General features: G+C 34.4%; 2 protein-coding genes and 2 long non-coding RNA genes across 19 annotated transcripts; 1 reads left to right on the top strand and 3 right to left on the bottom strand.

Moving 5' to 3' along the window:
- Positions 1-12,048: 12,048 nt before the first annotated feature.
- LOC130738724 (uncharacterized) lies at positions 12,049-17,103 on the top strand. 14 transcript variants are annotated; one of them, XR_009019550.1, is made up of 6 exons: positions 12,049-12,291; positions 12,602-13,074; positions 13,158-14,106; positions 14,784-14,876; positions 15,225-15,292; positions 15,525-15,946. It is a non-coding gene; the product is annotated as an uncharacterized LOC130738724 (long non-coding RNA). The 14 variants fall into 14 exon arrangements; XR_009019553.1 differs by having other exon boundaries at positions 12,050-12,291; positions 12,763-13,074; XR_009019549.1 differs by having other exon boundaries at positions 12,050-12,291; positions 12,599-13,074.
- A 5,800-nt stretch (positions 17,104-22,903) lies between these two features.
- On the bottom strand, positions 22,904-31,449 carry LOC130738723 (transcription repressor KAN1-like). 3 transcript variants are annotated; one of them, XM_057590852.1, is made up of 6 exons: positions 30,120-31,449; positions 29,955-30,031; positions 29,057-29,102; positions 28,633-28,789; positions 24,080-24,173; positions 22,904-23,461 (listed from the first exon to the last, which is right to left on the bottom strand). In XM_057590852.1, the coding sequence occupies exons 1-6, from the start codon at positions 30,892-30,894 to the stop codon at positions 23,348-23,350; spliced, it is 1,263 nt and encodes a 420-aa protein (XP_057446835.1). In that variant the 5' UTR covers positions 30,895-31,449; the 3' UTR covers positions 22,904-23,347. The 3 variants fall into 3 exon arrangements, 2 of the variants coding, with proteins under 2 accessions (XP_057446835.1, XP_057446836.1); XR_009019545.1 differs by having other exon boundaries at positions 23,322-23,461; positions 24,080-24,168; XM_057590853.1 differs by lacking the exon at positions 22,904-23,461 and having other exon boundaries at positions 24,079-24,168.
- A 12,466-nt stretch (positions 31,450-43,915) lies between these two features.
- LOC130736799 (uncharacterized) lies at positions 43,916-45,210 on the bottom strand. The gene is made up of 2 exons (XM_057588586.1): positions 45,203-45,210; positions 43,916-45,101 (listed from the first exon to the last, which is right to left on the bottom strand). Exons 1-2 carry the CDS (start codon positions 45,208-45,210, stop codon positions 43,916-43,918), a joined length of 1,194 nt encoding a protein of 397 aa, XP_057444569.1.
- A 1,514-nt stretch (positions 45,211-46,724) lies between these two features.
- On the bottom strand, positions 46,725-48,663 carry LOC130735527 (uncharacterized). The gene is made up of 2 exons (XR_009018490.1): positions 48,431-48,663; positions 46,725-47,029 (listed from the first exon to the last, which is right to left on the bottom strand). It is a non-coding gene; the product is annotated as an uncharacterized LOC130735527 (long non-coding RNA).
- Between the last annotated feature and the right edge of the window lie 23,426 nt (positions 48,664-72,089).

The following is a 72,089-nucleotide window of genomic DNA, read 5'->3' as shown; positions in this document are numbered from 1 at the left end:
ATTTTTAAGTTGATTTATTTGGCCATGATCTTTGAGAGTGAATGCATTGTGATGATAAATTTGTGTGATAATTTACATGATCTTAAGGATTTAATGCAATTTGCAATTAATCCCGGATAAAATTTTGAGTCTGCAGGAGTCTAACAAAGACTATATAACATTGTGCTTCTTGGGAGACAACCCAAGGTTAAAAAATAACTTGAGTCTTTAATATTGTTATTTTTTTTATGAATTTTTTTAGTTTTAGTGTGTAGTAGAGTCTCATGCATTGCATAGGTTAGAGAGCTGAAAAATTGGTCAAGTCTAGAAAATTCTGGTAAAATAAGGATTTTTTGTGGCGCTTCTGCTCCACTCTATAGCAGCGAATATGGAAACCGCTGCATAAGCTCGGAAAAAAAGAGCTTGCTGGAATTTGCAGCGCCAGATATGGCGCAGTTGCGCCGTTAGTTGTCCAGCGCCAGTCTATTGCAGCAGTTCTTCTTATTCCGCTGCTTTAGGCCCTGTTAAAATAAAAATGTTTTTTTTTTCCAGAAAATTTTAAAAAAAATTCAAGAAAAATTAGAAAATTCCAAAAATATTTTTTAAAATACTTCCCTTTTATTTTGAGTTTCTATTTTATTTTGAGTCATATTATCTCATTGAATTATTTGAGTTGTATTGTGGTATTTTAATTTGTGTGCTCATTTTTGCAAGGATTAAGTGATTTACATGAATTAATATAAGCTGGATGGCCCAGCTGATAGAGTCTTGGTGCTATCATTTTTTGCACCCATATTGAGTACAGAGAGTTTTACTGAACCACTCGTTTCTCATTTAATTGCATGATTATACATTTAGCATTTAGTTATTTAGTTGCACACACTAGTTTTGCACATGCTTTTACCCCGAGTTATCTGCCTTCGTATTTGACTACTCAAGTGGTTTCAATTCTTAATTTATGCCTTGTTTTTTTATGAAATTGTGATACACATGTGCTCTTAATGTATTGGGACATGGCATGCTATTGAGAGAAGTAAGTGAATTTTAGGACTGAGTGGTGTTTTCAATGGATATTGTAATAGGAGTTCACTGGGGTTCATCTCTTTACCCCTTGTTTTTGTTGAGTGATGAGTGATCTCTGATGATTCCTGACTTGCTTGCACTTGTTTGGTTTTGTTTTGAAATGCATGTCGGTTCGATATTGTTATGCTTGTGATTTGTTAAGAGATTATTAGGCATTCTTGATGGCCTTCAGACTTTGTTTCAGTTATTCCTTAGTTGCCCAAGTTGAGCCTAAATGTGAATTTTCTTGGTCCCCAACTGTGAAAATATTCGTGAACTGTTAAGTGATCTGAATTGTGAATTGAGCAAAGAGAAAAATATTAGCGTATCAGTTCCCTCTCTCTCCTAGTGCGCATGAAACGGAAGCAAAATGCTTGAAAAAAATGATGAAAAAAATGAGAAAAAGAAAAAGAAAAAGCAAAGTTTGCAAATAAAAAGAGGACAGTAGAGAGAAAGAACCTTGAGTGCTGTAAATAAATACTCTTAACTTAAAAGAAGAAATAGATCACTTAACTGTTTGTTTGTGTAGCCTTACTTTATCCTTTTCTTATCTTACCTAAAGTTACACCTTGACCAAGTTACAACCTGTGAGAATCTCTTTCTTGTTGCATAGCATGACACTGTCTGATCTTGATTTGATTGATTATCAGAACCGAAGCATAGTGTTTGTACTGTCAGATGCACTAAATAATTGATGATTGATGATTAAAATTGTGAGTTTTGATGTGAACTCTAGGTCTCATTATCCTATTGATTTCACTTTCTCTGAACTGAATTCCTTGTTTTTCTTAGCCAGTATGCGCATGAACTAATCTTTCTTTGTTGGATGTGTATCTCGTGTTTTAAAAGTGTTGGCAATTGATTTGGAATTGATTTATTCTGTGCTTGAGGACAAGCTTTCTTAAGTTTCCGCTTGATGACAAGCTGCCGTTGAGTATAGGGGTGTGATGACCCGGGATTTAATGCTATTTTTCTATATAATTTTCATGCATTTTAATATATTATTTAGGATATTTTAGTCATTTGAGGTCACTTAGGATTATTTCATGCATTTTATTATTTTTATATGTTTTTAGTATTTTTCTATATTTTTTAGGATTTTTATTTGAATTTTATTAGGATTTTCGGAATAATAAAGAGGAGCTGATCAGGTGCTGATGGTCCATGAAAATTACGGTGCACCCGCAAGGAATCAACGGCTGCAGCTTCCAGCCCTGCCACGTGGCGCGATCTTGCTGGGGGTCTGCTATAAGACAGAGGTGCGTGAAGCACTGGATTCCACCCCTCTTGAACCTTGGTCCAATGGAGCTGCGGCACGTGCCATAAGAGTTTTGTCTTATTGATAGAAAGTTGTCACGTGATGAAGATAAAAAAAGAAACAGAACAGAAGGAAAAAGGTGGCGGTGGCAACAATATAGATTTTAGGTTTTTGGGACATATATATATATATATATATATATTGAATTGGAACATGAATGGGGGAGAACGGCAGCAGCCGTAGGTGATACATTTCATAGGTATTTCTCTTGTAATTTCTCTATGATATTGTTAGGCTAAACTCTCTAGTGTTAGGGTGATTGATTTAGTTTTCTTTCAAGTTATGTTTTGAACCAATTTTCAGTTATGATTATGGATCCTATTTTATGTCTTGAATTTCTCCTCTGTTTTAATTGAAACTTTCTATTGCAATAGTTTGTCATACTATTTTCTATGCAATTGGAAAATTGGTAGAATTTAGGGATTTGGGGAGAAGTTGAGCAAGGGTCTATGCACCTTAGGAATAAGGGTAACGAATTGCTTGTGTTTGCCTGAATTGAATTTAACTTCATCTCTAATTAATTAGGATTAGGTACTAAGGAATTAGCTATCACTAATTAATTGGAAGGGACACTTATGCAAGGAATTGATAAGTGGACAATTAGGTTTAGCACCTTGATAATCTATTGAATTCATAATTATAACTGTTTGGGAAGATACATAAGGAGAAGGTTAACGAAATCAGGATCTCTAGCGCGCTTTTAAATTGAATTCACTTCAACCGTTTATTCACTTTCTTTTATTTAATTGCAGTTAAGTTTCACACCAACAACCAATCATTTCTTTATTTTTATTTTTACTTTCACGTCCTTTCATTCCAAATTTAGTTAATTTAGAGTATAAACTACGCAATCTCTGTGGTTCGATCTTTTTATTACTTCGAGCAATCTGTACACTTGCAGATTCGCTATCAGCCTTCCAGTGGTTTCCATAACCAATCAGATCTATTTGTAAGGGAAAACTAATCACATGCTACTAAAGAAGATAAATGGAAGAAAACCCCTCTAGAAATTTTAGACCCATTATATTTGTTGAACGACTAAAACAACTATTTGCTTTATGTAGCACTGTTGTTGAAAGTACAATAGCCAAATCAAAAACATATGCTGATACTAAATCGTAATGTGATAATTACACACTCATGCAAGCAAGACTTCCAATCACACTAAAGTTTGATTAATTGAACCATAGTAGAACAATGATTAATTATAAAATCTAATATTGCCTTCGAAAAATGACTTTTAATACATGTAATGATGATAGATAGATGTAGAATTGATGAACTAAGTCAGTAAAACTATATATGCATCACAGTAGTGCAACATCAAACACACATCTCTATCTCTTATCTGGTGAATATATACATATGCATCACAGTAGTGCAACACCAAACACACATCTCTATCTTTTATCTGGTGAATATATACATATAATGGACTGAGAAAAACCTCCATGAGTACTGGTCTCACATGTTTCGTGGCTTACTTGAAATGAGAGCAAGATAAGATCTTGAGTAATCAATCATGTTTCATCTTCAGCTAGCTGAGAATCAGAGAGTGTAGTCAGAAAGAGGTATGCACCTCATTGTCGTTCTGTACCTACGGATAAATTCATGTCAAATGTTTCCAGGGAAGCCAAGGAAATCAATTTATTGTTAGAACATTGGTTTAGGCGTTTAGCATATTAGAAAGGATAGCACCAGTTTTAAAAGTCTAACCTCAATAGTATAGCTTGAGTGAACAAAGATAAGCAGTAAAATCTCATCCATAATATGTAGTTCTGTAGTTGTAACGGCAAGCACCAACAATAATAATTAATTTCCTCGGTGCAAGAAGCAGGCAAAAAGAAAAAATTACCAAATAAAAAAGTTGCAAGGAAAAAAATCTACAACTTCTCCTTTCTCTCCCCTCAATTCTTTCACTCCCTCAATCCACTTCACTGACAATGATTAGGTTAATCAAAACATACACAGATCAATGTTTCACCTCCTATAACACAGGACACAAATTTTAGATGCAAATTAAGAAAAACGAATAAAATAGAATCACATACAAAGGAGAATCAGAAAACATAAAAAACAAATCAAAATATTGCAGAATTCCATATAGAATATAAAATGGACTCACCATCCATGACTTCCAAAGAATCTCTTTTGATGGAATATCTATAAAAAAAAAACCTGAAGAAAAGAATTTGAAATTAGCATGGCAAGTGATGAACAAAATTGACCTTGAAGTCAAACATGAGTGAATGAAAGTTAAAGGTAAAGTAAAATAAAATTACAAAAAACCATAACATATTATGCAAGCAAAGGAAGAAAATAATTTGAAACCTCCATCTGCAACCTTCCCAATCAGTCCAAGGCAGCAAATCAGAGGGATGCGATTGCAAGTCGATGGCAAAGTGATTCCGTTGAGAGATGAGACGATTTTGTGGGTGTGGTTCCGTTCAGTGGAGAGATGAGATGAAAATTGCATGGAGGATATGAATTCCATGGAGGAGATAGTGGAGGTAGGCAAGGTTTTAAGAGGGTTTTTGCTGATGGGATGTATTATTGATTTAAATCACTTATCACAGATTTTATATTAAGATAAAATCATGAAATAAACAACATAAATCCTAATCAAATCTAAAATTTAAAAATGTACTAAATAAATATAGATAAAAACTATCAAAATCTAGCAAATCACAATAAAAACTCATAAAATCCGGAATTAATTAAAAATCCAAAAATTCAATAAAAATACCATAAAAACTAATTAATACTCTAAAAATAAATAATAAATAATAAATAATAATATAAATTAAGATAAAATACAAAAATAAACAACATAAATCCTAATCAAATCTAAAATTTAAAAATGTACTAAATAAAAATAGATAAAAACTATCAAAATCTAGCAAATCACAATAAAAACTCATAAAATCCGGAATTAATTAAATACCCGAAAATTCAATAAAAATACCATAAAAATTATTTAATACTCTAAAAATAAATCAAAAATAAATTAAGATAAAATCAAGAAATAAAAAACCTAAATCCTAATCAAATCTAAAATTTAAAAATGTATTTTTTTATTAAGGAGAAATAAGATAAGGAAAAATCAGGGCACATGTGGCAAGTGGGGCCAAGGAGAAAGAGCTTACATGTAAAATATTAGGTGAGAATTAATCTGGGAGCGACACGTCACTAACTTGGCCTGTGAGAGCGACACGTCATGCTAGAAGTTGTTCTTTTATAATATATATTGAATCCTCCATCCTTCATTCTCCCTCTTCTCCCACTATCTCCATCATATTTTCTCTCCCCCATTATCTCGGTCTCATCATATAATTATATTGAGGATTTAATGGTGGTCAAATTTCTATGTGCAATTAACATTAATTTCCATTCCTTTTCTCTCTCTTTTTCCTCCCTTTTCTCATATTATTGAAAGACCATTTATGTATCTGGTCCCTTTTCATTATTATTTGAAAATTTTCAAATTATTTAGCCTCCATTGATTGGATTTCTCCCTTCTCTATTTTTATTTATCCTGCCCCATTAAGGAATTAATTCTATCTATTTTCTATGTGCATTTAACTTTAATTTCATTCATTTGCTCTCTTTTTTTTATTCCCTTTCTCACATTATTTTTTCAGTTTATATATATGAACCATACTTCCTTATTATCAGAAAAAAATTTCAAATTCTTAAGCCTTCATTATCTAAAATCTTAGCTCCAGATTAAATTCCAATATTTTATTTCTCATACTTTTAAGTTTTAACCACAACATGCCACATGTCCCTTTTGAATTATTTTATTCACTTTTACTAGTGTTTTTTTACCCGCGCGTTGCACGGGGAATTTGTCTATAGTATTTGATACATTGATTAATATTTTAAATTATAAAATATTTAAGATGCTAAGAATGTAAGAACAATCATAATAAAGATGTAGATATTTAAAGAGCACAAATTTTGAAACATTAATAAGCCAAAAGCTTTAAGTTTTGCATATGTGAGGTATAACTGAATTTTGTTTGTGAAGTTATATTAACCGGTGGGCTTCTAATTAATTCATTAACTGTGTAAAACCAAAAAGTTTAGTGGGCAGAATTTTTTGGTTTAATTTTTTAAATCAAACTTAAATGCCACGGTTATATGTGTGGGATAACGTTCCCACGGTTAAAACTGCGAGCATAATTTGTCCACGATTTATGAACGGTGGTTTTAAAATGTAGATCCACGGTTTAATGTGTTTGTATTTTGAAATTTGGTTTAACATGGCTACGATTACAAAACCGTGGCATATACTTGTTTTATGCCACAGTTTTTTGTCCGTGGAACAAAAATTCGTGGTATAAAGTGAAAAATGATGTAGTGCTCGTGTTGCATAAAAGGTAATGCTTTTTTGTTTTAGATATATAACAATACATAAATATATAATTATTGTTTAAATTATTAAAAATACACTTAAGTTATAAAAAAATGATTTTTTTTTAACTCGTACAAATTTTCATTTTTCATGTAAAATGTTCCTCCCCGTGACATCTCGTAACTCTAATTTGTCAGAACTAATAAATTTAGGTCATAATTTTATAGTATATATGTATTAATATTTTGTATTCCTCGTACTTTTCTTACTATCAAATTATTATAGTTTTTTTTAGAACAAATAGCTTTTATTAATAATAAAGATGAATCATGAGAACAATCCTCTCATGTAGATTGGATGACAAAAAGTGTGATCAAGAAAATACAATCATCCCCGCCTTAGCAAACAAAGCAAAAAGCTTTGTCAACCTATGAACTATTTTGGTGAGAAAAACAACTTATGCAAAGCCTCATTAAAACCCTCTTAGAAAAAACCCAGCGGGAAAAACCCCAAAAGGGAAAAAGAGTACATACTCACACAAAAGCCAACACCAAAAGTAGCCTCTAATTAAGAATTGTGACTTCACATCCAGTAGCAAAAAGCTAGAACAAAACCAAATTAAGAATTAATCCAAGCTGCTGCACAATAATTTCCTATGACAGTAACCTCTTCATGCCTTCTTTAATAAGCCACCCAAGGACCATGACTCACACTCTCACAGCCGAGAGAGATTCCATAAACATGTCAATAATGAGTACACAGGATGCCAAGTAATCAAGGCCTCTCAAATCAATTAAATGTGTCAAACTTCCTTCAATGTGCCAATCTTCCTTCAAGTTCCTTCCCTATGACGTATAAGACATTTAAACTGAAAAATCAATTGAATAACCCACCTCTCTTTAAAATTTCTAGAAACCAGAAATTGCCACAGCCAAGGACAGCTTCATCTAAATACAACCCCCCTGCGAGTGTATCTATGTACACATGATCCATTTGAGCAGCCCCACCTCTTCTTTCCCCACGGATCAAAATCCCATTAAAATCATCTCCTAGACAGATTGCATACCCTTTTGAAAACAGCATCATAGTTATATACATATATAAATATACAATCTAAATTTTTTTAAAACAATACAAAAGTTAATTATATTAAATATTTTATATTAAAATAATATCAATTAATTAGTTTAGAATATAATGATTGTATAAAAAAAGTATAATGGTACTTTTTATATAAAGTAAAATCTCACGTAGATAGCATTATAGTAGTTTAAAATTAAAACATACAAATAACAATAGCTTTTAGATTTCAGAGCAGCCTTAGATGCAAATCATCTTACTAAATGGATTCTCATTTATCAGAGAAATAAAGAAGTTAATTGTATAGAGAAATCCTTGGGGTTTTACAAAATCTCATGTTACATATACATAAAGAAATCTCTAAAATTAAAAAGAAGATTTTACAATGATATTTTTTATATCAAACAAAATCTCACGTTACATATACATAAAGAAATATCTATAGTTAAAAATAAGATTTTAAAATTAATAATGACTGCAATCACATTAATAATGGATGATTTGATGGAGTAATATCATTTCACCCTCCGTAAATGTACATCAAACCTTATAAGTAGTAACCTATAAGCTTTAGTCCGCGGCTAATGAGAAACTCTACCAAATTCACCTAGCAACCATCAAATCTCTGCGTGTTCATGGTAGCTCTGTGGACCCTTAGCACCGGATCAACTCTATTTTTCTAGAATTAACATTAAATGAAAATAAGAAAAATTAAGAAAAAATCAAGAAATAAACAACCTAAATCCTAATCAAATCTAAAATTTGAAAAGTTACTAATTAAAGATAGATAAAAACTATCAAAATCTAGAAAATCACAGTAAAAACTTATAATATCATAAATTAAATAAAAGTCCGAAAACTCAATAAAGAGACCATAAAAATTAATAAATACTCTCAAAATAAATTAAAAATAAAATAAAAGACCCAAGATAAAATCAAGAAATAAACAACTTAAATCCTAATCAAATCTAAAATTTAAAAATGTACTAATTAAAGATAGATAAAAATTACCAAAATCTAGCAAATCACAATAAAAACTCATAAAAATCCTGAATTAAATAAAAATCCGAAAATTCAATAAAAATACGATAAAAATTAATTAACACTCTTAAGGGAATATGTAACTTTAGGGTTTAGAACTTATGAAAGGTGCTATGGACTGGCAGTGTGTTTTTCACGGGCTGAACAACTTGATGTTTTTTTTTTTTATTACTTGCTGGCTTTTTGGATAGTTAATGTATTTTTCTTCATATTTTTTTGTCAACTTATGCTTTTTTTTATAAATGCCTTAAATTTAAATCCAATTACCTATTAAAAAATTAATTCAAACGACCTTTTGTGTTTTCTAATATACATTTTTTTAAGAAAATATACACTAACTATTTGGAATTATTCAATTTGTATATATTTTATTGAAAAAAACATTCAATACGATGCTATAATTAATAAAATATTATTTAAAAGAATTTCAAATTAATTGATTTTTTAAAGATTATTTTTCTAATTCTATCCTAAAATCAAACTTGTACAAAATAAAAGGTAAACATTTAATCTCATCTTGCAGTGGTTCATATTTTCCTATTGACGGTGATCCATATTATTATTATTTTTGAAATTGTGATCCATATTATTTTACTTCCTCACCAAGGTGAAATACCTAATTCTTTCAAGTAAAAAAAAGGTGAAATACCTAATTGACCAAAAAGAATAGGTTAAATATATACCTGCACCTTCAAATGGTGAACACTGTGTCGTTCAATTGAAATATATACATGCACCTTCAAATGGTTAATGTAAATATATTTTATTATTTTTTTACCGCATAAATATATTTTATCATTATCGTTATAAATTCAAGAAAAGAAAAGGTCAGTAATAACAATGATCACAATTCAAATAACATATCAAAAACAGTTTCTATTTCTATGTTAGCTTATCTCTTCAATCAATTTATTCCTCATTCACGGCAATTAAAAGGACATAAAAAAGAAACTCAATAGATATCATATTAATTAATTCAGAAATATGAGAATCCATACATCAATTTTTCTATCATAGATCGTGGTACCAACCTGAGCAATATCGTGAGTCTCAAAGGTAATCACACTGTTTTGCCATGGGATTAACCCCGTCACTACGAATACTTTCTTCAACCTACAAATCAAGGAGAAAAAATCACAAATGTTATTTTAACCCAAAAGTCTTAAAAATGCAGAGAAGCCGAAGACATATAAGGACTCTGTGGAATATCTGTTAAGATTTAGTTTATTATTAATATAACAAAGAGATAAAAAGAAATTAAATCTATCTAAACCTATTAAAATCGGTTTCAAGATTTGTGAGACTAAATTAAAGATAGATAAAAACTACCAATCTCATCGGATTGTTTAACTGAATTTAAAATTTAGTACATTAAAAATTTGTGAGGTTAGTCCTCATCTTGATGGAGCGTTGTACTAAACTTCATGTACCCGGCTCAGACTTGTTTGGTTAGTTCCATCAATCAATGAATAACGAACTATCTTTTCAACTTCGTGTAAAAGATGTGGGTTCTCATTCAAGTATTGTACTGCTTTGTCTTTTCTCTGTCCTAGTCGTTGGTCCCCATAATTTCAAATCCAACAAAACGAAATCAAATGGAATCGAACAATGAACAACAATGTAATCAGGGAAAAAAGAACAACAAAAGATACCTGGTTGGGTGGTGACGTGGCGCACGACGAATCCAGGGAGAGAAGAATAAAAGAGAGTTGAAGAGATGATTTAGGATGAGATTTTGATGGGTATATATAGGGGAGGATATGACCGATGCAATATCTTAGAAAAATAGATCAAATCTTTTAAAAAAATATCAATCAATTAGTTTAGAATATAATGATTGTTTTAAAAAAAATAAAAACTGAATGCATTCGGTTGATATCTCATCAGATTTTATCTTAACAAATATCACATCAGTAATAATTTTTTTGGATGATTTGGTTTTAAATAAAAAAAGGTACGCATACGTAGAAGCTACCAAAATTTAATAAAATACCATAAAAATTAATTAATAATATCAAAATAAATAAAAAGTAAAATAAAATACCCACAGATAAAATCAAGAAATAAACAACCTAAATTCTAATTAAATCTAAAATTTAAAAAAGTTACTAAATAAATATAGATAAAAACTATCAAAATCTAGCAAATCACAATAAAAACTCATAAAATCATGAATTAATTAAAAATCCGAAAATTCAATAAAAATACCATAAATATTAATTAATACTCTAAAAATAAATCAAAAATAAATTAAGATAAAATCAAGAAATAAATAACCCAAATCCTGATGAAATCTAAAATTTAAAAATATTTTTTTTTTATGATAATTAACCTGAGTGAGAATGACACGTAGAATTTTTTTTATGAGAATTAACTTGAGAATGACACGTCACTAAGAATTAACGTGAGAACGACACGTCACTAAATCAGCCTGATGAGAGTTCTTTTTTTCTAATATATATTTATTCATTCATTCCTCTCTCTTTTTTCTCCTACTAACTTCAAAGTGACACATTTAAAAATTGGAATTTAGTTGAGGGTAGTCATGTAATAGCCCACCTACTTTATTTATATTTTGATTTATTTAATTCACATATATTCTTATATTAATGACTACTTAAAATTTGTGTCCCACCACCAGTTTATTAACCAATCAAATTTTTTCTAATAAACAAATTCAACCTTGATTTTTAGCTATAGTTAAAACCACCACAATCATAACCAATTAGATTTAAACATCTTTTATTTTCCATTTGAAAAGCTCCTTAATTCCTTTCTGTTTACATTTTTTTAAACGTCCCTATACCTTTCAAACTCCCTGCCTCCTAATTTGACATTGTTGAGTATAAATTAAAAGTGGATGCCGTCCAATTTAACCACTAAAAAACAGAGAATTTCAAATCTGATTAATTTTATATAATAAGAGTTTAATGGATATGCACTTTCAGTGTAAAACAGTTTTACACTGACAACCAATCACAACATGCCATATAAGTGAAATAATATCTTTCATCTTAAATTTTAATTAAAACAAGAATATATTTGCTGATGTGGCGGAATTCAATTGGGCGACTGTGTAAACAAAGTTTACACTGACAGTGTATACCCATTAAATTCATATAATAATCATGTGCTAAGCATTGTCTTGAAAATCAATCCAATGACATTCATAATCTATATTCCCTAGACATGATTTAAAAATCTGAGTTAAATTTTATAGATTTTATCACATTTTTTGATTGGATTCATGAGGCTTCAACTATAAATAACACATGAATATTGTTTCAAATCATAAATTTAAACCTTCTTTTTTTGTTGTTCTACAAAGGATCATTTGGGATTATTTCTTCTTCTTTGTGTTTGGCAGATTGAAGGGTACCAGAGAAGATAACAAGTTCTAAGAGGGAGGAATCTGGAACTTCTCTTTACAAGTCGTCTAACAAATTTGATTTAGGTTGTGGCATCTAACTGAGCTTCTGTTAATATATGAGCAACTAAACGTGTTCTTTTTTTATCCTAGGATTCAATTCTTCTTCTTTTTATTCCAACAGTGCTTAATTTTTATCCTGTACTTAATTTATCGTAAGTTGGGATTCAATTTTTTTCTCAAGTCCTGGAACTTTTTTTTAATGAAGTGTAGTCTAGACCGTTCTGGTTTTTGGTTATGGTTAATTTGGTTTCCTTTTTTACTCGGGTGTCTAAAGTTCTTCTCTTTTGTTGTTGTTTATATGTTTTTGCTTGAAATGAAACAAATGATGCAGCAGCTGCGTTTTGAAAAGGGGAATGCTCTTTAAGACTATAGATGATTTCACGCAGAACAATTCATTACAATTTTGAATTTCAAATTCAAAAGTTTGTGCATCTATCTATAACTATATTCTATCCCTAAACCCATTTAACCATTTTAAACAAATATGTTTATCAGAAACCTCCGCATCAACCTCTCTTGCCCAGCTACAAACGCGAAGGAATTTTTCTTTTCCGTCCTCCTTCTCCACTCCCAACCTGAGCCAAAATCCACGATTTGCCTCTGATCACTGCCTGGAAGTTCTCCTCGAATTCTCCTACCCCTTGCACTGAATCCTTCTTTCTTCTCTCACAAATGTTTGAACTTTCGGTTCCACCATCCAGAGCTCCATCCTTCACTCTCGAGGCAATCATTCACTCTTGGGCTTAATTTCAATGTTCAGATTATCTTCATTCTCCACTCTACTCTCGATCATGATTTATGGCTCAGGTATCTTCCTTTATTTAGGGCTTAATTGATTAACGGTTATTGTTTTCATCATGATTTAGTGTTTTCAGCTTTATAATTTTCAGGTATCTTCTCCACTGCCTTCCATCTCTAATTTTCATTGGCTAGGTCTGAATCGTCCTCTTCACCTTGGCTCCGTTATTCTGTCAATGTTTTCTTCTCAGTTCCCTACTGAAACAAGAATCAAGTTGTGTTTTTATATGGATGGATTGTGATCAATTATTGGTTTTATAGATAGTCAATTCAAACCCCTAATACCAATTGTGTTTTTTTATTGCTTTATTTCCCTTTTCTAAAATTTGTGGCAATTGCTAGGGATTGAACGTGGTGCCTGAGGATTTTGTGGCAGAGCAGCTCAAGTCTGTGCTCTCTGATATGCATGTTGATGTGTTAAGTCAAAACAATGAGTACTACAGCTATTATTTCCAATTATTCCCCATATTCAGCTATTTTGTTTCTGGACAGAATCTTAAACCTTTTCTTATATGCAGGTTGTTAGAAAAATTATGTACATGAAATTTAATATACAATTGCAGAATAAATATTGAGAGACAACAAATATAACGAAATTCTTGCTTTATTTTCCTAGGATTGCTTGAAGATGACTGTCATTTTCTCATACTTGCTTATTATTTCATTCTATGTATAATTATCAAACTCCATGTTGTGTAAATAATCATAACCCTTTTTTCCCTCAACGTTTCTTTGGTAATTGGAAAATTGATTCCAGCACTGGCTGACTCGAATTCGAAGCAATTGAAATTTATTTAAGGAAGTTAATTTTGAAGTTTCAATTGCTATTGTAGCTTTCTCATGATTTTGATTTGAACTGAGTTTCTTAGAGCTATTTCAGTTATAATGCTAAAATTAAGTGCATAAAATATTTGCTCTTCCGTCTTATTTGATTCTTACAAAATTCACTCATTGTAGAGTGCTTATCTGGTGGTGATATCTATGAAGGATGGGGTGGTGATTGCCTGAATGGGGATCATTGAAGATTGAGCACAATTTGTGGTATTTCTCATTATACCTTATTATCTCTTTCTATTTGGTTTTAGGGGATTTTCTTTGGCCCAAGTATCTTCCGGGCATTGCTTTCAGAAAATGTAATGAGTCTTTCAAGGTAAAAACTTTCTTTTTCCATGCAAATTTCTTGCTTTTGAATTTTTACCATTTCTTTTCTTATTCATATTCCTCTCTAACTTATATTTCTTACTAAGTTATTGGAATGCGCCATTCTTTCATGTGTTTCCTTCTTTCATTTTCCTAGTTGTGTTTCCTCTATGACTTATGTTCCATATGATGTTGCTTAGCGTAATGCTAAGGTTGTTTTCTAACTTCTATTTATTTAACTTTTTATTATTTTGTGCCTATTAGCCTAACTACTTGCTGCTGTCTCTTTAGTTTTCTTGCTCTGATAAATCACTATTTGTTGAAATGAGCTCATTTACTCATGCATTGTTTCTAAAAAAATTGTCTTCTGCTCATTTGATTTTCTGGGCTCCTTGCTACCGTCTCCTAAGTTTTCTTGCTATTATGAATCACTATTTGTTGTAATGAGCTCATTTGCTCATGCATTGTTTCTCAAAATTTGTCTTTAACCGACACCTGTCATGGTTTAGGTCGTGTCTCCAACCGATTATGTTACTAGCTTTTTCTTATCATCATTATTGATTTGGGATTTTTACCAGGTAACTTCTCCATGCTCGCCCGGAGCTTTCTAGGGATGACCTTGAAGCTGCCAGTTTTTTAGAAGGGTTATGAGGAATAAGTTGATTGGAGAGGTAAGCCAACATAAAAATAGAAACTGTTTCCATTTCCATTTTAAATTTTGGTTTTAGGTTTATGGTTCTTGAAAATTGAAATACATATGTGAAACCTGTTATGCACTAGGTTTATGGTTCATGAAAATTGAAATACATATGTGAAACCTGTTATGCATTGGGTTTTGTTATGATTTCTCCAGCTCCTTTGAATACAAATTAGTTCATGTTGATGAATAAACTTGGCTTCTATTTCCTATAATGTTTTTCTTAACACAGAATATATTTCAGTTTTTTGTTTTCATTTTTGCGTGTGTTCTGAGCTGATTAGGTAGTAAAAATATTTGATTTTGGCTTATCCTATTTCAGTTGTTGATTATTTTGGATATTGGATTCTGAGCCTCTTGGGTGTGCAGGGTTCACCATTATTCTGCGAGGTTTGTCTTGAACATGCCCCTGTTATCTGCACTTTTTGTTCTATTATTTCTTCTTTTTGCTTCTTGACTAAACATCTATACATTATTGGTGCAAGTAATTGATTTATTTTTTCAACAGATTATAAGGAAGATGATGAAAATTGTGTATCATTTCAAAACACTATCTCAAGTTGTTTCTATTTCATTATTTTATTACTTCAATGCTTTCCATTATTGGTTCTGTTTTATACAGGTTGTGAATGAGTCACTTGCCTGGGAAATGTTATGAGGTTCGCACATGATGCTCTCGAAGATTACCAAAATTGTAGGAACTATACTACCAATTTACACGGTACCATGTTCCCGTTTATTTGGGAAAAATGGATACATGATTCCTTTAGGATCATGTGCACCAATAGGTCAATAGTCAGAGAATGATTTTAGTTCATTTTAACTATATGTTTAAATTTGGTGCTGACAGAGATTGTCAATATGAAATGAAGTATATATCTAGAAGAGGTTAGAAGAACCAACATATTTTGTTTACCTCCATGCTTCCTAGGAACTTCATGCTTTTTTGAACGCCAAGTTCTTCTTTTTTTTCTTTTAAAGGACGCCAAGTTGTATCCCCCCATTTATGAAAACAACCAATTATAATGATTAATGCTACAATTACCTTACTGTCCAAATGGCACGATTATCACTTTGTAATATTGGTGATAGATGAAAGGAGTAGAGCTAATTGAAAATTAAATTATCGTATTGGAAGAATAGTTGTAGATTTTCTTATAGGGTGTCTTTTTGTGTTGTTGTCATGATGAAGAGGGATATATCTCTTTGAAAGAATAGTGGTAGATTTGCTTTTCATATCTTTGTAGTCCCCGTTTCTCTCTTTTCTTTACTTTGAATTTGAAATCCATATTCAAATTGAATGACATTACTATATAGCATTGTAATTGGCTGTGATGTAAAGATAGTGTCAATTTCTTCTTTATTTTCAGGTTCTCTACTCTTTTTGAAATAGAAGATGATTCTGAAGAAGGCATAGAGACACATAGCAGAAAATTGTAAATATGAAATGAAGTATATCCAATTAAATGAAGTAGGTTTTTTTTTTCTTTTTTAATATTGGTTTTCTTGATTGAGGCACTTACATTGAAGAGTTTTTGATTTTTCCTGACTAACCCAACTTCTCCATCAAGTTTTCTAAGTTAATTTTAATTGTCGTCATTGCCTGACTTTTTCTAGATTGTTCTGTACAAGTTGTTGTTGTTGATTCTCAAAAGGATGATAGTACGGATAAGATGGGTTTTAGTATCCCCAGCTCTGCTAATAAATAGCATTGACTTATTTGAGGTCAACACTACAGGTTTTGGTTAAAAAATGATGGCTAGAATTGTATATGGGGAAGGAGAAGGATTATGGAAAAGTTGTCAAGGCATGACACTGACCATTGAGGTTATCCAAAGGCCTAAGTCACTTGAATTAGGAGTTCTATTCTTTTTTTTTTTTTGTCTTGAACAAGGTATCCCCACAGCCGACAGCCGTGAGACTAATCCTCGCCCCACGGTCAGCGCACTAAGCGGTAGGGGGCTGGCCAAGGAGTTTTTTCTATTCGCAAGAGTTGAGTTTCGAACCCCCAACCACTTGCTTAAAGGACGAAGTGCTGAACCACTACACCAACCCACTTGGTTAATTAGGAGTTCTATTCTGAAACCACAACTGTTGAGCAGAAGTAATAAATTATAAACTTTATTTTGAATATTAGTTGTTTCAACGTTAAGTTCAAATCCATATAATTGATTCTGTTTGTGGATATCAAGTTTGTTGTGAAAATTCCAATGGGACTTAGTGGAGGACTAGATAAGCATTTCACATGAAAATTATTTTATGTTAATTAATAGAAAAATATAATTTAAATTCTTTGGTAGTTTTTTCATATTTTTTAAAATAATTATAATAGTAAAATATAAAATTATAAAAATATGTGGTACGGGAATTGAAAACATTAATATATGTGTTTTATATGAGGTGTGCTAAAAATCTCTCACAGAATCTATATATCTATAACTTCACTAATTTGGTTGATTTAAAAATAAAATTCATGAATATTTTACATTTGAGTAGGTTAGGAAAATTTAAAATATAAAGTTAATATCATTTTGATTTATTTGTTCTTTTCATCTTCTCATTTTAGAAATTTAGAATTTAAAATTCAAAATATTTTTATTTACCATGTGCAGACCATTAATGCTTCAATCATGCATAACATTCATTGGGAATCTGCACCACTTTTAAGTTTCAATCCTTCAAACAAGCTTTTATCGGATTCTCATTCTGAGTTTAAACTCCTCACATATCCTTCCGCACAACCCTCTCTTTCCCCTTAACCCTCTCTCGCTTTCTGTCTCTCTTCACCGTCTCGATGTCTCACTGTATTCTTTCACAAAACTCGCCCCCCCTCCCCCCTCTTCAGCTTTTCTAAATTCATTAGTAAAGCAGTTAAAAAAAATTATAACGAGTGAAACCATGTTGTGCGGGTATTAAAAATTTTAAAAGGATTATATGTAACTTAGGATACAAAATTATGTAATAAAAATACAAAGCACGAGAATGAACATTTTACAATCGACTACATTAAGTTTTTAGAAGAAATTTGCACTTCAAAGCTATAATTTTTTTAGCTAACCTAAAATTAGAAATAATTTCCTAATAAATTACAGTAATAATATGTTATTATTTTTATTGTTTGTTTAAAATTGGTAAACGGGCATTGATAAAAATATTAGATTATAACTAATGTTAAATAAAAATATAACATTAAATTAAATTATTTTATGAATAAATATATACAATTTTAACTAATCTGAATGTATATATATATATATATATATATAAAAGTTGAGTGAAATTATGCGGGTTGTGTGATATTCGTTGTGGTTTTTTTTTGTTGAATGCTCATCTTTTTTCAGTCTCTTAATTATAGCAGCTAAAATATTTGTAAATATTGATTTTGGTATAATCAGAGTAAAATCCACCGTGCACGGGTAAGAACTTTATACTTGAAAATACTTTAATCTTAAAGCTAATATAAAAGTTCATTTTCAAATTATTTTTGTTTGCATCGAAATTTTATTTTTAAATAATTTAAGTGCATTGTTAATATTTTTTAAATAAAGTTAGGAGAAATTATATATATCTATGTATTTTGGTTTCACTTTGTAAGTCTCAAACATAATATATTGAAATATATGTATTTACATCTTCAAGGCAAAGAATCATTTATACGACCCATGTGCAGAACTGAAGATTTTGACTAACTAATTTCTTTTTTTCCAAAATATTTATATTGTTTAAATCGGTTTATGAGTATATAACACTATAAGTGTCCGAATTTATGTTTTTTGAATATCTATATCTTTATTATGATTGTTCTTTCATTTTTAGTATCTTAAATTGTTTATAATCAAAATATTTATTGATGTGTCAAATATAATAGTAAACTTCACCGTGCAGCGCACGAGCAAAAACACTAGGTTCGAGACAAGGTTCATTATTATTACTTGGAGGTAGAACTGCTCACTCTAAATTTTCTATTCCTATTTCAATCCACGAAATATCTACATTTAATGTCCAAAAAGCGAGTCTTATTATTTGGGATGAAGCCCCATGTTGAAAAATCACTGTTTTGAAGCTCTAGACAGAACTTTAAATGACATTATGAAGACGCAAACAACTTTTGACCATGATAAACCTTTTGGAGGAAAAGTAGTTGTTGTGGGGGGAGACTTCAGGCAGATTCTTCCAGTCATTTTGAAAGGAAGTAGATCTGACATCATTTTTTCTGCTGTGAATTCATCCTACCTATGGAAGTATTGTAAAGTAATGAAGTTAACTATCAACATGAGATTACAACATGCTGCTTTCTCTTCTTCATCTATGGAAATCAAAGAATTTGCTGATTGACTTCTTCAAGTAGGGGATGGAACGGTTAAGCCAATCGATGATGATGATTCTAATATAGAGATTCCCTCTGATTTGTTGGTAAAGGAGTCTAATAATCCTTTACTCGAATTAGTAAATTTTGCTTATCCCGATGTTGTTGCTAATTTGGAAAACCATGGATATTTTGAACAAAGAGCACTCCTTGCACCTACTCTTGAAAGTGTTGAAGAGGTTAACAACTTCATGTTGTCTATGATTCTTGGAGAGGAAACATAAATACTTTGAGTTATAATACTTCGTGTAGATCGGATGAAGATTCTGATATAGATGCAGAATGGTTTAGTTATGAATTCCTAAATGATGTTACATGTTCTGGTATTCCAAACCACCAAATTGTATTAAAAGTTGGGGTTCCTATCATGCTGATATTGCTTTGACGCCGTATATTATTGTTGCTACCGCTCTGTCTGACACTGGCCTTCCATTCAAGTTCTCAAGAAGGCAGTTCCCTATAAACGCACGGTCGACTATATGTAGCCCTATCGAGAGTTAAATCTAGAAAAAGGTTGAACATACTTATTGTGGATGACAAAGAAGTATTCTAGAACATATGAATGGTTAGATTTGGTAACTTAGATTTTGAAATTCTTTGTATCTTGCGCATCATAATTAGCATCCTGTTTTTTTCTTTATCTTTATTAATCATTTTCCAAATTGTTGCAGGTACAATGGATTTTAATTCAATGAGGGAGAACAAGCAACAACTGAGATACTATAATTGAGCCTTTTTATTGCTGAATTATATTGCTGTAATATTGGTCTTTTGTCGGATTCAATTGAGATTTTATTTAAATTGTTTGTTTCGGTTTGGTTCAATTGAATTTTCTGTTCAACAAAACATATATGTTGTAGTTCAGAATCGATTTTTGCCGTGCAGCGCACGGGTAAAAACACTAGTAACTTTTATTTCTTTATCGACTCTGTATAGTTTTTTACATGATTAGATAGTATAAAGATGCTAAATCAAAATATATATAAAACAAATTAGGGTTAAATATGTTTTAGATCACTAACTTAGACACATGGCCCATACAAAAATTAAGCTTTTTTTGTCCCTCGAAATTTTTGTTTGATTTAAAATGGTCATTGTGATGTCATAATGTTTATTTAGTATTTTTACTTATCAATTAACGATCCACGTAGTGCACATGAACTTTTTTACATCCGTTTGATCCTTAACAAAAAAAAACTTCATTAAATTTAGTCATTCTTCCCTTAATTTTAAATGGTTTGGTTTTGAGTTGTCTCATGTTTCAAGGGCATCAACAACAACAACACATTGCATCACTGCAATCTCAAGCGTTTTACAAACAAAGGTTCTGGTTCGATGGTGTGGCATTGTCTCTGGTGGTGTTGGGGTTCAGTTGTGGGGGCATGGCCTCTGGTGGTGTTGGGGATCGATGGAGGCGACGCCTCTGGTGCAGTCGTCTTCGCCTCAACCCTTGCCTTTCTCCGCCTTACCATCGCATGATATCGATCCCTCTCTTCCTCCCACCACGCTGCCATGGAAGATCCTCCTACAAGATTGCAATTAGTTCCACACAGTTGGAGAGTAGTCTTCCCCAACTGCCATGCACTGCAAAACAACCACTCTTCCACTCGTAGTCGTGCTTATCGTTGTCACATTGTCCATAATTGAAAAGAGAGATAAATCATGATTGAGGGTTACTTTAGGAATTGAACTTTAACTTGAGGGTATACCATGGACCACTATTTCTATTGGTCCATGCCTGCAGAAGGTAACCTAACTTTAACTTAGAAGGAAAATCTATTGATGTCATTCCCACAATATTCGTGCCACCCCATTTCCAAAAAAATGCATATTAAGTTTCACTAGAAGTGCGATATGAAAAATATACCATATGCATACCGCAATTTAAAGTGTGGTATGCATTTTTCCATAGTGCAACTTAAAGTGCGATATACATTTTTTTAATACGACAAGTTAAATTGCGATATACATAAGGATTACATGAATAAGTGTGAGATAACATCAATAAATTTTTCCAAACTAAATATCACGTTTCATTCAGGTGTAACAACTCTACACCATATACATGAGAAAAAGTTGCTCCCATGCCATATATGTATTCGGCCAAAACTAATTATTGATTTTTAAGATTAAAACACCAAAGACATGCAGAGGAATAAAAACTAATTATTAATAAATGATGGAGAATGTATGTTAACAAGAACCACCCAATAAAATACTGATGAAACAAGAGCTAACACCATTTACTTGTCATATGGACCAATCACAGCACTGAAATGTCTCCTGATCAGTGATCATCAATGTCCCACTGTGGCATATCAATTATGTATTTTGGGATTTAAGGTGGTGGCCTAGTCATCAGTCTCTTTCGCATCTACAAGTGTGTTTACACATCATCATGCATGCCAGAATATTATAGACACACTATACTATCCGCAATTAATGTTTTTCATCGATGTAGCCTTCAACTGGTTTATTGTCATTGTCAGTTTAATTTCAATTAATTTCGTCCCCAAAATGAAGTATGAAGAAGATTCTTTGTTTCCATTTATTGTCCCATCTTTATACAGCTAATCAAATTATGCGATGTAGGTATGAGTATGAGTATGATCGATGTAACACACTGTAGTCTGTAGGATCTGTAATGGCATCTCACTGCCTTTTGCTACTTGCTTTCATTTCCTTTTGTATTTGGCACCCTTGTGATAGATTTCAATTCATTTTGGCTTGAAAAGAAATATGAATATGATAATTATATGCTTAAATGAGTGATTTTTAAATGATGGGAATAAAAGTTCTAGCAATCCTGTTTAAACGGTAAACATCCGTACTCTGGTGAGAATAATTAGTTCTAACGGCAAAAAAATTTCAGTATGCAAGACTCAAATTTAAAATTCTACTTAAAAAGAAATTTAGCGATGTATCACTAAGTAAATAATCCATTGATCCAAAATATAGCAAAATAAAAGATATACTTTTTTTTATTAAGAATACATATTTCTGGGCCATGCAGGGGCTGAGCCTTTAACAACCGAAATGTTCTTTAATGTATATATGGTTACTTGAAAGTTGAAGCATTTGAATATTGCTTCACTTAAGGTTACAGCTGTTACAACTGATTTTTCAATCAAGCATATCTAGTAAGTGGATTAGGCATATCATATCAACTAAAGCTGTCCATTAGTGGGGTATATTGCAACCCACAATCAAAACATCAACATGCATGTTTATCACAAGATCAAAGCAACGTGGATATTTTCTAATCATAATAGCTATTGTATCTGGAATCTTTAAGCTAGCACGAACAGATAGCTTTTTGCATGAATGATTTTGTCAAAAAGATGGAGTTTCACTTATCAAAGAAAGCTCCAATAAATATATTCTTCAAATCTTTCACACCCATCACTGCTTTTTAGCTTTGATCTCTTGTGCATAAAGTCAAGTATAAAATCAAGGAACAAAGTATCCTAATGATAGATAACAGCTATCAAGCTTTCCGACTTTTGGCTTTAAAAAACTAATTTGAGAAACTTATTGAAATAAGATCAAGACTATATATTATACGCAGGTATAAACGCTTAAAATAAAATCTGAATGACTTTTAAAAATAAAATCAATGCACCATATTGTAGAAATGTCATAAATTATTTACATAAATTAATAATTCAAACATTTATATAAACACATATACTATAAGATAGACTCAAATAAACTCTTACAAGCGCAGTCATGGTCACCCAATTCAAGGTTCAAGAATTAGGAAGAGAAAGATATATATGGACAAATCAGTAGGAACCTAGGGTAAAGGAAAGAAAATAAAAGACGGAACAAAAGCCTTATAATACACCTGCTTCCTTCTTTTCTTTCAACTTTTACTTTTAACTATAACATTTATATAATGGCTAGCAAGCTTTGGCCTCAAAAAGAATATACAAGAGTTGCTTTAGATTTGTGGAAAGTGACATCTTCGTCTTGACAAAAGCACTACCTATTTATATATATCAGTGCATTAGTCTTTCCTCTTTTTCCTTCTTATTTGGCTAGTAAAGCCATACTTGGGTTATGTAAACTAACTAAAATCAAGCATGTTCATTGATGTGCCAATTTGGTCTTCCTAAGGTGAACTCCAAGCTTGGGTTCTGACAGGCTAAACTTTGATCCTTGAAGCTTCTTGATTGTATGTAGTTTCTTTCCTGCACAAACCAATCATTTTCATACAGCTAAGTCTTATAATATACCTAAAATCTGGTAACTAACCAATTTCAAAGTAAAAGATGTATTTTGCAATGGGATTATTTATATGTACATGGCCTTTGCTTGTTGGGGAGTCAAAGGAGCCTCATAGAACACAACATGGACAAATGGGGTCAATACAGAAGAACACCATGAGATTCAAACACCACATTTTTACCAAAAATTTTAAGAGAATAGATTTATGGGTCACACACATCTCTTATATGATCTTCACCTCACTCATTCTTAATCAATTTGAAACATCAATTACATGCTTGAATTTTCCAACAATTTGGGTATCATCTAGTGTTGCTGCTGTTAGAATGATACCATGGCCTACGTAGTGGTATAGATTGGGGTTATTTTTTATGTATCTGAGGAGTGGTTCTTGGTTTTGGAGTTTCTTAGTTCTGGTTTTAACTCCCTTGTTTTCTTGTAATTTATTTCTCTACATGTATTGGGATTGAAGTACCCCTTATACTTCCATCTAATATATTTTGACTTATCAAAAAAAAAATTTAACAAATGAGTGACCTAGCAATATATTAGTGTAGCAGAAGAGAGGATTAGGTCACAACCTCGGTAAGCTTTCCAATATGCTGAGATGACAGGCTTTCTTCTCGACTAAGCTCATCCAGATCCCGGGAAATCGCTTGTATTCGTTCTCCTATACTGCCAGGAATTTCAAGGAATAATAAAAGATGTAAATAAAGGTGAACTATCATATAATTGCAATTAAAATATCAAGATCATATAATAATAAATGAGTACTGAGACCATAGGAGAGAAAGTTCAGTAAAATATATTTACAAAAATTAATCACAATATAAGTTACTACATGCAGATGCAAGCAATATATAACATTATTACAATTATCTAGGTATATATGCTGCAAGGACCATGGGAAGAAGTAAAAAGATAAACACGCATGGGTGAGGACTGATAAGAGCATGAGATCGATGGAAAGGAAATATTCATGTTGTTAAAAGCATATGTTTGGATCATCTTTATCTTTTTCATAATCAAATATGATCCTCAAAAGCTATTTACAGAAGCTTTTTACTAAAATTAAATTTGACTTTAAAACCAATTGTGGACATTCATAGCTTTCTTTTCTGGCGAAAATGAAAAGATGAGCTATCATTACCCTCCCTTTTCAAATGCAACAATACTGAAATGTGTTATGCATGGAATGCTCTAATACAATTGCTTATTTAGTTGTGCATTGGAGATGACCTTGTTTTAGAGAATAAGGAATAAAGAGACAATCATAAGGTTTAATTTGAATGAAGGTAATGTTTTACGACAAAAATATAATCATAGTTCAACATAAAAACATAAACTTTCTAATTATTGTATTATTTAAAATTTTGCTTGTTACAATTTTTTTACTTCAAAGATTATTAATTGCTTATTCTTAATTTATCAAGTAACTCTAACCTGATGAATAGATTTAACTCATTTAAGGTTTAACAATACTACTTAGAGATATAACCGACGATTTAGAGCACTTCATCTCTTGAAACTTTTTCTCTCTCTAAACTTGGTCTCTATGAGTTCCAGCTTTGGGTTGGCACGCGCCGCTTTCCTTCTCTACGCAGCGGCAACCCCCTTTTGTGCTTCTCTTTTAATCTCTCCACCTCCTTTCCTAGTCCTATCCTCCTTCCTTTGATGTATTTTGCTTTATTGGTATCTCTAGCCGTCCACCCTCTCCTTTCCCAACCTAGATCCAATGCCTTCTTCCTTCCCCTTCTCTCAAAGGTCCAACCCCTAGCTCTATGCTCCTGGGCCTTCGTTTTCTTCTGGTTCTATTCCTTCATTGTCGAGATTCTATCTACTAGGGTTTCAACGACTCAGGTTGGGGTAGCGAGGGCTAGTTTTGGAAACTCGAGCTTCGGGCGCTACAACGATCCTTTTGTTGGGTAAAGTTGATGGTATTGATGGCGTCGAGGAGGATGCCCTTGTTTCGAGTTGGGGTTATTTCAAGCCAGATCTGTTCTCGGGCGTGACAAAGTGGGTTTGGTTTGTTTGGTTTTGGGTTGCATGTGGTTGGGCTTGCTAGCTAAGATTCTTGTTTCTTGGACTTTTTTCAAGGCTTTCCGGACCTTTAGGCGTTTTATCTTTCACAGTTACAGTTTTTGATTCAATATACGTTGTACATTGCAACTTGTTGGGACTTTGCTCTCTATAATATTTTTTAAGTTGTGCCTCTATATATAAATTCTTTCGCTCTCGAAAAAAAAAAACAAAACTATTTATATAATGAACATCTAAAGTTTCTAACTTCGGAAGATCAATCAATGTGCATTTGTATCTTTGGGTTTTAAGACTTTGTATGAGAGTTTTTTTTTAGAGGGGAGGAGAAGGCTTTGAGGGGAAAGGGGAGAGGAGGGAAGAGGATGTTGTGCCAAAGTAGGCACTTAACTATCCAAGTCTCATATCGAGTAATCTAAAAAAAGGAAATATAGAGTTATTAAAAGTATGAAGAGTTTATTTGAGTTTTCTTAACTATAACAATTCTAGTCATTTGGGATATATTGACTTGCGGCTTAGTGTGTGTCACTGAGATCATGAGTTTAGGTAAGACGTGTGAACCACGTTAAATTTGTGAGTTGTTCTTTATCTATTATTAATTTTTCTACTTCTTATGGTGGGTGTGCTTTTTTCATGTGTGGAGATTTCCTCTCATGGATCCAACAAGTGGTATCGCATAACTCTTGATTGTGCTTTCAACAAGTTCTCGAAAGTTCTCATATCTCAACAAGTTCTCATATCTCAACAAGTTCTCTTAAAAAGAGAATTAATATTAGATTAAAGATCAACAATTTGGGAACAAACTCTCCCAAGTGAGTAACAAAGGATAAAATTTAATTAATAATAAAAATCATCAAGGATTAATATACTCATTGTTCTGACGTGTGCGTGTACTTTATTTATCTAAAGAGAAAAAAAGAAGATGCAAGGAAGATTTGGTGGATAGAAGGAAGCAAGATAAGAAAGAAAAAAAAGAAGGAAATGTAAAACGATCTATTTGAAAACAGAATTTTTATTATCCCAACATGGACAAAAGCCTCCTGTTAGTCCTGTAAGACGAAAATTCCACTTTTTTATTTATTTATAATTTTACCCATCCTTATTCAAATTCGGAATTTCCATACTTTCTCTCTTCCTCCTTTCTTTATCCTTTTTTTCTTTATATTTTCTCCTCATTTTAAACTTGATTTTTTAATCTTCTCAAAGACAATTAATATATCCATGTTTCTCTTTCCCTGCTCTCATCTCTTCTTCATAATTTTTTCTTCACCTAAATCATTTAAAAATTCATTTCGTTTTTTATTCATTTTTCATGATCCCATTTGCTTCCTCTAAGGTCTAAACAGACTAGTAATAAATAGGTACGAAAGAGAAAGAGTATATTGAAGGTTACTACCTGTCTTTCTGACTAGAAGGAACCCTTTTTGCAGAACAAATGTGAAGGGCAGAGAAAATTGTGCATCTGAGTTAAAGCTGATCAGAGGCCAACTCAATTCTGGACCAGCATTATTAGAATTTCTGTGGAAGCTATAATTGATCAATGTGGTTGTGGCCTTGTGGGGTGGGATATATATCATTTTATAATTGCACAGACTCATGTGAATGTCACAAATCACCATAGTATTTATAAGGTTTGCTTGATTTTCTGTGTCTCTCATAGCTCTAATTATTATTTCCAAATATGGGATAACTAACTCATCTAATATCTCCAATTCTAACCATAAAAAGAAGCTGTGTTTTAATGGTCATTGTGTTCTAAATGCCTAATTTTTCAGCAATATTTGCATCTACTTCTATTCCCCAGGTATTGTGTGTATTTAAGTATCAGTTATATTGTGTGTATTTAAGCATCAGGTAAGTGGAAGATGAATAAATAGAGTCTGTTTGTAAACAAGTTTCAAGAGCCATAAACTTCGGTTTATGTAATGTAGCAAGAGACATCGTTTTTGTTCAACCTTGAAAAGAGGGATTGACTTCAAACAAACAGGCTCACAGTGATTAGAAAGAGATAACCATGTTGAAAATTCCTCTAAAATTGATTTTAAAGGCAAAATCAATAATGTGAAAAGACTTCTATGAGTAGCTTGAGTGTCAAAGTTAACTTTAAATAAAACTAACTTGTCCAATAAGCATGGTTATGGTCATTGAGTCGGCTTGGATAAGAAGGATTATGCTCTTTCGTCAAGCATGTTAGGATTTGTTTGGTTTTCTTTTGTGAGTGAATTTAACAAGTGCATTCTATTGAATAAATGCGCATTCAAAATTGAACCTAATAATTTACTAGTTACCTAATATCCTTTTGAACTCAAACTCAAATTTTGTACACCATGAACTTAATTCTTTCCGACCAATTCCAATTTAGTTTAGAAATGTTCTTTTGAGAGGTCACTATAGTCATTGTAGGAGTTTGCTACCTAAGATCCTACCATCTTTTGTCTTACTAGTTGACTCAAAATTTGAATTAGGATCCAGTACCAAAGCATTAACCTATGATAAAGCTAGAATACAAAAGGTACGACTTTACAGAAAAAATTGGAAATGAAAACCCATAAAATTGGACACATTGTAACGGTTGTATTGTGTAACAATGTTAGTTATTGAACGGATTCAAACAAGACCATTAAAGGTGTGCAATTATAGATACCCAATTAAGGTAAGAAAAACAAAAAAGTGAACATAGAGTTGAAATATGTTTGTTCTAAAAAATGAATGTTGATCCGCAGAAAATATTGGGCAGTGAGAGCTAGCTGAAAATTTCATGATCTTGTTTCAGAAAAACCACCTTTCTTTCTGTACATTTAAAGAAGGTGAAAGAGATTGTACCATAAAGAGGTATCAGCCAAAAGAGGCATGGCTACTTTTGATCATAAGAAAGAAAAGCAAGAGTGGAGTGAGGAAAATAAATGGAAAAGCAGAAGTTAATGTAGGGAAAAAAGCACTTTTTATGTGTTTCACAAAAAGGGTGGACTTGAGTTTATGATTTCCCTAACTTGATAATTTATTAAACTCAACCATGCCATGCATATATAGAATATAGATAGCAATAGATCCAAACAATGCACCCATGCAGATATATTCATTAAGATATAGAAATTACCTGGAAGAAGAAGAATTAGCCCATAGATTACTTGAAGTGTGGGCCATATCATCATGACTTTGAGGTGCATTTAGAGGACCCCTTTGATTTGGTAAATAATTGTTCTTGCTTTGATTAATGGGTGGTGGTGTTAGGGATATGAAATCCTCATCTCCATCTGTTATATATTGCATTGTATAAGCATTAACAACTCATGATATCATAGTATTTAGAGAGAAAATTGAAATGAATCTTGAGTTTTTAAGCTTTATGTAAAGAGAAGATTATTTAATGTAGAGATTACTAGGGTCTGAGTCATAAAGAGTTGTTGTGAGGGAATCTTCAGAGGAATTGAATAAAGTGCACTCAAATTTGGAGCGAAGATCAAGGAAATAAAATTAGTATAAATAAATGAATTGCATTAGGTGATTTCAACATGAATTACCTGAGGAAGCTGCTGGCTTGTCAGTGTTTTTAACAGTCCTATACATCTGCAGAACCCAAAAAAAGACAAATAAGATGAATATAATACTATATAAAGGGAAATGAATCATGAATAAAATAAATAAACAGTAAGAATAGATGTGAAATCTGAATGGAGAAGAAGATTTTGAAGGGAAAAAATAATCAAATCATCATAGATGCTTCTTTTTCTTTGTTTTCTGGGGTTGTTTAATAACCACGAGGTTGATGTTTGGTAAGGTAAGTAATTGCTTCTATTATTGAGAAATGATGGCTACTTTTCCTACTTTCACTTTCCATCTCCTTTATCTCTCTCTCTCTCTCTCATGAAAAGTAGAACTTGTCCGGTTCTCTGTATCAAACAACAGCTTCTACTGTTCATCCATTCATTCAGCACTGCATGCCTTGGCTACTGTGCCCCTTAGATAGACCTTGGACAAAGTCTACTCACTCCAGTTCACACACTTCACCAAGAAAGAGATTGTGTTTTTGTAATTTTGTTTCAACATGGAAACCAAGGAAGGTCTTGATATTTGGAAATTTTTCTACCTTGTAAGAATCATTTTAGTAATTTATCAAAAAAATCAATTTAGTAATAAGTTTATGAGAGTAATTTTTAGATTTCAGAATTGATTATGAAAAAATAAAAGTTAATTCAAACATTTAATTAAGCAGCTTCTGGGCTTCACGATTGATTCTGAGGAAATAATTTGGTTCTGAAGTCACCGTCAATTCTAGTAATAAGCATACAAAGTTGTTTTGGGATTTTAGAGTTGGTAATGAGATAAAAAGCTAATTCAAACATTTGGTCAGACAGCTTTTAGACTTTAGAATCGATTTTAATAAAATAGAAGTTGATCCAAACATGAGCGATGTAGTACCTGCAAGTGGCTCTTGACATGAGCAAGTGTTAGATCTTTAACATCCATCAACTCCAGAACTGACTTTGGAGTAGCCCCTACCATCCAAAAACACAAGAAAAGTTCAACATCAAGTACTAAAAACTACACACAATGAGAAAAGGGATCAGAGAATTAGGGATTCACTTTCATGGCCCCCAAGAAGCTCAACAGCATGAACAAAGCGATTGTGAAGAGAGCTAGTCCAACGCATTCTTGGAGCCCTCATGTTCCTCTTACTTTGCAGCTTTGGAGTATTGAACATTCTTGACCTCATAAATCCATTTGCAAAATCAGACACTCCATTAGTCCCAAACTGCTGCTGATTCTGATGATGATTATGAAGAAGTTGTTGTTGATGATGATGATGATGGTTCAAGTACTGAAATTGCTGATTAGGTCTTAGATTCTCCATGGTTATCCCATTAAACCTTGAGATTGGAGTTACACTTACACCCCCAACAGTAGCATCATTATTGGGGGAACAAGAAGGGTATGGTAATGGAAGTGGTGCATAGAGAGAAGAAACCCTCTCTGTTGAGGAATTGTTACTATTATAAAAAGGGATTCCATTGAAGGGTGTTGTTATAACTCTTCTTACACCCTCTGAAACCTCACCATGATTTGTTGTTGTTTGCCTCTCTTGTGTTGCTCTAACAAAGTTTCTACTTCTCCTCCAGGGGCTCTCAGCTTCAGAGGGAGTAGTACTTGTGGGGTTCCCTAGACTCAGCTCTATGTTACTGCTACCTTTGATTGAACCATCACTGTGAGATTTGAAGCCATATTCACCTTCTTCTTCAGCTGAAGATCTCCATATATCAAAGGCTGAATCATCATCCCTTTCATTTGTGCAAATTGAAGATGGAGCACTGTTTGGGAGGCTAATGTGCAGTGAAAGATCAGGAATTAGATTCTGAGGCATTTTCAGCTTATATTCCCACAAATGATTTCTAGCAGTGGTAGCTAGTACACTAGTAGTGAAAGGAAAGGAAAAAGAAATACCCACTCAACTCATCAAACACTGAAACCAGCAAGAAGAGAATTCAGAGAAAGGACTAAAGTGGGGGAAGGTGTTTGTTTATTCCCTCTATAGTACTCTAGATTGATGTATGGTAAGGGAAAGAAAAGAACCCCTCAAGCAATAATAAACAAACAAGAACAAGATAGCTAGAATATTAATTAAGGGTGATTTAATTTAATTGTTGGGGTGCAAAAATGGGCATGAATATATGTCTTCTTTGAAAGATGGCTAGATTGAATAACAATTAGACCTTTACTCAGATAGCTTCACAAGAACAGACATCCTTCAAGGACTATGTATAGAGAGAGAGAGAGATGTGTGGTTGTGCATAATAGTAATATAAACAAAAAAATATATAAAGGAATATTGGAATGGAAGAGAGAGAGAGAGGGAGAGGGAGAGAGAGAGATGAGATTTCTGGCTAACTTGAGTTGAGAGTATATATAGGAAAGTGACACTCCAACAATTCCTTTCTTTCCGTTTCTATATTAACACTCCTTTTTCTTCTAGCATAGTCAATACACGCAAACACTGCAAACTGCAAAGTTTTCTTTTTTTATTCTGTGTTTCATTTTTGCTTTCTTTCTTCGAAGACGACGAGAGTAAATCAAAGAGGGATTGTACTGTTCATGTTAGTTACATACTTACATGTACAAGGGAAAGGAAAACACTGTTCCTTCTGCTACTTCTCCTTGTACATCTCGTCATCCCTCTAACTCTCTTGGCCTCTCGTAATTCCTTAACACTAGCTATAACCACATATATATCTAACATGATATTCCTTAGAGTTTCTACATTTCATTTTATAATATTCTTTACAATTTCATAAAATAGCACATTATTTACACTCTTACAATTAATTTTATTAACTTTTTACTCAAACCCAATAATTGTAAAAAAAATAAAAATAGATAATGTATGTTGAACTTACGGCGAGTTCCATCACAGATTGACACACGTGGATTGTGGCTATTTTTTGCTGCACAATCTGCAAAGTATCTAGAATGATGTGCACAGTCCGACACGATATGAGATATTTATCTTGCAAAGGTTTTAAAAACCTTGCTAGATATCTTTTTTCGCTGCATCTAGCTGCATTTGAAAACCACCGCTAAACGTGATAGTTGATGATTTGTCGTGAAATGTCAGAATTTACGTATCAGAAAAAATCTTTAATGAACCTCACAATCAAACTTAACAATATTTTTTTTTTTTTGAAAGTGAAATTTAAAAATATTATCATTTGAACTTTTTCAATATAACTTTTTTTTTCTTTTCAGCGCTCACCTCTTTTTTCATACAAACTATGTATATCTTCAAATACTTTTGCTTGCCCGTGTGAATTTTCTTTACTCTTTTAAGACTATTTTAGTTTAAACAAGTCCCCTACTTTTGAATTAAGTACTATTGATCATTTTCTTAATTTTTTCAAGCATGAAATCATTGAATCTTTATATTTTTCTCAAGTATTTTAGGACTTACGATGCATGGGATATATGAAACAGTTTTAAAAGTACAAAAATAGTGAAATTTTGATAATTTTTAAAGGATATTTTAGGAAATTAAATTAGGTTTTAAAGAGGGGGCATAATGAATTTTGAGCGAAAAAGCTTCTACATTGGTTTTATAATTTGTGAATATTTTTTAAAAAACTGAGAATTTGAGAATATAAGTTTTATATTAGTGACAAAATAATGACAGACCGGTTATGAGAGATTCTTAATAGCTATAACTAATTTATTAACGATTAAAAAATGTCTTGTTCCATCAATGATTAATTAATTACAAATTGTTCTTGGATAAGGTTCAGGTTTTATCTACCGTTCACAAAGAAAAATCTAATTAGTTGCTTTCGAAAAAAAAAATTGATTTACAAGTTAAAAAAATTTCTCTGCATAAATTAATTTTAGTATATAAATAATATAATGTACGGAAGGAACATATAAATGTTAGTTATAAAAACAATATTTATAGGTACACCCGTTTCAAACATGTACCGTCATATAATTGCCCAAATATTGTTCTTTGCTATATATCCATTTCACAAATTCTCTAGTTAGTTAGTTTAATTTAGAAGTAAACTTTTCTAATTTCGGTGGATTCGACTATAATATATCTTTACAATAGGTGTACATATTTTATTTGTATTAATTAAAGTAGGACATTTTCTTTGTTGAACTAATTGAAGTAGGACTAAATTTGTTAGATTCGACACTAATGAATATTAAGGAACAAGATAAGAAGAACATTGCATAAAACTAAAGTCTTATTTTGTTTACTTTTAATTTATGATTGATGTACAACAGAAATATTTTTGAAGGTGGAATAATTGTAACAGTCTGATTGAACTTGCTGGTTGTTCTCCATTCGTTTGATGGAGTTTGGTCAAATTGACAGAACTTTTTGACCTTTTTAATAGATATTGCAGAATAGAAAAGTATTTCATAATTTAATGTGTGATAATTGTTTTAAGTCTTGTTTTTTAGTATTATTCTGATCTCTTGTAAATATATTTATATATATTAATCATGAGTGTTTTAAATTTCCTCAGTAACCAAAAAATCATAAGTGTTTTGGGCTTTCCGCTTGTAACAAAAAATAAATCTTGAGTGTTTTAGAGTTTAGGATTTCTCGAAAGGGCTATTTTCAACATTTCTTTAATTTATATACATTTTTGGGTTTAGGGAATTATAAATTATTTGGTTTTGTCATGTAAACCTTTTTTTTTCAAATATCTCCTCAAATTTTTGAAATAGACATATTTGAATCCCTTAGAGAGACCAAAAACCAAAATCGATGACTTAGAATATGAGTTTAATTTTGATACACTAACAATATATAAAAATTAAAATTATATTGTCAATATCTGATTTCAAATAAGTCATGTCAATCAATTTAATTAAATAAAAAATCTATTTTTTTCACACTCACAAAATCTAATTGGTTGACGCGCGGTTTGAAAAACCTTTACAAGAGTGCATGAAACTTTTTTCTCAAATAGAGTACAATGTCTTTCTTTTTCATAAACAAAAGAGTGCTGCCAATTTCAAAGAGAAAGATAGTGATGATCTATAAATAATGGAAAACATTGATCGATATTCTGACACTTAGAAATTGTTTACATAAGTTTTTTGTTAGAGATATTGCACAAAGTAGCTAGGAATTTAGCTAATTTCAATTTTTTTCACTTACCACATATGGTTTTTCCTAGAATATTACTATCCTCAAGTTTGAAAATTATCATATGTTAATTAAGACTTGTATGCTCTACAAGATGATACATATTAACGATTTATGAAAGATGGATACCAACATTTAAGTGATTTTATCGTTAGCAATAAATGGACGGTGGTTGAAATAGTGAGATAAAGAAATATTGATCGTGGACCCATTGACCTGAATGGGTGAAGAGACAGGGAGACACATAGAGACGGAGGAAGAGGGCCTAAAGTGTTGTTTGTTTGCTTCCTTATATTTGTCCTTGTAAACCCTATAATTTCAAACCCATTTGTTACTTTCTTAATTCCTTTTCATTCTCCCAAATATTCCATTCTAATCCCCTCAACAGCTTGTCTAGCTAGTATTTCAACGTTTACTTGTGTCATCCACACATGATCTTCCTCCCACCCCAACATAGATTTTCAAAATCATGGCCTAGTACAAATCAATACCAATAATATCTTATTAATAATATGATTGTTTTCTTACATTTACTAAATTGTTTTTTTTTTCTTTCCTGAAGCCAAATCCCACAAAATCCACTAACTGCGTGAAGCAAGGCAACATACAAGCTTAATTATCACTGAAGATAGAGAAAAATCAGGATATCTTTTTTTTTTTACATTAGAAAGATAAATTGCACCTGTCAAAAATTAAATCCTGGACCTCATCCTACCCAACTCATATGTTCCCCAGCTCCTACCACTTAAGCTATAATCTTATGCCGATAATAGTTTCATAAGCCTTCTATCCCCTCATACTGCTCCCTTGCGGCGAAGGACTACTTGGGTAAGTGGTGGGATGAATTTTCGGTAAATTATGCTTGTATAGTAGTTATGATTGTATAATCTTATGTTTTAATGACTAACAACATTGAACAATTTTTCATGAAGACAAAGGTGTCTTGGGACTTCCACTATCAGGCGTTTCAACACCATTGTTTAAAACGTCTGACGAATATGATCACAAAGGCAAGGGGTTGACGTAATGAGTTAGCTTGGATCATTTTAAGGCCCTTCACGAAGTCGACACTAAGCCGAAGCTAAATCATTTGTTGCGTCTGTCTACGAACTATTAGCATCGATTTTGTCAAACATTATTCTGCATTTTTTGTAGCAGTACTAACTCCGACATACCATGACAAAGTTGTAAAATTCACATGAGTTCTTCCTCTAAGAAGAACATATAAGTTGATATGTTTTAATGATGACAAAAACTATAAGGATCATGACATAAGGCTATGAAGACCACAACAGTGCTATGGAGTCTAGGAAAAGCCAGTGAAGACAAGAAGACTAGATCAAAGCAACAAAGGACAGTGATAAAGCTTCACCTTGAGGACAAAGAGAAGATCTACATGAAGAATATGAAGATCAAGACAAGGCCAAGTCAAGACAAAGCAGATCCCAGTAAGACAAGGTCAACACAGAGCAAAGAAGAACAAGAGAAAGCATACCAGAGTAAGACAAGGCAAAGAGGATCAAGCTCAAGAGCGCCTAGAAGTTCAATAAGACGAATGGAGAAGACAAGTTGAAAGAAGAATTGAGGGCATTGTTGGAAAGGATCTTTGAGCTGAACATGGTCTGAATTCTCTTAAGCTTTATCTGCATAATTGGGTGTTTGTTGTTACAAGTGAGTTTTGATGAGTGTATAAGGTGTGCAACCCTAATTAATACTCATGATGGAGTGTTAGGGAATCTTTCTTTGATGATGAAGAGCAAGAGGTCATGAATTTTATGGCTAAAGAAAGGTTTCAAAGTCACATTGAAGGGAATGTTTATGACTGAAGACAAATTTCAGATTCATATTCAAGGGAATGAAGGCTCGTGAAGGCCCTTAAGTTCATTAAAGACTGAAACTTTAGCTGATGGAAGTTGAAGAGATGCTTAGCGTGTGGGATGTGTGTGTTGTGACGATCCACCCGATCATATTGAAGAGCTATGTGTTGTGAATAACATATCAAAATTTCAGCTTGATCCGACGGTTAACGAAGCCACACATGCCATTTTACAAAAAGAGGTTGGAGCTGTCAGCACCTGCACGCATGTGCGTGCCTGAAATGCACGCACATGCGTAGCTAGTCAGTAGCGCGACCATTTTTCACGCATGTGCGTGCCAGATGTGCACGAACATGCGTAGCTCATCAGTTTTATACTATAAATACAACACTTTGTAATCTTAGTAGGGAAGATCTGTGGGGAGGAACTTAGAACCACTTCCAAGCCTCAATATCTTAGTTTTTCTGAACAGTAGCTTGTGTGGTGTTGTAAAGCTTCTCTAGGGCTTCTTCTCAGGTTAGAAATTATGTTTTCCTTAGTCATGCTTGGCTTAGTTTTCTTTAGCATTTGGAGTGTGAATCTCTAACTTGTTTATGTTTTAGTTTATGAGTTTATATGGAATAAGGTTTTCTTCTATAAGTTTATATTCCCTGTTCCAATATTAGCTTGAATGCGCATCAAGTTGTTTTACTTATTCTTTGCACAAATGAAAGTGTGGTTTAGAATAGCGGATCTGCGATGAGACTTATTAGAGCACCTGCACCTTAGGAATAAGGGTGGAGTCTAGTAGTTGATGGCTTGAACTAAAGAACTTTACATTCACTTAGGTTACTCATATGTGGTGAGAAATCGGACTGATGAAATCTAAGTGAAAACTTTATTTGACTTGAGGAATCAATACTTAAAGAAGTAGGCTAGATCAACAATAGAATGAACTCCATGATATTCCATATACTCTCTTTTATCTTAAAACATAACTTGTTATGGTGAAGCTAAACCCAAGTGCTAGCTTTTTAATATAATTTCTTCTTTGTTTCTGCAAACTAAAATCATCACCCAAACCAAATTACCCTTACTTTCCTTCTTCTAAACAACTCTGGCTGTTGTGAATTGGAGCTTCCCCAATACTTGTGGTTTGACAATATTTTATATTACTTCGAGTGTATCAGATACTTGTGGATAACGTATCACGTGGAGAGGTGGTGGTAAAATAATACTCGTTGGTTGAAGAGGAAGTGTATAAGTTAATACTGAACAATGGCTGAAGAGGCGGAAACAAGAATACTTGTTGCCTGAAGAGCCAGTGTATCAAAGAATACTCAACAATGCCTGGAGATGCGGGATAAAGATTCATACTCAATGTGCCTAAAGAGGCACGTACAATAATATTTGTAAGGAGAAGTCCTTGATACTTGATAGTGGAAATCTTGGCTGTTACTCTTTTATGCATTGTCCGCTGCTTAACTCCTTACTTTATCGTCTACACAACTCGTCTCTAGACTAAAAGCTTAACCGAAGAATTTATATCTACGAATTTCAGTAGAATCTAGTCAATCGTGATCGAATTACATGGATACAATCAAACCGCACTTGTTGTGTCACGTACTGGTCTAACCTCTAGAAGTAAGGCATTAAATTCTTTAGACATGGCAGATCTCCCAATGTTCTCATGGACTTCTATAAAGACAAAGTTTCTACTACTTCGTGTGTGCTCATGTCGTCAAGAGGTAATCCATAATTCCTCTTTTTTGTACGATTACGAACTTTGAAACATGAACTCGCATGTTCTTATCGATATTTCTGCTTTGGTAACTGTCTGGAAGATTGCCAACATTCAGAAAGACCTTTGACCATAAGTCGTCACTTTAGTCGCACTAATCAATAAGTCATCACCATAGTCGCACCAATCGTTAGCTCTAATAGCACTTGTTGGAATTCGGGAGATGAAATCTCCACACTTGCAAAGCGCGCTCACACAAGAAGTAGTAAAAAAAAGAGACTTAATTGCATTTTTGGTCCCCAACTTACACTCTTTGTGCAGGAGTGGTCCACAACAAAAATTGATTGCACTTTGAGTCTCTTACAAAACACTCTGATTACACTTTTTGTTTTCCGTCCAATTTCGTTCATAATTTAACAATTTCAGGAAAAAATTTAATTAAAATTATGTTCATCTTCCAATTCCAGAAAAACCCAACAAGCTCATCTTCATCATTATCCTTCAAAAACCAAGAAAACTCCATTACATAAAAAGAAAGCTCATCACCAAAAACAACAACAAGCAATCTAAAAAACTGAAACCCAACAACAAAAACAACTACATCCTCCGTTCTTTATTAACTGTCCACTTTGAAGAAAAAAAATTGTTCCTATATATCTGTCCACTTAGAGTTTCAAGAGAGCATTAATTGATGTTTTTCTAAGAAATGCCCTTATAGAAACAATAAATGAAGAAAGATAAAATACATTCTAAAGGGTGATATAGGAAAACAAATAATACTTTTATGAAAATCAACATAATTAATTGTTTTCCTTAATTTGTGTGAACCTTCTCTTCCTGAATAGATAAATAGGAACGGAGGAAGTAATTAACATCAGGAAAAAAATTAAGAAAAAAAACTCAAAAATCTATCTCTTTGTCCATAATCTTCATCATCTTCTCCATCTAAAAACCAAAAAAAAAAAACCAAATAAAAAGATTAAAACAACTCGTAATTTTAACGTGGTTTGGTACACATTACCCACAACCACATTCTCATAACAAAATCTAGCATGACTTATATAACCTAGCACATATCATCGCAATAAACTAAAGAGGTTTTCCTTTTGTTTTCTTTTAACATTCCCGTGCCGTAGAGAGGGGTCAGAGTAGGAAGATGGTGCAAATTTCAAAGCAAAATGGGGTAAAAAGACATGAGTAGAGTGTAGTGAGAAATGATTTTGCAATCAATTGCTGTATGATTGAAGACTATAAAAAAGATAAAGAGAAAAAAGCAAATATTTTTCTCAATTCCCACCACTTTTCGAGACCAATAAAAAACAGGCTAGTAGGGCAGGGCATCAGAACTAAGCTTTCAGCTTTGTCATAAAAAAATGGTGGGTTTTGCTTTGCCATACCAATAGATCAAGCATTTGCGATTCTGAGTTTTATTTCTACCTTTTCTTTCTTTTTGATTCCATTTTTGACTTTTATGGTTGCTAATAATTTAGCTTCTTTCAACTTGATGGACTATAAGGGGCCTCCACCAATATTTGAGAGGGTCAGAATTGTAGGAGACAGAAAAGAAAGAGTGTGTGTAAGAAGAGATACAGATGCAAACTGGTTGTCACTCAGCTTTCACATCCCATGAAACTTATAGGATTGGATGGAGACTTTGCTTTTATATTGCATTGCATGTCTTTAGATATTCACACACGATGCAATCTATGCTAGCCCCAAAATCATAATTCTTTACTTTATGCGCACCATTTTAATTTATATATAAAAATACATATAAATTATAATACATATGATTCACTTATGTTCTGATTGTAAGACTTGATAGCGTTCTAGACAATTGAGACACAAACAACCAAATGAATTATAACGATTGATATGTTGACTATGACGACCAGAGCGAAAATTATGTCATCTAACTACTAGTCGAGTGAAACAATGTCTACACATTCATTAAACAGTTAAAAAGTCGCTCATGGGTAGCTATCTTCTCAAGAAAGCTTCTTCATGTTTAGAAAGCCTTTGGAGGATCGATGGGGTTTTATTTCAAGATTTCTTTCTGAACGGAAGCTTTAAAAAATATGGTCAATCGGAGGTTGTTCAAGAGCTTGAATATGAAAACAAGATTGTCTTTGTAGATGATCTCTTCATTTTCTTATATATCTTTGTTTGGGGACCTTTTCATCTTTCTGTTCTCAATGAAGATCCCCTCGGTGTTGTACTCGAGATGTTGGTAGTCGCTAGCACTTCTACTCTTGCTTTGGGGGTTTGCGGGGATGTTGGGTTTCTGAAGGGGACCGTTGATTCACATAAAGAGGTTGATTCTTGATCGATTAGTGATGATGAGTGATGACCCGGGGTTTATTCTATCTTTGTCGAGTCCTTTTTGCCTCTTTATTCTTTTTTTTAAGTCCTTCATTGAGTGTTGAGTCAAGTTGAGTCCCTTTATAGTTCATAATTGCATTTGCATTAGTTTAGGTATTTTTAATTTATTTATTTGGTCTTTTTATTAGTTTTAGTTTGAGGTTAATTCTTATGTTCAGATTTGAGCTGAAATCTTGTGTGAATATGAGAGTTGATTGCATATTAGGAGTTTTATTTGATGAATTGAATGGATGATTTCTGAATTATTGTGATTAAATGAGTGGATCCATGAGTTACATTGGTGGAATGATGGTTTGTTAAGATTCCTTGAAGGTTTCAGGTGTTTTTGATGACTAATGAAGTTGATTGAAGACCAAGTAATGAGCCATGATGATAGTTGAAGAAGAAGTTACAAAATTCGAAGAAGAATCTGATGAGCCACACATGTGCGCCACCTGTGCCACACACATGCGTGGCTGTTCTGTGAACGAAGGGGGGGATTTGCTGAAGCCCACGCATGTGCGCCCCTCAGGCCACGCACATGCGTAGCGGTTCTGATGAAAAAAATGAAGGAACGTGAAGGCCACGTATGTGCGCCGTTTTGGCCACGCACATGCATGGTAAGCAGACCTGGGAGCTGATTTTTGACAGATCATCCACGCATGTGCGTGGAGGAGGCCACGCACATGCGTGGTGGGCCGCTGGAAAATCTATAAATTAGGATTTTGTGATTTCTTTTAGATATCGTGGTACTTTTCTGAACAAAACTTAAGTTCTATTTTCTTGGAGCTTGTGGGAGGCTTCTTGGCACTCTTGTTTCAGGTTTTTGTTCTTTTGATTTGCATTATGAATTCTCTAGCCATGCTTGGCTAATTTCTTTTTGTACTTTGGGTGAAGTGAACCTTAGTTCTGATTATGGTTTGATCTTCTTATTTTCTTATATGAATAAAGTTTCTTTTCCATGTATCTTTTCTCTGAATCAATATTCTCTTGAGTGCACACAAGTGTTTTGCTTTCTTCTTGCACAACGGAAGTTGGTAAGGATTAAGGGACTTGGGATGGGATTGATTTGTTTGCTATCACTTAGGTATAAGGGTAGAAACTTATTGTGTTGGCCTGAACTTATAAACTTCATTCTTCAATTGAATTGACTAGGCACTAAGGCATTAGGTTTGGCAAATGAAATTGAATGATTTACTTGATTAAGGAATTAACAATTAGAGGTAGATGCTACATCACCATGGATAAGAATTATGAATTTCATATAAGAACTTGATTTGAGAAACATAATTGGACTAAGTGGAGCTTTGCCCAGGGTACTTCTTTTCTGAATTATAATTCTAGCTTTTTCTCACAAGTGTTATTCACACAACCAATCTTCAAATATATTTTTCTTTTTCCTTTTACAATTTTGAACACTAAAGTCCTTGAACAATTTGATAAACAACTATCTCTGTGGTTCGATATCTTTATATTACTTCGGGCAATCCGTACACTTGCGGAATTGCTATCAAGTTTTTGGCGCCGTTGCCGGGGATAGTTGAGTTTTATCAAATATTCTTGGATTGTTTTTGTTTAGAATCTTTGTTACTTGCTTGCTTGAAACTTTGCTGAGTGAGTAGGTGCTATTAACTGTTTGTTAGTTTATGCGAGGTTCAGTTGATCCTAAGTCATTACTATTTGATCCAGAGATTGACCGTACTTTCGATCGCAGACTTGCACAATAGAGGAGACGCACTCAGGCTATTAACATGGCCGCTGAAGAAACACCAGCTGAGATGGAAGCAAGGCTTCGTGCTGAGATCACTGCTCAAGTTGCTGCCCAAACTGAAAGAGATAGGCAACTTCAAGCAGAGCAGGAGGCTCAAAGGTCCTTGAGGGACATCACTGCACCTCGTGTGGACTACAACTTTGAGGGGAGCATTGTTGTACCTCAAGATGCTCCTCCAGACTTCCAAATCCCACCACACTTCATCACTTTGGTCAGTCAACATCAATTCGGTGAGAGTGCAAATTCAAACCCCCCCTTTCTAGTGTTTTTCGCACCTTCATTTGGGACTCCTTCCTTCTTTTCATATTTTTTTTTCAATTGTCAAGGCACTTGCCCTTCTTTTGACATTTCAGCTAGTTTTTTTTTTCTTTTCTTTGTTAGGAAGAAAGTCCTTTTATAATTTTACCTGCTCAAACAAAACCATAAGACACTCACCAACAACACAATTCACCATAGTTTGGGGACCAAGGAAAATAATTCAATTATAAGGCTCAACTTGGGCAACTAGGGGAAAAAATGCAATTTCAACAAAACTCTGAGGCCAGAAAGAATTTCATACCAAGTCTCTTCAAGAATTCAAGCACTAAACAACAACCAATATGCATTTCAAAACAGAGCTAAGTGTGTGCAAGCATGTTAGGAATAAACTTTGAGACACTCAGCACTCAACAAAAACAATAGGGTGTTGAAGTGAAATACCCTTTCTTATGAACTCAAGTAAGTAAGATCAAGCTACCTCACCTTCCAATCACAATAGCATGTTCAAAGACCACCAGATAAAAACATGGACGTATCATCAACTTTCAATAAGAAGCAGCTAAGTCAAGGGTGAAACCACTTAAGCAAGTTCAGCATAACAGCAAGAAACCCAAGGATGTTCATACTGACTCGAAGGTAAAAAGCAAAACATGCAAAAGACTCGATGCACTAACTACCTAAAAAGAAAATGTTTTTTTTTATAGAGGAACACAAAACTAAAGCAAACTCAAATTCAAGAAAAGCAAACCTGGACTTGGGTTGTCTCCCAAGAAGCTCAATTTTAAAGTCTTTGATAGACTTCCCTCCTTTTCAGCTAAAAAGGATTAGAATCACACTTTCTCAAACTTTTGCATGAGCAAGGTAGGAATTTTGCACCAAACTTTTCCACAAGGTCTTCCCAAGTAACAATACTTCCTTGAGGTTGAGATTGAAACCAAACCTTAGCTTCATCCTTCAAGGAGTATGGGAACAACCTCAGCTTAAAGGCATCATCAGACACATCTTTTATCCTTACCGTGCTACTGAACTGATGAAACCGCACCATATGAGCATGAAAATTCTCTGTGGCTGAACCTCCATATTGGTGCTCGCCTACAAGCTTTATGAGAGTTGAGTTCATCTCATAGTTGTCCTTTTTTACTTCTGAGGCCGCCTTTCCTGAAATCTTAGCAAACTCTTCACAAACAGATTCATCAATCACTTCACAGCTAAACACATCCTCACAGTTAGGATGCTTCAATGTTCTAAAAACAGAAAACTTTACCTTTTCATCACCAACTTTCAAGGACAAAAGACCCTTGGCAACATTGATTTTTGCATTACCGGTTGCTAAGAAAGGTCTCTCCAAAATTAGAGGAACTCTAGAGTCCTCTTCAATGTCCAGAATCACAAAATCAACAGGAAAGATAAATTTGTCCACCCTTACCAAAACATCTTCAGCAATCCCATATGGGTGCTTAATGGACCTGTCCGCCAATTGCAAAGACATCAAGGTAGGAGTGGCCTCACCCATATTCAACTTTTTAAACATGGAGAGCGGCATCAGATTGATGCTAGCCCCCAAGTCACATAAGGCCTTAGCCCCAGGCAAACCTTCAATGTCAACAGGAATGGTAAAACTCCCAGGATCTTTCAACTTTTGGGGGAGTTTTCTCTGGACAATTGCACTACACTCCTCTGTCATCATAATTGTTTCATTCATCTCACTCAATCTCTTCCTCCCAGATACAATATACTTCATGAACTTTGCATAGGTTGGCATTTGCTCTAAGGCTTCAGAAAAAGGAATATTGATTTGCAACTTTTTAAAAATTTCTAAGAACTTGAAAATTGTTTTTCCAGATTTTTCTTCACTAAAGCCTTAGGAAATGGTACCTTGCAAGTTATTTTCTCACAAAAAGAATCCTCACACTCTTTGTTTTTTACAACTTCCTCACTTTTTGTTCCCTCTTTTTCTTTCTCAACCACTTTCTCAAGTTCATCACTCTTCTTTTCAACTAACTCCTCAATTTCATTCAAAGTTTTGCCACTCCTAAGAGTGACAGCAGAACAATTTTCAGATTTGGAGTCCTTAGGATTAATGAGAGTGTCACTGGGGAACGTACCTGGAAACCTTTCAGCAATGGCCTTGGCAATTTGGCCAACTTGAGTCTCCAAATTTTTTATGGAGGACTCATGATTCTTGAAGCTGGTTCTAGTTTCATTCATGAAACCCCTGGTCTCATTCATGAAACTCTGATTAGTAAGCGCCAAATCAACGACAATCTCCTCCAAACTCTTCTTACCATTCCCCTGATTTTGAGGTGGTGGAGGCCTTTGATTCAGCTGGTATTGCCTCTGATTTGGAAATTGATTTGAACCACCAGCATCTCCTGAGTTGTTTTGGTCCCTCCAAGAGAAGTTAGGATGATTTCTCCAACCTGGATTATAAGTGTTGGAGTAGGGATCATTTTGATAATTCCCCATGGCCTTCACCTCTTCATCAAATTCAGCATCCTCAGCATTCCTTTGCCCACCTTCGAGCCTCTTCACCATGGCATCCACCTTTTGTGCAAGCTTTTTGTTGGATGCAAGAACTGCATCAAGAGTCTCAACCTCATAAACTCTCTTCCGGTTCTGTCTGTCATTGTTTGAATGTGCAGCTCTAGCAGCCAATTTGTTTATGATGTCAAGTGCTGGTTGGGTTGCTAGAGCATCAAAGGCTCCGCTTGCAACTGTGTCCAACTTGTCTCTAGTGTAGTCATTGAGAGCTGCATAGAACTTCTCCACTTGGTCAGCATTGGAGATGTTGTGGCCTGGGCATTTCATCAGAAGTCTTTTGAATCTCTCACATGTCTCATAGAGATTCTCGGAGTCCAGCTGGATGAAGGAATTGATCTCTTGCTTCAACTTCCTTATGCGGTTGTAGGGAAAGAACTTAGCTGTAAATTTTTCAGCTAAATCATCCCAAGAAGTAATACTCCTCAATGGTTGTATTCTCAACCATTCTTCAGCAGTGTCCCTAAGAGAAAAAGGAAAAAATATTAACCTGATAGTGTCCAGGTTGACATTCCTTCTCAGTGTGGAGCAATGTCTGGTAAAGCGCTCCAAGTGTCCATGAACATCCTCATTTGCACTCTCACCGAATTGATGTTGACTGACCAAAGTGATGAAGTGTGGTGGGATTTGGAAGTCTGGAGGAGCATCTTGAGGTACAACAATGCTCCCCTCAAAGTTGTAGTCCACACGAGAAGGTGCGAAAAACACTAGAAAGGGGTGGTTTGAATAGAGTTTTTGAATCACGGGTATACTTTTTAAGCTTTTTCTAAACTCAAAGATAAAAACTAAGTGCTGAATGATAGGAAGTAAAGCACGCAAGTATTTTATCCTGGTTCACTTGAGATAAAAGCTCAAGCTAATCCAGTCCACCTGTGAAGGTGATTTCTTCCTTCTTCTGATGAAGGCAATCCACTAAAATCAATGAGAGTTACAACTGCACTTTGCAACCTGCTAAGTGACTAACAATACACTGATTTTCTCACTAGTATCCTCTTAAGAAGCTGATCTACCGATCCTCTTAAGACTAGCTAAATACTGAATCAGTCTTGATTCAGTCCTCTCAAGATCCGACCAACCTTGGTCTCTTGATGAACTTTACAATGTGATGTAAAAGGTTTCGGGTTTACAATAAGTGCTTCTAACAAGCGAATAGTAAACTCAGATGTTTAAGAACAGTGAAGAAATAATGCTAAGAGAATGGTTCGTATATGTTGAATGTTTTCAGCAAAGTTTCTTAGCTTCTTTCTTCTTTCTTCAGCCTTTATATACTCCAAGACTTGTGATGTAGCCGTTGCTAGGGTTTTATCCGTTGGAGTGGCAATTCTGTGATATCAGACTGCTAGGCTGTACAAGGTAGGTGGCGGACAGACTGAGACTTGTACTACGTTGTACTGTGATAGCGACCTGTCCTTTCACCAGTTGACTTGTGATCAAGGAGCTTCAGATGAACGTTGGTGAAACTTCTGATCATCGTCAGATTGAAGCTTGGATTCTTCTGACCTTTGCAACTTCTGCTTCTGAACACTTTCCTCAGAACTTCTGATCGTCAGAGCAAGAATAGCTGGGGTCTTCAGAACCAACTTCTTGCAAGTCCTCAAAACTTGAGTCTTCTGCTTCTGGACCGTTCCACTGGAACATATGGTCTTCAGAACTTCTGACTTGAGTTGCTGGGGTCTTCAGAACCAACTTCTTGCAAGTCCTCAGAACTTGAGTCTTCTGCTTCTGGACCGTTCCACTGGAACATCTGGTCTTCAGAACTTCTGACTTGAGTTCTTCAGAACTTCTTGAGAGCTTCCATCTTCAGAGCTTCTGAAGTATTTGCCACTGTTCAGAACGAACATGGTAGGATAAAGAGCTCTCTTTTAGTAACCCTTGGTTCTTCTTCTTCTGAACGAATAAGCTTGGGTCAGATTCAGAACCTGTTTGTCATGTAACGCCCCGATTTCTCGAGTGTTACTCAGTAACTAATTAACCAATTTTCGTAAAGAGTTTTCGTCGATTCACTTATTAATCTTGAATTAATGATAAAAGTTCAATTTTACAAAATTCTCGAAACTTAACCATTTCAAACTTGCGGAAATAATCATCAACGTAAACCTCAAACTTTATTAATCATTGAAAAGAGTATGAAATAAATATCCGGAAGAAAACTTCAAAGTAAATTACATCAAGTTAAACTATCTCAACTAAAATAAAGTAATGGTTCAATACTTCCAAAACTCGGTACTCTCAACCCAAAAGAAAAATGGATGTCTCACAACCCAACCATATCCTTGGCCCCTTCCTCTTTATCTTCTTCCTCTTCATCAGAAGTGTAGTCGTCATCTGTAGTGGCTCGTCACGTAGCATCAACTCCCAAGAATGAGTCGTCGCCATTTTCTTCACGACCATCTACCCCCCCCCCCCAAATAAACACATAGCAAACAAGCAGGGTCAGGTCCAACAAAAGAATGATAATGACAAAATCAACAACAACATATATAATATAAGTACATTATATGTCTTTTATGGGAAAGAGTCAGTTACTAACGGAATCTCACTTCACACAACCCACCAAAACTTCCATGGCCATCTTCGTGCTTCCGCAGAGGCACGGTTATCACGGTGACCGCAGTCAACCAAATCACGTGGAGCCGCAATGATCCACAAAAGTTCACGGTGACCGCAGTCAACCAAATCACGTGAAGCCACACCGGCCCACAAGGTTCACGGGAGACCGCAGTCAACCCAAATAACTCCCTCGCGTGCAAGGTACCATCGTTCTCATGGACCATAGTCTACCTGACCTATGTCCAAATTATTCACATTTACTTGCAAGCGAGTTTATTACACTTTTCTCTTTGTTAAGTCTCTAAAGTCAATCCTAGAGTCTTATCATACTCTTTATACAACAACCTTCACAACACAACATTCACAGGTTACAAGGGAATTACGGCTAGGTGAGCGACCCTTGAACCATTAACTGAGAAAATAAATATAATCCACGTAAAGGAACGCAAGAACATTCACTCATGCATAATATATCATCGCAACTTCAACATATTGACAGCAGAAACAACTTTCACAAAAATAGAGCCACAGAATGCATCTTTCAACCAAAAATCACGTATGATACCTTTCTAGAAAGCTATTTTAAATATCTACAACTCTCTAGTTACACACTTGTTCATTTTAGTCCCATAATTAGGTGATATTAGGCCTTAAAGCTAACTGTCCGGAACAGGAAAAACAGCAGGTGTGACAGTTACTAAACACGACCCCCAGATCACATTACTAAACCAAAAACTATGTTTTTTATATGTCTGGAAAGATATTTCGAAAATCTACAACTTTCATTTTAATCACTTTTTCATTTGATGACCATAAACAGGTAAAAAGGGGCTCTGAAGTCCGCTGTCCAGTACAGGAAACTGGCAGCGAAACTCCCATGGCTCTATGGTTTTCAAAAATAATTTTCCTTCCTTCCCCTTTGATCATGGCAATCTTGGTACAGCCCCAACAACCCAAATATCCACTCAAAATTTCAGAACCAAACATTTAGCAAGGATCATGTTATAACAAGTGCAAAATAGCACAAAACTTAACAAATACCATGGCAACTCGCATAAAATCATAGATTCAGATCATAAACAACGTTTGAGGATCATATTCATGGCTATTCAAGAGAAAAATTCCAGCAAGCAAGCATGTACATGAAATCATGCAAAAACAGTCCAAAACTCAAGTTGTTTCTCATGGCAATTCATGGCATATTCCCTAAAGAACCTACCCATTCCTAGAACCAGCCCTTACCTCGGGTTCTTGGTCTGAAAAGGAGAAAAGATTGCAGGTTCAGAGCTCAGTAGCTTGCTGTCCTCGTCCCTCTCTTCCCTCCTACTCGAGCTCTCTCTCTCGCAGGTCTCCCTCTCTCTCTCTCTCGCGCGCGCACAAGGTGGCGGTGATGGCTTGGTCGGCGGCGGCTACGGGTGCAAGGGGTGGTTCTCTCACTCTTTTCTCTTCTGTTTTCTTACGTAAAGAGTGCTCTAGTTTTCTGTTTCTGATATGGAGAAAAGAAACAAGTTTCCCCCCTTTACCCCTCTTGAACCCGCAACACACACAACCTAGTGGGCTAGGGTTTCAATATTCTTTTCAAGCCCGAACCCTTGGCCCATCAGTTTAGTTCTTAATCTGGTCTAAACTCAATTAAAACCCAAGTCCTTCTATGTAAAAACAGAAGCAAAATCGGAATTAAAATAAAAACTCCTCATCTAGTTCGCTGGTACTGTACAGCCCGACCTTTGCTCATTAAAACAGGGATATCTGGAGCTACAGATATCGGATTTACACGAAACCACAACGAGAATTTTCTTAACTTAAAGGGCTACAACTCTCATGAAGGAAGTTTTCCCAAATGAAGTCGTTAAGACCCTCTAAAAATTCGCACAAGTTGACAGTTCTAATCTGCCAGTTATCAAACATTAGCTAAAACTTCAATTTTATTCAAACTTCCATAAAATTGTTCCAAATTGAACTTAGGGCCTTACATGTCACATCTTAAAAAGAAAAACGTTAGGGTACCACAATTGTTCATCATCACAAACCTTAATTGTAATCATCAAAACATAGAGATGCAACCACTGATCAAACCTTGATCTTACAATCTCCCCCTTTTTGATGATGACAAAACAAGTATTTTGATGAAAATTTTTTACACAATAAACTGAATACACAGGAAGGAAAAGATCAGAGATTAAACTTATCCTTGTGTAACGGTTTGCATTTCTCTTTCTGAATCTGGGATGACACCTGATTCTGAGCTAGGGTCTCCCCCTGACTCCCCCTGAATCTATGACTTGATGAATTGGTGAATAGTCTAGATTCGGAGTCTGGTTATGTGATCAAAATTTACGCTTGAAGGGATGTATACTCATCAGAAGTGATGGTTCAGAACTTAGCGTCTTCACATAATAACATAGAGTCTTGTTCAGATTTAATTGGAATAAGGCGTCAGAAGCAAGATTAGTTCAGAATATGAACAAAATGTATTCCTTATTTGAGACGCTTGACAATATCTATGTGATATAAGTATTGATACTTGTTCTCCTCTACTGGTTTTATATAATATAAAAGTTTATCAAAACCATTTTATGTACTCCCCCTTTTTGTCATAATCAAAAAGAGTGAAAAACAAAACCAACAATAACAATAACAAGAGGGTGAGGCAAATAAGAAATGTTATCATTACTGAACGGAGAAGTACAGAGGAGTGAGAGGAATGAAGAAGACTAATCCTAGATAAATAGGAACGCTCGAGAATTCTTCATGGAGAGAAGTTGAAGGTGGAGGGGACGAATGCTTTGATCAATTGAGGCTAACTGAGTAGCCAATTCGTCCTTCAAAGCAACATTCTCCTGGACAGCCTCTTGAGCCGCTTCATTGTGATCTTCTTCATATTCCAGAAGCATACATATGCCCTAGAGCTGATCTTCAACGTCCTTCCGGCGAGTGGTCAGACGGAGGAGGTCATTCAGAACTTCTTGAAGGTTATGAAGACAGTGAGTCTGATGAGAAGTGAGCCAGCATTTCAGAAGAGTCTCAATCTTCTCAAGAGCGTGAGAGATCTGAGAAGAAGATAAATTGACACTCCATGGAAAGACTTGGTCGAATACCATAGTCTTGAGTCCAGAAATCAAATCGACAGTAGTCATTTTGATGTAAAAGAGAGGAGAATGGATATGAATGGAGGAGAATGAGATTGAATGGTGAAGGAGAAGATGAACGCAATGAATATAAGGAAGAAAAGTAACAGAAAAACATGCATAAAACTTATCAATCATAAAAGCATGTGAGTTACTAAATGGACGGTGCATTGAGTCAGAGAATGAAACATTAACACAGTCAACATGAAATAAATTTAGTCAAAATAAATAAGTGCATGCATGATAGATGTAGGGGATTCAAGGCTTGGAGGATGAGGACAGATTGTCCATTAAATACTTCATGATTGCTTCCATTTTGCTTGAGGACTCTTGAATTTGCTTGCTTTGCTCATTCTGAATACGTCCTTGTTGCTCAACCATCTGAAATAACCTCTGCTGATCATCCTGAATCCTGTCAATCCGGGCAGCAAGAATGGCAACTTCTGGAGCTGGAGCTGAGGTAGGAACTTCTGGAGCTTGTGTAGGAGCAGCAACTTCAGCTTCTGAAGACATTGTAGTATCAACTTGAATTGGCCCTTGCTGCTCAACCTCATTTATATTTGCATCTTCCAGAATGACTATACCGTCAGAGCTTTCTTCTTCAACCTCTGCTGAAGGCATTTCAGTATCTTCTGAGGTACATTTGGAGACGACACATGGTCTTTCAGCCATAGCTCTTCTCAAGGGTTCACAAACCCTTTGCAGCACTCTCTGCCTTTGCTCATAGGCCCTCTCAGATGCATCATGAACTCTTAGTCGTTTCTCCCTGCTAAGTTGCTTCTGAAGTTCATGAACTCTGCCTTCTGACCATCTTTCAAAAGCAGACCATAGACCATCAACCAGAGAGGCATCAAACTGATTATCAGTTACCTGATACAGCCAATTCAGTCTTCTGGCGGCCTCTTCAGAGAATCCTTGAATGAGTTGAGTAAGATTCTGATGTTGGAAGGAGGTGGCCAAGGTCAGAACAGGCTGAGGAGTTCTGACAGCATTGGAGCTTGAAGCGTTTGAGCTATCAGGTTTGAGTTGTTCTGAAGGAGTGGACTCAATCTCATGGTACTTCTGTGTGCCTGAGTGATCTGATTCATCCATGTGCTCAGCTTCAGAGATTGTGTCTGGCCTTTGCCTTGAGGTAACAGTTTTCTCAGGTGAGGTGAAACTCAGATCCTGTGAGTTGACTGCAGAGTAGTTGGACAGGGACACATAGGATGACACAGGTACCTCTTGAAGCTGATCTTCAAAGTTGGAAGCTACTTGTTGAAGAGGCTTCACATTGAAAGGCGGTACAAGGATCTGAACATCGTCATCCTCCTTTTCTGTCTCAGCAGGGATCTCACCAGTTTGGGTTATGAGGAAGGTGAGTGAAGTGGATGCAGGCTTGGGAGTGAATTGTTGAACCAAGGTTCTCAGGGTAGCCTCACTTTGAACAATACCTTGAATGAAGGAATTGAAAGGAGGTACTGGTTCAGTTGGGATGGATGTGGAAGAGGTGTAAATTGGAATGGAAGGAATGGTTGTGGTAGCTGTTTGGATGGTTGATTTAGGAGCTTGAGGTTCAGCTTGTGTTTCAGCTTGTGTTTCAGGTTGAGTGGGTGTTGTTTGGTTTGAGGTAGGCATGGAGGTAGATATAGGCAGGGGTTGTTTAGGAATAACTACTAAAGCAGAATCAGAGTTAATGCTTTCAGTAATTACCTTACTTGGACTTCTGATGGATGTGGTTGTGGTAGGATTTACAGCCCTTGCTGGATCAGAAGTGCCTTTAGATCTTCTTTCCCGTTGTGCTTCTGAAGCAGGTTCAGATGCTTGCTCTGCTTCTGCCTCTTTCTGCTGAAGTGCCCCTCAGAGGAAGCTTTCTTCTCTTCACTAAGGGAACAGCATCAGAATCAGTTGATTCTTCAGCGTCAGAAGATTCCCTTATAACCTGAAGCACATTCTGGATGATCTCATGGTCATCCTGCTCATCTTCCTCTTCCTCAAGAGTAACTTTTCTTCTCTTAGCCACAGGAATATCATCATCTTCAGTTTCCTCGCTTGAGGAATCTTCCCATGTGTCTTCAGAGCTTTCAGATTCAGACACTTGACATGGTTGAACTAAGGTTCTCTTGGAAGGTCTTTCAGGAGAGGGTTCCCTAATGACCACAGTCTTGGATGCAACTTTCTTCTTTGTAGGTTCCTCTGTCAGAATCCCTTTGCTCTTAGGATCTGAAGGCTTGCTGCTTGTTGCTCTTCTTGATTTCCTTGTTGCCAACTTAGGAGGGTTTTCAGGAAGTGCTTGAACAAATTCCTCAAGAGTGATAGGATCTCCTTGTCTTCTGAGCATCCGCACATATTCCAGAATACATGCTGGATTGTCCTTCTTGGACCAGAGAGGAAAGTCATCAACAGGATAGTTCCTCTGACGTACTTCATCAGAAGTGTCTTCTTTGGGAGCAACTTGTACTTTCTCAATGATCTGCATTTTCTTCAACTTTGTTCCATTGAGAGCATCGCCAATAGACATGACCAGGTCTTCATGAAGTCCAATGTCTGACAGGGTCTTGACAAGCTTATTCTGGACAAAGATATCTGACAGCAGCCTTCCATACGGAATGTAAGAAATGAACCTCTTGTTTTCAGAACCAGTTGTGGTTCTTGATTTCTCAATGCATTCCTTCAGATAATTGAAGAGCAGGAATGGCAGACATATAGGCTCACCTATGGAAATGTAGTACATGATTACCTTTTGAGTTGCATTCAGGTAATCAGTTCCTCCAGTTCTGGGGTGAATGCAGTGAATGAAGATATTCTGCCAAATCTTCATCTGAGACTTCAAGTCCTTTATGTTATACTTGGTTTTCTCCTGAGACCAGTTATCATAAAGCTCCTTGTTGACCACGGTCCTCATCCCAGGAACATTTGCATCAACATTTTTAATCCTTTTACCTTGCTGGAACTCCATACCCAGCAGTTTTGCAATGGACTCTTCTGAGATTACAATCTTCTTGTCCAGCACATGAGAAACAACGTAGTAGTCGTTGCAGACAGCGTTCTTCCAGGACTCTACAACCAATTTGTGATAAATCGGACCACGAAGTCTATTGAAGTAGCCAGACCACCCTTGTAAGTTGACCTGATCCCTGATGTCGAACCCATGTTCAGCCAGATTGTCGAAGTCAACTCTTGCTTCACAGCACACAATCAGTTCTTCTACCTTCTTGGCACAAGTGACTACATTTGGTGCATTCAGAATCTTCTATGCTTCTTCAAACCTTTGATTCTCTTGTTCTTCGGCAGTTTGTTTGGAAGAAGCAGAAACATTTACCTTGGGTTTCCTCGATTTGCCCATGATTCTCAGAGAGTGAGTTTTAGGGTTTAGAGAGAAAGGGGAAATGTTGGAGGGAGGAGTATGAATGAATGCAATGCACACGAAGAGTTTCAAAACCGTAAGTGTAAGTGAGTGGAAGATCGTGTGTGACAGTGCATATAGTGGGTTTAATGGTAACCGTTGACAGTTTTAAGAAATTAAAGGCAAAATCAACGGTTATAAAATAGATAGTCTGAAAATAGCATAGTAGAGAAGAGTAGACATCATCATTATAGCAGATATACCACGCGACTCAAGGAACTATGTCACAAATGAAGTGACACGTGTATTGTTGCCTACTACAGAAGTTTAACCGGTTGGTTAAGTGTTTCTGATCGAGTAACTTCTGAAGAAGTAACATCTGATGACTTCAGAGGTACCATGGTCAGAAGTTCTGAGGAAAACCTTACTCTGGACAAAAGTCCATATTCAGGTTTTCAAGAATAAATAAAAACCTATCTTCTGCTAAGGGCTTAGTAAAAATATCTGCCCACTGATGGTCAGTATCAACATACTCTAATGATAGAGTGCCCTTCTGAACATGATCACGAATATAATGATACTTTACCTCTATATGCTTTGCTCTTGAATGTAGAATAGGATTCTTGCTGAGTGAGATAGCAACTGTGTTGTCACAGTAGATAAGAACCTTCTTCATAGACAATCCATAGTCCTCTAGATGGTTCTTCATCCATATGGTTTGTGTACAGCAAGTGGCAGCTGAGACATACTCTGCTTCAGCAGTTGATAGAGCAATTGTGTTCTGTCTTTTGCTTGACCAAGATACAAGATTTGATCCAAGGAAATGACAGCTTCCAGAAGTGCTTTTCCTTTCCACTCTATCTCCAGCAAAGTCAGCATCACAAAAACCTGAAAGTGTATACTTTGATGTTTTTCTATACATCAAGCCAAGGTTAGTGGTTCCTTTCAGATATTTGAGGATCCTCTTAACAGCAGTTAAGTGAGTCTCTCTAGGATCTGATTGGAATCTAGCACAGAGATGCACACTAAACAATATATCAGGTCTAGAGGCAGTTAAGTAAAGGAGAGAGCCTATCATTCCACGATAGAGCTTCTGACAAACCTTAGAGGAAACTTCCTCTTTCTCAAGAATGCATGTGGGATGCATTGGAGTCTTAGAGATGTTGCAGTCACTCATGTTGAACTTCTTCAGAAGTTCCAAGGTGTACTTCTTCTGATGGATATAGGTGACTCCTGGTCGTTGATCTATTTGAATTCCCAGGAAGTATTTAAGTTCTCCCATCATGCTCATTTCAAATTCAGCCTGCATTAACTTAGAAAATTCCTTGCACAAGGAGGGATTAGCAGAACCAAAAATGATATCATCAACATAAATCTGAACTATAAGAATGTCATTCTTATAGGTTCTGCAGAAAAGAGTATTGTCACCTTTACCCCTTACAAACTCATTCTGTAGAAGAAAGGAGCTGAGCCTTTCGTACCACGCTCTGGGAGCTTGTTTCAATCCATAGAGTGACTTCTTGAGCTTGTAGACATGCTCTGGATGTTTGTCATCTTCAAAGCCAGGAGGTTGCTTGACATACACTTCCTCTGAGATGTAGCCATTGAGGAAGGCACTTTTGACGTCCATCTGATGGAGAATGATGTTGTGATTTACTGAGAAGGAGATCAGTAGCCTTATAGCTTCAAGCCTTGCTACAGCAGCAAAGGTCTCAGTGTAATCAATTCCCTCTTGTTGACTGTAGCCTTGAGCCACTAGTCTTGCCTTGTTTCTTGTTACTTCTCCTTTTTCATTCAGCTTGTTTCTGAATACCCACTTGGTTCCTATGACATGGAAATCTTTGGGTTTGGGCATTAAGGTCCATACATCATTCTTGGTGAACTGATCTAACTCTTCTTGCATTGCCAGAATCCAGCCTTTGTCTTCAAGAGCTTCATCAACTGATTTGGGCTCAATGAGAGAAACAAGTCCCTTCAGACTCAGAAGAGTTTCTTCTGAAGGTTTGAGCATAGACCTGGTTCTGACGGGAGCATCTTTGTTGCCAATGATCAGTTCTTCTGGATGAGAAGCAACTATTCTTTTCTTCTTCTGAAGTTGATCAGAAGTTGTTGGAGCATCTTCAGATGCTTCTGCCTTTGGAGCAACATCCCCTGGGCTTTTCATTGGTTGATTTGCTTCTGAACAATCAATGCTTAAATCTGCAAATCTTTCAAACAGCTTTGACTTTTCTGAGCCAAGCTTATCATCAAATCTAATCTGGATAGATTCCTCAACAGTTTGATGAATAATATTATAAATTCTAAAACCTTTAGATCTTTCAGAATAACCAAGAAAATAACATTTTAAAGCTTTAGAATCGAATTTACCCAATTGCTCCTTAGTGTTGAGCATGAAGCAAGTACTTCCGAATGGATGGAAGTAAGAGATGTCAGGTTGTCTTCCTTTGCATAGCTCATAAGGAGTTTTCTCCAGAATTGGTCTAATGGAGATTCTGTTCTGGATGTAGCAAGCAGTGTTGATTGCTTCTGCCCAGAAGTGCTTGGCCATACTTGATTCTTGCATCATGGTGCGAGCCATCTCCTGAAGAGTTCTGTTCTTTCTTTCAACAACTCCATTTTGTTGGGGAGTACGAGGACAAGAGAAGTTGTGTGAAATTCCTTGAGAGTTGAACAATTCTTCAAAAGCTTTGTTCTCAAATTCTCCACCATGATCACTTCTGACAGTGATCACTGAAGTTTGGAACTCCTTCTGAACTTGAGTGATGAAGTTGGTAAACATGGTGTGTGTTTCATCTTTATGCCTTAGGAACTTTACCCATGTCCACCTGCTGTAGTCATCTACAATGACTAACCCATACTTCTTTCCTCCAATGGATTCAGTTTTCACTGGTCCAAAGAGATCAATGTGAAGTAGCTCAAGGGGTCTTGTTGTAGATACCACATTCTTTGCTTTAAATGGCTTCTTGGTGAATTTTCCCTTCTGACAAGCTCCACATAGAGCCTCTGATGAATACTTCAGACGAGGCAATCCTCTGACGAGATTTAGCTTGCTAAGTTGAGAAATTTTCCTGAGGCTGGCATGCCCTAGGCGTCTGTGCCAGATCCACTGCTCATCATTTACTGACATGAGACACTTGACCTTCTGAGATAGCAGTTCAGAAGATCTGATTTTGTAAATATCGTTTTTCCTCTTCCCAGAAAACAAAACGGATCCATTTATTTGACTAACAGCTTTGCATCCGGTTTGATTGAAGATCACATCGTAACCTTTATCGGCAATTTGGCTTATGGAGAGTAAGTTGTGAAATAGTCCTTCCACCAGAAGTACATCATTGATGACTGGAATTTTTCCATCTCCTATGGAACCTTTTCCAATGATTTTTCCCTTCTGGTTTCCTCCAAAGCCAACATCTCCTCCTGACTTAAGCGGTGTCAGTTCTTGGAATATAGACTTTGTGCCCGTCATGTGTCGCGAGCATCCACTGTCCAGGTACCATGACAGGTGTCTTAACTGAGCTGCATAAGATGTCTGCAACAGGAATAATTTTTGCTTTAGGTACCCATATCTTGGGTCCTTTCTTGTTAGTTTTCCCAGAAGTTCTTGGAACTTTGGGTGCAACAGGAGGATAATGCAGATGAACTTGAGTATAATATCTAGACATGTCAAGTTTAAACTTTCCCTTTGGTTTCACCACCTTTGGTGTAACCTTTTCTGGAACGACAGTGCCAGCGGGAACGAAATGCTTATGCAAAGGTTCGCGTTTGGGCTCAGATGACTCATCTTTCATGGATTGAAAGTAGCCAAGGCCGCTGTTCCCATTTCTGCTCATGCCATAGATCATTGAAGCCATAAGACTTCTGTCTATGCCCTTTGCAAGGAACTTTTGAAACGCTTTCTCATATTTTGTCTCATACTTGACATCAGATGATGCAAGTTGGTCTTCTAGCACATCATTTTTAGCACGAAGAACAACATTGTCATTAACAAGAGTATAGTTTTCTTCCATGAGTTCAGAGACTGACTTCTCATGAACTTCTGAAGAACTGGTTTTAACAGCATATTTCCTTTTAAGCTCTTTGTGCTTATTTAGCAGAACATCATGTTTCTTCATTATTTCAGATAAGGCAGTTCTTAGCTCAGATATAGAAAAGTTAGAGAATACCTCATCGTCATTGTCAGAGTCTGAGTCATCTTCTGAAGCTTCAGCACCTCTGCTGGTGGTAGCCATCAGAGCCTCCACAGCTTCATCTTCTTCTGACTCAGCTTCATCTGAATCAGTTGCATCAAAGGTTATAAGAGCCTTCTTCTTGAAAACTTTTCTTGGTCTCTTGTCCTTCTTTAACTTGGGACAGTCACTCTTGTAGTGTCCAGATTCCTTGCACTCGAAGCAAGTGACTTCCTTTCCAGATGATTTCTTCTGACCAGATGAAGATTCATATCTTCCTGAACTTTTCTTTGGTCCTTTGCCTTTGTTGTGTCTGTTCTTCCAGAGATAGTTCTTCATAACCAGACGCATCTGATAGCTCTTCAGATGAATCTTCTTCTTCTGCCTGATAAGCTTTCGCTTTGTCAGACTTTGACTTAAGAGCAATAGACTTGTCTTTCTTCTGAGGCTTGTCCCCTTTGAGTTCAATCTCATGGCTTCTGAGATGACTCACGAGTTCTTCTAACTTCAACGAGTTCAAATTCCTGGAGAGTTTTAGGGCAGTGACAAACGCTCTCCACTCCTTGGGCAAACTTCTGATAATCTTCTTGACATGATCACCAGTAGAGTAACCCTTGTTTAGTACTCTGATTCCAGCAATCAGAGTTTGAAACCTTGAGTGCATCTCCTCAATGGTTTCACCAGATTCCATCTTAAACTGCTCATATTGTTGTATGAGAGCAAGAGCCTTGGTTTCCTTGACCTCTTCATTCTCTTCATGCGTCATGACCAAGGAGTCAAAGATGGATTTAGCAGTTTCTTTGTCAGAGATCTTCTCATACTCAATATATGATATTGAGCTGAATAGCATAGACTTCGCCTTGTGATGATCCTTGAAACGCTTCTTCTGAGCGTCAGTCATTTCAGAACGGGGGATCTTCACTCCTGAAGCATCTACTGGATCAGTATAGCCTTCAATGACCATATCCCAGAGATCTGGGTCAGTGCCAAGGAAATAACACTCTATTTTATCTTTCTAGTACTCAAACTTTTCACCATCAAAGATTGGTGCTCTGAGTTGATTGTTGTTGTTGTTGTTGTCAGCGGAAGTATTGGCTTGGGCCATTGTTTGTTTTTCACACAAGGTTCTGGATCACTGAACACTGTTAGGTGTTAAAATCAGAACCGGAGCTCTGATGCCAATTGAAGGTGCGAAAAACACTAGAAAGGGGGGGGGGGGGGGTTTGAATAGAGTTTTTGAATCACGGGTATACTTTTTAAGCTTTTTCTAAACTCAAAGATAAAAACTAAGTGCTGAATGATAGGAAGTAAAGCACGCAAGTATTTTATCCTGGTTCACTTGAGATAAAAGCTCAAGCTAATCCAGTCCACCTGTGAAGGTGATTTCTTCCTTCTTCTGATGAAGGCAATCCACTAAAATCAATGAGAGTTACAACTGCACTTTGCAACCTGCTAAGTGACTAACAATACACTGATTTTCTCACTAGTATCCTCTTAAGAAGCTGATCTACCGATCCTCTTAAGACTAGCTAAATACTGAATCAGTCTTGATTCAGTCCTCTCAAGATCCGACCAACCTTGGTCTCTTGATGAACTTTACAATGTGATGTAAAAGGTTTCGGGTTTACAATAAGTGCTTCTAACAAGCGAATAGTAAACTCAGATGTTTAAGAACAGTGAAGAAATAATGCTAAGAGAATGGTTCGTATATGTTGAATGTTTTCAGCAAAGTTTCTTAGCTTCTTTCTTCTTTCTTCAGCCTTTATATACTCCAAGACTTGTGATGTAGCCGTTGCTAGGGTTTTATCCGTTGGAGTGGCAATTCTGTGATATCAGACTGCTAGGCTGTACAAGGTAGGTGGCGGACAGACTGAGACTTGTACTACGTTGTACTGTGATAGCGACCTGTCCTTTCACCAGTTGACTTGTGATCAAGGAGCTTCAAATGAACGTTGGTGAAACTTCTGATCATCGTCGAATTGAAGCTTGGATTCTTCTGACCTTTGCAACTTCTGCTTCTGAACACTTTCCTCAGAACTTCTGATCGTCAGAGCAAGAATAGCTGGGGTCTTCAGAACCAACTTCTTGCAAGTCCTCAGAACTTGAGTCTTCTGCTTCTGGACCGTTCCACTGGAACATCTGGTCTTCAGAACTTCTGACTTGAGTTCTTCAGAACTTCTTGAGAGCTTCCATCTTCAGAGCTTCTGAAGTATTTGCCACTGTTCAGAACGAACATGGTAGGATAAAGAGCTCTCTTTTAGTAACCCTTGGTTCTTCTTCTTCTGAACGAATAGGCTTGGGTCAGATTCAGAACCTGTTTGTCACATCTTAAAGAGACAAACGTTAGGGTACCACAATTGTTCATCATCACAAACCTTAATTGTAATCATCAAAACATAGAGATGCAACCACTGATCAAACCTTGATCTTACACCAAAGTCTTAACATTCTGCTCAGGTTGTATTGAATAAAGAAGTCACTCACCCCAAAATTTCTTGAGAGCCCCTTGTGCTATCCTTTTTCTTGGTTTCCCTAACCCTAGCCAAAGTTACAACCATTTTCAGTCTCTCTCTGATTCTTGCTACTTTGCAACTAACTTTAATTTGATTGATTACCAGGGCTGAAGTTTTGTGTTTGTATGTTAGAGCACCAAAATATGTAAAGCACAATTGAACTTTTGCATTGATTACTTTACCTTTGTATTAAATACATTTTATAATTAAATACAAAACTAAAAAACAACATCTACTTTATTATTCATTATATTAATTAATAATTATTAAACTTTTCAATTTCTCATATTTTAAAATAATTTTTAATATTAATTAAATTTTAATTATTAATTATAACTTGAGGACGAAATTTTAATAATATTAATAATTTAAATTGACTACCTTTAGATTAATAAAAATTTATAGTAAAAATAACTTTGTCATTTATAACTAATTGTAAAAAATTTCAAATTCGTATATGTTAAAATTAAAATTATTATTTAATTTTAATTATTAATCATAAGTTGATGAATTTTAAAAATTAATCAATAAAACTTATTACTACTATTTATGTATAAATGACAAATTAAATACTAAAGTTTTTTTGTAATGTAAATACTAAAGTTAGATATCATGCTAATAAGTTATATATATATATATATATATATATATATATATATATATATATATATATATAAAACATAATATTTTACTTGTGGCAAGATTAATTAATTTTCATTTTCATTTCAATTAATTATCAACCTAAGGTTGAAAAAAAAATAAAAGATACAAAAATAGCACAAACTAATATCTTTTAAATAAGATAAACATATTAGATATTGAAATTAGTTAATGGTTGAATGCTTTTTGTAAATATATATTTTGAAATTTACTTTTAAAATATGAAATGATTTTGTATGTTGTTTAAATTAACTATAATGTGGTTACGTGTTATTTTAAAAAAATATGTTTCGTTCAAGAAAAATTTAATTTTTTTTTTTAAATTTACTTGTGATTTTTCTTAAAATGATAATAATAAATTATTGATGAATATTTTATGTTATTAAATTTATTAACTATTAATTGTCAACTTTTCAGTTTCTTATACAAAAGAATAATTTATTAAGAGGTTTTTAACAATAGTTTGAATATTAGCTATCAATCATAAATTGAGGGAAGAATAAAGAAATATATTTATATGTAGAAAATACTGATAATTTAAATTAAATAATAGTCTAGACAAAATGAACACTCGATAAAAATGGTTTAAAAATTAAATAAATGTCTCTATAAGATATTTACCATTAAATATGTCGCATGCGTGTATTATTTGAAAAATACTTTCAAATGTGTTTTTTGACTATTATATAGTAGCAAAAATATTTTCTCAAGTTTTCTTATGTTATTAAAAATATTTTCCTTTTCAAAACAATTTAGGGTTAATTGTCAAATTAGTCCCTGAGTTTGTAAGCGTGTTTGATTTTAGTCCCTCTGGAGATAAATGACGTTTAGTGACAGTGAAAAACTGCTAGTGATTGTAAAAATGACTACCACTAAACGTAATTTTTCTTCAAAGGGACTAAAATCAAACTCGCTTACAAACTCAGTTACTAATTTGATCATTAACCCAAAAATTTATTAAATTTGAGTAATATCATTTATTTATATAAAGAGAACTCTAATACAAGAATTTTAATGCATTAAAAAACTCTAATACTCTCTATTTATATGACTAAACACGATATTTTTTTTCTATTATATTTATATTTAAGAAATATTTTAATATTTGTTATTTATAATTTTATATAATTACTCTATAGTAATTTTCATATAATATTAAAAATATTGTAAATAAACCCGTGCAACGCACGGGTATAATATCTAGTTGAGAGAGATAAGAGGAGAAGAGAGAGAATTGATAGATATGATATGTTGATGTGATAGGAAAAGTTGAGAAAGAAAGGAACAAGAAACAAGTGAAAATGAGATGATAGAGAAATTCAAGTGTGCATGTATCATTGTTGCTTTTACACTCTCTTTTTAACACTTTATCATTGGTTGATTTAAATTCATATAGAGTGCACTAAAAATATGAGTCACACTTCCAATTTAAGAGACTCATGAATTTTAACCTATCAATCATAGAGTGTCAAAATGAGGGTGTAAAATTAGTGTTGTTAGCACTCTTCAAACATAATTTACCCTTACAAAGCTCATTTGGTACTTCGTATTTCACATGATAATATAAGTTTATACAATACATTATGAGTTTTATCCATTGTTTGGTTCTAATTAACATTGTATTGTATATGGTTAACCATCAATCCACTCTTATACATTAAAATGATGAGTTGTTTAATCCAACATATAGATGTTGGACAAAGCCTGATAAGATTGTGTTGTATAAGATACTTAAAAATATTTAATCCACAACCACGACCACCACCGCCTTGCACCATTGCCACCACCATCCACCACTGCCTCAGCTGCCGCCGCCGCCACCACCCTTCGCCTTTTCCAACGCCACTTCTTCCACCATTGCTACTACCACTACAACTATTCCACTACCACAACCAACTCCACCACTATCCTAACCACCACCCTCCAACATCACATGGCTTACCACCACAACGCTCCACCATTACCGCCACAACCAACCTCCCTTCGCCGCCATCAATGCCACCACCACCGCCCGACAACACTACCACAACCACCACCACCTCCATCACCAGCAACACAACCAACTCCACCACCACTCTTACCATCTCCTTCACCATAGTCATCGCCACTACCACTGTCACTGTCACCGTAATTAGTGTTTCAACTACCACCGTCGCCTCTACTACCACCACCATCATCACCTCGACCCTCCACAAAATATATGATTAATTATATCAATTTAAACGATATGATAAATTAAACAATGTATGACTAAACGCTGAATATTATTAATTTTTAACAGACCTTATTTTATTACACCTGATACTATCAAACTTAACACTATCAAAATGCATACTATACAACATGTCATACGGGCCCAAATCAAACAGTCATGTCTTTTTTATATGACTAAATATTCCAATGGAAAGTGATTGTCCTTTCTCATTAATATACGGGTTGAGTATGGTAGGCAGGGCATTATTTTCATCTATTAGCTTAGAGGTTTGCCTCAAGATCAGTCACAAACAGCGCATCATTCAGAAGATTGTCATTCTTTTAATGAATCTGGATATAATCACAAGGGCAAGAAGAATAGATCAGTTCATAAAAAAAAAAAGTTTGGATATTTGTTAGAACAAGTGCAACGGGTGTTAGCAAACACTTTAATACAAGTAAAAGAAATTCTTCTTTTCACGTTGCACTCAACTGTTATTGAAGCATATATTAACATAAGGTCACTATATTCCTGAATGTCAAGTAACCACTTAATCCCAAAAGCTTAAGCTATTGGGTAAGAACCACATCAATGGTTTTGTGTTATATTCTAACACTCCCTCTCATACAAGAGTCGTTTGAACTTGAAGCGTGGATAAATGCACAGGCTCACCTACCATGTGCTTGATTAAATTCCATTTTTAATTAGAAAGTGAGGGGAGCAAGGATCGAACTCTAGACCTCTCGGTCATAGAGGCTCTGATATCATGTCAAACATCCACTTATCTCAAGAGCAAGGATCAATGGTTTTATGTTATATTCTAACATATTAGGAGGTCTAACTCAACCCAAAAGATAGCTCAAGAGTTAAGGTTTGCACAACCATATATAAGCAATTGATAGGTCACATCTCTAGCTAATGTGAGACCCAAACACACCCGCTCACGCCCATAGTTGGTCTTCTGGAGCGTGGAATGAAACGGGTGGCCCAAATATGGGAGGTCTCCACAACAGGATATGCTCTGATACCATATCAAGTAACCACTTATCCCAAAAGCTTAAGCTGTTGGGTAAGGGTCACATCAATGGTTTTATGTTATATTCTAACATGCCCCCTCACGCAAGAGCCCTTTGGGTTTGAAGCGTGGATAAATGCACAGGCCCACCTACCATGTGCTTAATTAAATTCCACTTTTAATCAGAAAGTGAGGGGAGCAAGGATCGAACTCTAGACCTCTCGGTCATAGATGCTCTGATACCATGTTGTTGAAAGATTTTTACTGAACCACTTTCGAATCCTTTAAGATTCAATCGTAGTATAGCAAAGGGTTTTTATCGTCCTCAGAGAATTGGAATACAATGTCGTTCTCTAGCTAAATCACTTAAACAAAGAGTCAAGAAATGTTTAGTTGATTGTTTTGCGCTATGTTGCAAGATTAAGAGAAAGCAGTAATAAACGATTTGTAAACAAGCGGAGAAAACGGTTGGAATTGGAGTTCATCAATTAACTCTTCAGTATTCTTATGATTCCATAAACAAACCATGTCCTATGTTCGATTCCATCACACCACATCTTATCTTTTTCATAGTTCCCTCATGAAAGAGATCGGCAACTTACTAACTAATCATCAATTCCTTGAATAATTAAGAAAGCAAGTAGCATTAAACTTAGGTGTTATCTGACTATTGAACTAACCCTATTCCTAGGACTTAGATTCAATAGGTGATCTCATTTATATCAGATTCAATGAACTAGTTTCCACCAATTTATCAAATCTAACATCAAGTTCTAGTTGATCACTCTAAAACTAGCATTAAGATCAAGATAGATCACAAAAATCATCACATAGAAACATGAATTTATACATGTAAATCAAAGTGAATACATTCAAGTTAAAAGACTACATCCAATCCCAACACAAAGGGTTTAGCAATCCATTTCCATGAATGCTTTAAGGCTTACAAAGAGAAACAAGAAGATGATGACAATCCGTGATGTCCGCCGAGCTTTCCCACGTCGATGGATGATCAAAGAGGTCCAAACTATCTTCTTCACCTTTGTTCTACGAGTTATGTAGTCTTTTTCCCTAATTTTTCCGCTGTCCCTGTAAAATACGATCGTCTGTTCTTTTTATAACAGTTTTGTTCGCTCAAGCGGTCCAAAGTTCGCTCAAGGGAACTCTTTCTTCAACGTGAAGGAAGAACTGAGAACTGCCTTTCAACTGCTCAAGCGACCAAATGTTCGCTTGAGCCAACTCCTGAGCCAAGCATTAAACACCTTCTGTTGCAAGATGGCTTGAGCAAACTTCTGAGCCAAGCACTATTCTTTGATGCTTTCTTATGATTCAAGCCTCTTTGCAGCAATCTTCATTCCCAATTCATTCCTACATCAAAATTTGATAATTAATACTTAAATTCTCCAAGGACTTCTACTAAACCATATCTTCACAATTGAGGGTAAATTTGATAGCTATTTCACATTTCTAATCTAAATAAGTGCCCAAGAATGATATGAAAATTATGTAAATTTGACACTTATCACATGTTAAGTAACCATTTAATCCCAAAAGTTTAAATTATTGGATAAAGGTCACATCAATGGTTTTATGTTATATTCTAACACTGAATTATAGGCATTGAAGTCAAAAAGAGAAAGTATTGAGTCATGTTTAGTATCAAATATCAAATATAATTATACATAGAGGAAGATAAGGGATGAAAAGCAAGTAGATCATGTCACTCAACCTTTCTTGATAAATAAAAAGACATTCTGCAACTTCAAAGTTGATTCTGCAAGAAAATTAGGAGGGGAATAATCTTCAATCAAACTAAAAGTAGATATTTTTGTTTTTCCATTTTAGACAAAAAGGAGGATATGAACATCAGAGCAATAGAGTGAAGGAAGAAAATGGAGGGATAACAAGTAGGAATTCTAAAGAAAAACCAAATAAGGCAATAAATCCATCCTCTCACTTAGCATTGATAATTACTCAATTATGTAATCTGGAATTGATTTTTTATTCATCCAACAATAACTTTACTTTGTGAATTTCAATTATTTGTTTAATTTTTTTTCTTTCCCTGAAAGGAAACAGAGTCATCTTGTGGTTTGAAAGCACGACAAGTAAAGGAAATGCCATATCCAATGACTTTTAACGAAAAGCAGTTACTTGGATCTACCACGCTACATGCTAGTCCACTCCTTTATCATTAGGGCAAAGCTAACAAAAAGGATCATTATCATCATCATCATCATCAGCATACAAAGATTGCCCTTCTGTCTGTTATTTCATCGCATAGAAATATGATAAGCAAGCTCTAAATTTTACTTGCTGTGTGTTAGACAGTGTAGAGCAACCTCACCAAGCTCTAATAAGGACTATCTTAGTCATATTATTATTCACAGTGAGACTTCTCAATACCTTGAGAATGATGCTAAAAGCAAGCATGGTAAGTAACCATCTACACTAGGAAATTTAACAGATTTTGTATGTAAAACGGCATAATTAATTGGTAGAAAAAGGTATCAAATTCTTAATGGATATGTTAGGATGATTGCTTGATGCTGCAAATCAAACAGCAAAAGTCTCATTAATTAGAAGTTTCTTTTTGGGTCCCTTTCTTTTTTTCATGAAAGAAGAAATTCATTAAGGCAAAGAGAAAATGATTAAAGAGTTGTGAGCTGGATAAGAGGTAGGTCCTCCCTATATAAAATAACACAATAAAAACAACATGGAACAAAGCTAAAGGCTAAGTCATTTTCAAGCATGCACTTTTTAACTTGTACTAGTTAACATTTCATATAGCTGCAATAACTTACACGCTAGAGTTTCTAGTCTTGTAATAGGGGATTGAGCCAAATTGTCGAAATAACACCACATGCATTAAGCCGCAGATAGATTAAGATATAAAGCATTCAGATTTTGCAATCCCACAAAGGTAATAACAGGGTGAATTACAAAGGTCCCGGCCCAAAAAGCAGTCCATAAGACATTCTGAGTTTCCTTCCTGTGACTAAGATTTTTGTGCAAAATATAAAGCAATTGATAGGGAAAAACATCTTATAGCATGTTTGGATCAAGAGAAATGATTTAGCCTCCTAATTCCAAATTCATCATCTGAACCATATTTTCCTTGACATGTGGCATGAATTGTTTTCTTCAAGATAAATTTAATTGCACCTTATTAACTTTTTAGCATTTGAAGAATTAGTTGGAGGAGTAACTCAGATGATTTAGCGTGTCTCTTGACTCAATATCTTTTTCTTCATAATCAATTATGATATCAAAAAACTACTGACAAGAACTTCTTTAGAAAAATGACTTTGGAAGCAATTGAAGAAAAAAATTTCAAACGTCCTTTTGGACTCCTTAGGAATTGCTTGTAAAGGGGTTTTAGAAATAAAGGAATGGGAGGACATTTTTTTTATTTTAACTAAATAGTATTAACTTTTATATTTTTTAAAAAATCCATGAATTGATTAATGAGCCTAAACTTAATATACAGGTCACTTATCTATTATAATATATTATATAATTCTTCTAATTGAAATTTAAAAATATGTTTTCCCCATCACTTTGCCTCCAAAACCCCTCATAATTAGTGGTTTTCTGGGAATCTAGCGGCGTTTCAAACAAAAAATAATCAATTGTTTTTAGTCCAATTGCTAAAAACAGTTAAGTGGGCCGTGTCTCATATTCTCAAGTGTATGCTTTGGATTGGAATGTGGGCCTATTAGTAAGACTAGAATCAACATTCTGAAAAACAAAATATTACGATAAGGGTTTGACAAAAAATATCTAAAAGAGTCCATAACCACAAGGGTTAAAGTGTAGTATAATATGTTAGTTGTTGGGTAAATTAAAATGAGGTTTTCGTATCAATATCAATATCAATATATGTTAGAAAAGAACAACTTCTATCAGACTGATTTAGTGACGTGACAGCACCAGGTTAATTCTCATCAAAAAAAAAAAAAAATTCACTTGTCATTCTATTAGATAGCTTCTCTTATGTTATGGATCCCACATGTTTCTTGATTCCAACAACAATCTTGAAACCGAATTTTAAAAGATTTACCTTAATTATATAAATTTACTAAACTTATTTCCAAGATAAATCTTGAAACTGTTTTCATTATCTATTCAAATTAGGAAAAGTCTCAAGTCTAATTTATTGCATGTTTACAGTAATTCTCTGGTTTCTCCTTTTATTCTTTCTCATGATCTACAATATAAAAATAAAATATGTAGTGCTGAGATTATAAAACATTAAAATTTTAAAAGATTTTCCCTAATTATCTAGATTAATGCATCAGTCATCTCCTCCACTATATATACCCGTCAAACCCTCATCATTCTATAGTCACTTGACAATTTTTTGAACGTGATAATTGAATCAATCTTGATTTAAATAGGTTATAAATAAATATGTTTAATTATTTTGCGGAATTAAAACAGTTATTATTTGATGGATACATGGAAGATTACAATATTTGATTTGATTGGTTTCCAAATATTTAAGAAAATGAAAGGTTTTATTGGTGATTCCTTATATCTATGATTTGTGTTATTATCTTCATGTTCATGAAGAATGTAAAACGAGTTCCTGATGATCTCGTTCAGGCTTAGAAGAGAAGTCTTTTTGTCCACTTTACTTGGCATTTCAAACTCTTCTATTTCATCTGTTGTTTAATAATTTTTTTTAATAATCAAGGAATTGATTGATGTATCAAACCAAAGACAATGCGACTGTATGTCTTATTAAATATAGTAACCCTATAGTATACCGTGAAGTTTTCAAATTCACATATGCTTGGGATAAGGCTTTTCCATTAACTCCAGTTTCCTCAAATATTGCTTGTCCAGTAGCAAATTGATCCATTTTGGCTATGACCTCTTGTTATTGTATACAAGCCTAAATTAGGTTATTGTTGAGAATATGATTGATTCAATACAAATTCATAGGGAATTTAGTTTTACTAGTGTTTTTTGAAAATATTGTTCTTATTATTTAGATATGTATATTCATATTAAAATTGATATACTGAAAATTTCTAATTTTTTTACCTTTTAAAATTAAGAGACTAAAAAAATATGAACACTTAACAAAACAAAACCACGACGAATATCACACAATCTCCAAACTTTCACAAAAATTTTACTAAATTTACACCTATAATTATTTAAGATTTTATATTTTACAATATTTTCGGATTTTATAATTTTTCTGGAGTTCTATTTGATTTTTAAAAAATTTTGATATATTAAAAAAAGGATTCCAAGTAAACTTAATAATCAAAAAACAGTGATAAAAAGGATTTAATATATTAATTGCTCAAAATAAAATCTTTAAGATTTTATATTTTTCAATATTTTACAATATTTTTGGATTTTATATTTTTTTAAATATTGATATTTTAAATAAAAGTTATCTAATTGAATGACACGTGAAAATTTTCTTATGAGAATTAACTTGGGAGCAGATTGAACCAGGAGTTGCCACTCACCAAATCAACCTGATAGAAGTTGTTCTTTTCTAATATACTAGTATGTAACCCGTGCAATGCACGGGTGTTTTATTAAAACTTATATCTAAGTACGACTTCAATATTATAGACACTTTTTTTACATATATTGAATTAATGTCATTTTTATTTATAATATTCAATGCACCTTTTTAAGAGTTAATTTACTTAATTTAAATATTAAGAGTTGATAAGAAATAATTTTCCTGTAAAAAATTGAAATATTATAACGTTGGAGAAAAAATATTAGAAAATTGTAAAAACTAAAATCACAAATTTGTTGGTTTTATTTTTAAAAGAGTACGTATTATTAAATAATTAACATTAAGATGTCATGAAATCAGCCTTTCATATCTTATTTTAATATTGGTGTTATATTTAAATATGATGATTACCTTAGATGAAGAAAATATGAAGAAAATATATTGATTAAGAAAGTAAGAGAATAAAGTAATAATCAAATCATTGGGTCTTGTATATTGTAAATAACAATTATTCTATAACTCTAATTACCTTATTTTAAAATAGGTGCTTGCTGTGGTACCTTATTCCAGATCAAGGTGTGGTACCCTAAAATGATATAGAGCAATAAAAAACATACAATTCAAACTTAGATGAAGAGGATGGAGGAAGATTTAGAAGTTTAATATGGGTGGAGCATGAAGGAAGAAGATCCTGACATGAAATGAATATAGATGATCTCTCTGAATTGCAAGTTGAACTAAAAACAATAATTTTCATATTGTGTATTATATAATATAAACAAGCTTAAAAAGTGTATGTTATTAATTCATTAAGTCGATTATTAACCTATTTAAAATTGCAATAATAAATCCTTTCGCATTTTTTCAACAAAATTATAACTTAAAATATCACATGGGGTACCACACCAAAAAAAATTATAGGTACCACATAATTTACCTTTAAAATATTATTAAATAACACTTCTTTTTTTGATACAATTAAATAACACTTCTTAATTTTGAACCTAATACTTCTGAATGTTAAGAGCAAAGAATACACGCATGCTTTCCAACTTATAAATGGGACAACAGATTGTAATCATCAATATCAGTCTTCAGGGACTAATTTATTTTTATTTGGAAGCAAATAAATTACTGTCACTCAAGGAAGATTGACTGATTGAGAACATCTCTCTCTCAAGACTTAGCTAGATTCAAAAGGTCTAATGAAACACTTCCAGAAAACTGTTTTGTTTAAGCCACTTCACAGCACCAACATATTATAAAACCAGATGGCTGAATTAAAACAAACACCATTTGCATAGATCCAAAGATATCATGTCCTTCAAAATGATTCCCCTAAGTCAAATATCTACAATCCTTTCCTTCTTGAGAGAGCCATTGACAAATCCAAATGCGCTAAGAGCAAAAAGCTCAAAGATCGTGCTCATTTTTCTTGTATAGGACCCTGCTATCAAATAAGGATTAGATGTTTTAAAGGTAAATGTATGAGAGCTAGCCAATAAATTATAAGAGAGGGTCTTATTGCCAACGACCCATGGATATTTGAAAGACTTTCCCTAGACAACTAGCAGACAAAACACACCCCATGATCAACTGAATCATCCTCACATCGAAGCTCATAGAAGTCAACACAATCTGTAAGAAACTCCACTCAATTCGATCATATGGTTTAGCATATCTAACTTCAAGCCCACCACACCATGTTTTCCCGTCTTCTTTTTCCGCATGTAATGAAAAGTATCAAAAGGCTATATAAGGGCATTGTCCGTAATCAACCTCTCAGGAATGAAACACTTTGGTAAGGCATAATAATTTATCAATTTAATTGTATTCGCCACAGTTTTTGTAATTTTCTTAAAGAACGCGTTACAGAGGGAAATAGGCTTGAATTCTCCTGTAAGTAATAGTAGCTAAGATTGTTACTTGATGGTTAAGGTAATTCTTGCAGAGCTCTTTATCTGTTCCTCACAAGTTTTTCAGAGGATGGTAAGAGATTGTTGCTTTCTCCTTTGGTTTGTTTCAATGGGATGCTCTTTGTTCTTTGGATTTCTCTGTTGTTTAGCTTTGCTCATTTAACTCTTGGTTTAATGTTTTTTATATGGTAGGATTCCTTTGACTATTCTTGATAGGATGTTTTTATTGGCCTTTCTTTCTTGGGATTTTTGGGGACTGTTTTTCGTTGGGAATTAGATTTCCCACCCCATCATTTAGAATTGCCACCCTAGCCTTTTTAAAAAAATGTCGAGACTACCCGTCGGGACTTAAACCTCTATATCAGTCCAGTTGTTGATGTTTTGGACTAGTCCGAGAGTTATAAGTTCGGAAGCTTTAATTACAGTTAAAATAACATGACTTTAGTCCAATTGCAACAAAAATAACATGACTTTAAAATTGAAAAGTTAC

This window comes from Lotus japonicus, chromosome 2, assembly GCF_012489685.1.
Source record: "Lotus japonicus ecotype B-129 chromosome 2, LjGifu_v1.2".
Taxonomy (NCBI): domain Eukaryota; kingdom Viridiplantae; phylum Streptophyta; class Magnoliopsida; order Fabales; family Fabaceae; genus Lotus; species Lotus japonicus.
Note: the sequence above shows the minus strand (reverse complement) of the source record. Positions and strands in the feature narration are given on the sequence as shown.

What these genes read in the sequence shown, in the direction of transcription:
- LOC130738723 (XM_057590852.1), bottom strand. Translation starts at nt 30,894, where the DNA reads ATGCCTCAGAATCTAATTCCTGATCTTTCACTGCACATTAGCCTCCCA. An exon ending in ATGTCAAGAGCCACTTGCAG is followed by an intron (nt 29,103 to 29,954) that starts GTACTACATCGC and finishes TGGGTTCTGCAG; the next exon opens with ATGTATAGGACTGTTAAAAA. An exon ending in GCTAATTCTTCTTCTTCCAG is followed by an intron (nt 24,174 to 28,632) that starts GTAATTTCTATA and finishes AATTCCTGGCAG; the next exon opens with TATAGGAGAACGAATACAAG.